The sequence below is a fragment of the Etheostoma cragini genome, chromosome 12 (assembly GCF_013103735.1).
Source record: "Etheostoma cragini isolate CJK2018 chromosome 12, CSU_Ecrag_1.0, whole genome shotgun sequence".
Classification (NCBI taxonomy): domain Eukaryota; kingdom Metazoa; phylum Chordata; class Actinopteri; order Perciformes; family Percidae; genus Etheostoma; species Etheostoma cragini.
The window spans coordinates 16195497-16267585 of record NC_048418.1 but is presented as its reverse complement, the minus strand read 5'-3'; the positions used below and the strand labels follow the sequence as shown (position 1 = coordinate 16267585).

The following is a 72089-nucleotide window of genomic DNA, read 5'->3' as shown; positions in this document are numbered from 1 at the left end:
TTTTGCACACATGGGTTAGATTTATTCCAAATAAACGTAGAGATATATTTGTCCAATTGTTTAAAAAAATGTTTTGGGTAAAAAAATGGGGATTAACTAAACAAGTATAAGAATCTTTTCATTTTTAACAGAATTAGTGCGCCCTGCTAAAAAATAGGGAGTCAACTTACAGTTTTAAGGTCAAACTCATCATGCTATTTCATATATATTCTTATATTTATATAAAGTGAAATTCAGTTTAAGTCTTGATCCAAGTGAAATAGGACACTGACTGTACCTCACCGTTATGCATTGAAATGTGTCCTAATGATGATTTTTTTCATCATTCATTTGAAATTACAGTGAGAGCCCACAAAGAATGTTTTACAAATATGAATTTCACATTATTGAATTCATACTTTTTTATGTCTGGTATAAGACAAACTAACTTCACATACAGAAGAAGTTAATCTCCACTGGACCTTGTATACACAATATGGGGGAGCAAAGAAGTCTGTCAGAGTTTAGATATTCAGATCGCATAAAAAAGTAACTGTTTCCTGTCACTGTGATGTCTTCTTGTCAGTTATGAACTCGACTGGTCAAAAGAGGTATTCAAACCCTGATTTCCTTTGAAAGGAAAGTTGCCTTAGAATGAGATTTTAGAATCAAACTAATGAGGGCTATAACAAAAGTGCACAATAGCATTTAGCTTCAGAAAGCCTTTGTTTGGCTCTGGATTTCCATTCCATATTGTTAAAAAAGTCTCAACACGTTTTTTTGTGTGTGTGGGTGTGACAAATGCATGCAAATAGCTTAAACGTTTCATCTCGGCAGATGTTTATATAGAGTAGCAGGTGAGTGAATACCTGCATACAGATACACAGTCCAGTGACCAAAGCATTACCATGTGAAGTGTTTACCTTCATTACTTGTGACACAGCTCCTCAAATTGACCAGTTGCTCTTTCAAAGCTCTCTCTCGTGCTAAGCTTAATTTTTCCAAGTTCAGAGAACTGAATCATGGTAATGTGAACATCCTGTTGTGAACTATTGGTGTTATCTGTGTATTTTAATTTGTGTAGCACTTCTACAAAAAAATGAAAATCTGGAAAATGTAAAGGATAATATTTTTGTGAAGATTATAATTTGTTTATTTTTTAAAGAAAAGCAGTGTTCCAAATGTGAATCTTTCAAAAGATACAAATAAAAAAGCTCTTTCAGTAGAACACCACCAGGTTGCTCATTGTGTACGTGTGGCATGACACTGTTCTTGCTAGATTGCATTTTGTGTCATGTAAAATGAATAAAAATGTCCAACTGCGTTTGTTAAATGTTCAAATTTCAAACAAGATCATTGGGATCTTGTGTTAACAGCCGTTTCTTGTGGCTTGATTCATTCCAAGAAGGACTCTATAAAGCCGGAGGTTTGAAGGAAAACAACAAGACAAATGAAAGATTCCCCAGATGTGTCACAAAGAAACAGCTGTTGACTTTATGCTTCAGATTATCTTTCCATGCCAAACAAGCCTCCTGTTCACCTGAAGCATGCTTCTTCCGGTCAGGGGATGCAACTAACTTTTATTACTATTGTTTCAGTGCAGCTTCATCTCTTGAATAATAGATGTATCATTTGGTCAAACAAGCCAAAAGCCAAAGAAGTAACATTTACAGTACTATGAAACAGATAAATCTGCAGATCTGGAACCTGGAACTTTTTTACATTTTTGCCTGACAAATAAGTTGAATTAATTAACTGTTTATCAAAATTTTTGCAGATTAAGTTATTCTCAATCGACTGATGATCTTTTTAGCTTTAGTCACATCGCCTTTGCTCTATCTAAGGGTGGCTTATTTAAAAGTTGTTCAGAAGAAGCGAACAAGAAATGCTGCTTGTCCCTTTACACACTATATCAAAATGCCTTTTGAGAAAGAACTCAATGTGAGCTCCATCAGGCTCTTCTATAAGTGTGTATGTGTGTTTAAGGTTTTTAACACTGGAGGGCGGCAGAGCCACGTCTATGAGTTCCAGTTAAGTTATATAAAATAAATAATAAAATAAAAAGTCATTTTACATCAAGCCAATAGATGTCAGTAGATCATAAACAAACCTGTGTTGTGTACGGTTGAGGCCACCAAGAGAACAAATGCTGTAACAGATTAATGGAAGTGGGTTCGGGGACAATGTAAACTTTATATGGATTATTGGTATGCAACATCATTAGAAATTGTTTGCGATTTTCACAAAGCATTGCGTTGAGAAGTTTGCAAGATAAACCAGTCAAAAGTGTCAGTAGTCTACGTCATGTTTCTATAAGATTTATCATAAGTGTAAGAGAACATGAGAGTGGCTTGTGTTTTGGCAATCCCAGCACTAATGACATCAATGTAACTAGAGTATCATTTTAAGTACCCACAGTGCTGATAAAGCTCCCCTTGTGCTCATGAAGATGATGACAGCACAAATCTGGGGTGGCCTACTTTCCAAGGCGGCTCACTGATGACAGAGTGAGAATCAGGATCTTTATTTTCTTTCAGAGAGGCTCCAAAAACAGATACCAATTTCACAGTTAAGTGTCTGATAAACGATTAATAGTGGGAGTAGTATGCAGTTTGAGTTTTAAATCAACTGTGCCTTGATTGGCATTAGATTAAAGGCTATAGAGATTTATAGACATTGATTTATGAGGAGATGTTTTGACAATATAATAATCCAGTTTACTTTGGTTTTATAACACATTTGAAAAGAACAGGATTGTGTCTGACATATTTCTCTGTTCTGCTCCAAATGCGGCCTAATGAATTTTAACATACAGTACCAATGAGGTAAGTAAAACTGTCACTGGCTGCTGTCAAACATTGGCAGCATATAATGGATGTTTCTGTGATTACGCCTGCACCAGAACACTTACACATAAAAAACCAGTAAGCCACTTTTCTTCTCAAACCCCATCCCTCCCCACCTTTTAACTGCTTCCAGGTTTATGTCGAGTTACAATTGTGACACATGCCCAGTTGGCCTTCACTGAAGAAGATCATATTAAATATTAAATGTGCAGCCAGCTGGAGGCTGAAAGATTTATTTTTGCTTTCTGGGGGTGTCCAGGTTTGTGGGTGAGCTGCAGCACAGGGAGAATATTCACATGTTTAAGAGGTTGCAGAGCAAAGATCAGGGGTCATGGTTCACTGCTGCAGTTAAACTTACTTGTCACAAAAAAGGAGGACCAAATAGCACAGATCACCCTTTGCCCTTTAAACCTCCATGTCTCCTTTATATCATCAGGCCTTATTACGGGTAATGATAAAGGTTTTTAGCACACTGCACACAGCATTTGACCTGCATTGCTTTCATGGAACAGCAGTTATCAAGTGTGCCCTGGGACCCTAGCGTGTGGGAACAACAGAGCACTTTTTGATTTCTGTCAGAAAATCGAAGAGGATATTTAAAGGGAGACAGACGCACTGTAAACAAGCAGTAGTAAATGTTGGCACTTCCACTGTATGTCTCTTGCAAAATTATTACAATATGTTGTAATGATTGTACAGCATGTTGCGTCCATATTGATGAATTCCAGGAACACATCCAGTATCAGCAAGCTTGTCACTGTTACAAAACCACTGTCACGTTACTATTGCTGTCTCTTTGTTGAAGTCTTTGAACAGATTTTGACATCGCTGTTGTTCACACGGATATCAATCTGCAGCAATGACTGCAAAACACTGTTTGTGAAGCTAAAATACAACTGGAACAGTTGTAATCTGCCGATTAGATGCAAACATGCACAGCTAACCTCAGACACATGTGTTCTTGTTTGTCATGAAGAGATGCTGCACAAAACACTGCTGCCCCTACACACTTGCAATCACAAGCATCCCATCCGCTCTAAACCGGAGCGTGGTGGTCTGATCTCAACGCACTGTTCATATGCTTCTGTGTGGATGTGCTTGTGTATGAGAAAACTTTCAGTTGAATGAGTCGGCAGAGGAGGGGGATGGAGGGTGTAATCAAGCTGAAAAGATTAGGGGAAGACGAGCTGCTAAGGATCTATGGAAGCAGACATTGGTTATATAACCCTAACCCAGTTCACTCCACTTCCAGAGACTGGGAGGGGAGGAAATGGAGGGATTTACTGAACTGGGGTGAATCTTTTTGTTAAGACAAAAATGAACGCGGCCATTGGTCTGCACACACTCCCGGTTCAGATGACAATGGGTTTCAAATTCTTATTCATACTCTTTTTCTCTAGGTCAACAAGGAGTTTAGATTATATTTAGATTGTTTTGTCAGAATGAACGCATTGACCTCATTTTGTTTTGCAGCAAATTCCAATGATTTTGTTTTTTATTGACTTTATTGACTGAAGTGTCCACCTTTGGTTATTGCTTCATTGCACTGGTGAGTACAACAACATATTTCAGGCCCTCTCTGCAACCCTGCAAGTGTTTGCTCAAGATAGGTCTACGGGTATGTTTGAACATGTGATTTGATCAGAAAACGTATCAATCAAACTTTATTTCAAGTGGTGCTTTGGCCCTCCACGCGCCATGCATAAGGAGGCCTTGTGACTGGTGCACTGTCTCCAGTTCGAGGACGCCATGAAAAGAAAACCTCCCCACACATCAGGGTGCAAAGATCCAGCAGATTTTGATCGAAACCAATGAGGGTCCCAATAGTAATGCTGCAGTGCTCTGAATACCAATGACCACTGACAATAGGTCCCTCGCCAATTCTAACTCCTCCATTCAAGCTCAGTAAATGGCAGTTTATTCAAGTGGCCAGGTTGTTGCATAACCTTACTTTTTTACATATGTGGGCCCTGGGAGAAGGAAACATGCACAATAGAGCACATAGAGCGGATCCCAGTGCAGTTCTGGGGAAATATGTTGCATAGGGAAATTGTTGCATCTAAAAGAATGACCAACCGGTTATAAAACCAATCACTATGTCCTATAGCCAGCATATAACAAAGCCAATCAATGTTGCTTTCAGTTGTCTCAGTAATGCTTGGCTACTGTACACACTGCGTGGACAGTTAGGCCCATTTCTCTTTACCATGACAGGGTGTCTATGACCTGTTCTGTGAATGTTATCCTTGTGGCCCACTGAGAAACCAAGCAAATCGATAGACTGTCTGAAAATAGAATGGTGGGGTGCTAACATTTAAACAAGTGTAGTGTACTAGACAAATATTTAACTTGTGAGTCCAATAAGCCAAAATAATGTTCTGTGTCATGTGAAGCTTTGTCTTAAACACTACCGAGGAGAGTTAGACACGATTTCTAGAGCATCTTGAATAGTACATCCCTGGTGCAATGCCGGGATAGTGTGTACAGCACAGTGTTTTTATGAATAATGTTTAATGAGACAGCTTTATGCTATTGCGACAAAATGAGTCAATTGAATACTATAATGGGATGTCCTGGGGTGTGAAAGCCTTGGTAAACAACATGTGGTACCAATGGATTCCAGCAGAGGCCTCCATTTTTCAAAGAGCACTGAATGAAAAACAGTTCTGCACAGCAGACTGCTTCAGACCAGTTTGTCTGCTCCAGATTTTAGAGAGGTTGTCATATTTAGAAATGTAACATTGGACTCTGCTTTTAGTTCTTTTTATGCCTTACTGCACCACTGTGATCTGGACACTTTACCTGTTTATCATCAATGAATTGGCAAGTGAAGCACATCTGACTGTTTTCTATGCAACAGTTGCATAAAGGGAGCTGCTATGATGTGTTTTCAGTAAAGGTAATCTTCTGTCATTACAATGCAGTGCATATATCTACTTATTGTGCATTTGTCCCCTGCAGGCTGTTACGTCTCCTTTTGTGGTTTTGTAATGCTATGATAATAGCCTGCCCTGTGGGTCATTTCACTGGAGATAGGATGATGGGTAGTTTTATACAAGTGAACCTTTCAGTTCACCACTTAAATATATATTGGAATACATGGAATAATAATGATATGATTAGTAAGACGAGATGGCTGAGAAATGACCCTTGATTAAATTAAAGGCCTTATCTAAGTATCCCTGAGAGCCATGTGTTGCGTATCAGGTATTCACTGAGTCACCTTTAAATAAATAATGACAGGCTGATCTTAAGAGCAAATGACAGAATACCCACACCACAACACACTACCAAAGGCCACCAAAGGGACTGAAAGTCCTTTTCCGGTTGGAAGCAAAGGTCTGATTTAGTAGTTTGATGGTAGACACTGGCCACCTGTGGAAAAGAGAAAGCCCTTCTTGCTGTGTATCCCACCAGCCAGTTTCACAGCAGAGAATCGGTTTGCCATGGCAGCGGCTATCTGCACACATGGGACTGTGGGGGTGGCCAATCTGTGTCAGCACTCATTACCATCCACCGCCTTAGTGGATGTCTCTTCTAGGAGTCCTTTAGAATTAAATAAAAGAGAGATGCTTTACACTTTACTGACTTTCCCACAGTGGCTCTCAAAAACAACACCTCCCCTCAAATTGCTTTGGTCTGGCTGAGACTGGAGGAGAGTCCCCACTGCTCGACAGAGGAAGGGAAATACTGAGTCCACTGTCTGTCCACTCTGCAAGGACAGCCAACAAGGGAGGGGGGGGGGGGGGGATAATCAGGTCTTTATGTGGTTTGGGGCCTAGAAGGGACAGCCTCTGTATTGTCCCCACAGCCCCCTCTCTTATCCTGGTTTGATTGTTCCTCTGGATCCAACACATGGTCACGTTGCAACCCCCCCAAACCCAAACAAGGGTTCCAACAACAAACCCTGACATAACATTGCACTCCCAGTTCAAAGCAAACAGAGGAGCTAAAGTGTTCCCTGACGCCATTTCATAAATATCTTTTTCTAGGTGCGTGTTCTTGTTTAGATCTTCTGTTGGCAGGTTTATTAAAGTAAATACCCAGAGCTGCGATGTGAGTGGCTTACAAGGATCACATGGCCATTGACTCCTTTCAAAAAATCTTTTGTGAAGGTTTACCCGTTCTGTTGGAGTTGCGTGTTGACAGAAGAAAAAATGGACAATGTGACAGTGGACTCATAAACACATTTCTACTAAATGAAAACGGTAAAGAAATGTGGACAAAAGTTACCCCAAACACACAATCCACATGTCTCATGACTCCACATCCAAACATTTTGAGCCTGCGGACAGTATTTGCTCTGATCCTTACTAAACTGTTACACATTTTCTACAATTTCTTTTTTAAGGTTATTTTGTTGCTTCTGTTGCCTTTATTTATAGGACAGATTATGTCAGGAAAGTGGGAGAGAGAGTGCAATGACAAACGGCTGTGGGTCGGAACAAGACCTCTGGCAGCTGGAACAAGGAGTGAGCATCTGGACACGGGGCACCCGCTCACCTGCTAAGCTAACCAGGTGAGCTAACCAGGTGCCCCCCAAGTTGTTCAGTTAATAATTTATTGATTCATCCGTGTATTAGAGTATTATTTTTTTCTGCAAAGAAAATCAGATGCAAGTGGGAGGTCAGCAGCAAATGGCATCTGGTTTGTTAAAAGGTTTTAAACCCCTGTTTTAAGACCTGATAGTTTCTCAAGTCACACAGGTGATGAGTCAAAATTTAAATTCACATTATTTTCATTGACCTGAGTTCACAACTGACACAAGGTTCAAGGTTTCATGAGTTCCCAATGGTAATTTTAGCTGTGACTTTGAGTGAATAATTCTCTCTTTCAGTTGTATGTCATTTTTTGCAAGGTGTCAGCAAACAAGGCCCTGTTAAAGTGGATTACAGCGAGTGATGGCATGTATAATAAAACATAATCCCTGCTGTAAATCCTCACTGAGCTTGGTGTGTGCATGTGTGTGTGTGTGTGTGTGTGTGTGTGTGTGTGTGTGTGTGTTATAACCAATTATGAAGATATGTATGGTATGTACTGTGCTCTGTCTAAGCTTTCTTTTAAAACACCATGACATACAATCTGACTGTATTCATTTTCATCATTTACTTTATCTCTGCTGCTACTGCAGTATTTAATCTTGCGATGTTCTTCTGTTATCTATAAACCTGTGTGATGAACAGGTGACCAGCATGGTGAGAAATCCCTCACCCTGTTTTTAGAAAAATAAGGAGTAGGACTAACTGACAGTGTGATTAAATATGAACACATTTTTTCTTATTTTTTTAAGTTCGTTGTCATCTACTCTATGTATATATGTGTGTGTGTGTTTATTTTGTTTCTTTCTTCTCTTATTAATTGTAGTAAAGAATTGAAAACCAATACATATCTTCAACCAAATAATAAATAGATCCATTTGCTATGTATGCTTCTGCATTTTTATCCACACTAGCAGTGTGACTTGAGCCATGAAGTGGCATGCTCCCCAGAGGATACAGACCACTGACTTTGGCGATTTCCTGAAGAACAACCACGAGGTTGACATTTGGGTTTTTTTAGGTGAAATGTCTCAACAACAAAGGGATGGATTGCTAATAAATTTGGTTCTGATATTCATGTCCCTTTCAGGATGAATTGTAATAGTTTAAGTTATCCCTTAACTTTTGCTTAAAGCGTAACTAAAGAATAATTAGGACGGAAGCGCCACTTTTAATATTTACAGTATTATTGTTTTTTGGTCAAATGGCCTTTTGAATGGGAGTGCTATAGGGCCCTATGACTGCATCAAAATCAACATTTTTAAAAGACTAAGAAGGCTTAACACAACATGAAACTTTGCTCAAAGTATCACCAGGGGCTCTACACACAAACTCATCATTGAAAACATTGTTTGTGTACAGAGAGTTTATTAAAAAGAAAGATTTTAACAACTCACTGTTTTTCCCAGTCACTGTCAAAAATAGTCGAGGGAGGAAAGTAAATATGGAAAGCTCCTGAAGTTAAGTTCAACATAAATGCATGGATAAATTGTTGTTTTTTTGTTAGTGAAAGACAATATTGACCTTGTAGTCGAAAAAGGAGCCTCATATAAGAATGGCATTTCCTCTTATGGATTCCATTCATTCACATGCGGAGATCGTTTCTTTTTGACTGGCAAAGATGACTGAGAGTGTAAACAACAGCTAAGTGAGGTGGTTAAAACCTTTCTTTTTAGTAAACTCTCTTTACACAAACAATGTTCTTAATACTCAAGTTAACGTGTAGAGCCCCTAGTGATACTTAGAGCAAAATTTCATGTTGTGTTGAGCCTTCTTAGTGTTTTAAAAATAGGGATTTTGTTGCTATCAAAGAAGTGTCCCTAGCACTCCCATTCAAACGGCCATTGGACCAAAAACGAAGATCTATATTTGGTAAATGGTACATGTTAAAAGTGGCGCTTCCGTCCTGATAATGCTTTTAATCGAAAGTTTGACATGGGTACATTTACAAAAAAAACCATAGGTTAAATTTTGGCGAGAGTTACGCTATAAGCTATGAGTGTTTTATGAATAACTAGCTAGCTAATGGGACCTCGGTATTTATGGAATGGACCACCGGAGGAAAACAGGGGAGGCATGCAATTTTTTTTAGTTCACTGGTAGGGATAGCCAACTTTTGTATTCATGAAAACAGCAATATTTCAAAGTGGCTTGTTTGGTGCAAATTTTCCATTTAGCTCCATGTTGCTCTCCCAGTCTCGGCCCCCATTGCTAGCAGAGACGTGTTGCAAGACATCTGCTGAAAAATATTGTATTCATTACCATAATTTCCGTACTGTTTGGTTCAAAAACATCCAAACACCAACTCACGACAACATAACGGACCAGATGCTAGCTTTTATTTTGAAACTTCGAAGCTCTCGGACAGCACACAACCGGGAGGGTATGAGACAGGAGCTCTCCAGGCTGCAGCCCTACCCGACTCAAATACCCTTTTGGCCCCGGTGTTTATTTGTGAAATTGTGCGAACGACAGCCTTTTCAAGTCATTTGTGAAGAAAGGAGTAGTAGCGTGAAGCTCCCAAATTGACGAGTCCATAGCAACCAGTTTACGTGTTCAATTTGTTCTTCCCTGTAGTATTTTTTATTTTTCATTTCATTCACTATATTACTTGAGGAGTAACTTTTATTTGAAGTAATGCAAGACGTGTGCATTTAGTTTCCATACTTATTCAACTTACGTATTGTCATTGTGAGTATGTTAGCATGCTCACAATGAAACAATGACAATGACCGTGCCTAGTTTAACTTAACAGGGCAATATTGATCAATGATAGTCGGATTGATCTCATTCTCACTACCATATAGATGAAATAAAATATGGACTAAAAGACTAAATGACCATCAGAGAGTTGATAAGTTCCTCTCCTAAAAGAAAAGGGCTGGGAAATCAAGACCCTGGCCTGACCAGTTAGTTGTGCTCTTCCTGTTCAAACTTGTTTTGAGTAGGCATTTGCTGTGAGCTGTTACCCACCTGAAAATGAACAATACAACTCCTCCTCTCTTCCTAACCTGATTACAGGTATTACCTGTTGGTGTCCAAGCTGAAGAAAGACTGAGAAAGAAGGAAAGAAAAAATTGCATGAAACTGGAAACCAGACATTAAGACGTGTAACTGAGAAGGTAAAAAAAAAAAACATGTCAAAGTCCACACAGACTATTGTTACAGCACCTGGTCATTCAGAGGTCAAACCAAGCACTTTTTAGATTTGATTGGCGCTAAATAAGACATGACATTGTCATATGTTGGAAAGGATTTTAAGACATGTAAAAATAAAGCTTTACAACTGGTCTAAAAAGGTTGCCAGGGTTCACAACGTAAATAAAAATAAGTCAGACGTCACAAGGATGCAGCTGTTTCCTCCCTTTCCCTGACTCATGGCTTTGACACAGCTGACTCATGAAAAACAAAGTCCTCTACCCTGCATAATGCTCACACACTGCTTACTTAGACATCTGACACTGTGAAGACTGAAGGGTTTTTTTCCCGCGTTTGTAGATGACATTACTGTTAGTGTAGGCTAAAAAAAGGGGAAACAAGGATTGATTGATTCTTGAGAAACGGAAAGTCTGCACGAAATAAAATAGACAGAGAATAGAAAGAAGGAAAAAGAAGTTAGAGATGTTTAAGGTGGTTACAAAATGACTGTATTGTAAAGTATTTTAAATCAATTTAAAAAAGCTATCCTTTTTTGTCAAATGCTTATTTATAATTCTATGTCAAGATTGTGGGTATAGATTAACTTTCTTTTCATCAACACTGCAAATATGTCTTTTTTATGAAGGGACATGCAGGAAATGTGATAGCAAAAGTGGAATGAGGTTGACAGCAGCAACATGTCCCTTTTACTAAAACAGAATATTGCTGTAAATTGTGGAGAAAAAAAAAGTAATTTGGTGAAAAATACATTTTAAAATACATTTTATTCAATATTTTATTTTCAGATTGGCACACTGGCTTCATGCAGTACGGCCTCTGTTTTGCTTACCAAAGGTGACTGTAACACATTGACATTGTGGGCATTGGGTTCAGCGTTCTCTACCTAGAAAGTTACCCCATAACTTTGAGTCTGGGGAGGAAGAGCCGGGGGAGATGACTATCTTCAGTTTTTTTATACTGGAATGCAGTTTCCATGTTAAAAGCTTACTGTCAATATTGCTCCTTTAATGAAAAGAATTGTTTTTAAGGCATAGGCATTATTCCGTTTTTTGCCAGTAAAGAGCAGAATAAAAACCCTAACAACTTGACAGACATGCGTCATGGCTGTATAATAAGACCACGTGCAGCCCTAAAGCTCGTTAGCACATATCTGCCTGCTTACCAGCAGACACAAAGCAACATTATTATACACTTGGAGTCTTGTTTTTGGTCACCTGACAAACTGCAATAATTACTGCTCTAGTCTGGCTGATGAATGTACACTGCTGGAATAAAGCAAGCCTGGCATCTTATCGCTATCAGGAATTCTCTATAAGCATGGATGTATTAAGAACTGGAAACACCATTTGAGGCGTAGCCCCATCCATTGCGAGTTACTTTGTGGCGCATGTAGCCATCGTGAAAAAAAAAAAAAAGGTGCATCTCACTTCTCTTATTAGATAGCTCCTCGCTCCTCGGCCTTTGTCTGATACGGAAGTTGTTCCTCCTTCGTGAAGGCCATCTAAATGCTCTTATTTCTGCCCCAAGGAGCAAGGAGCGAGCATCGAGGACGGATCATCGAGGAGCTATAAGCGAGGAAACACAAAAGCAGCCTTCCTGGAAGCTGTGCAGCTGAAAGGGTTGCTAACTCCGCCCATACAGCCAGGGGCTTATCAAAATATTCTCAATGGGCCCCTACCCACATCCACAGCTATTCATTCTAGCATATTTCTGGGCCCTCCTCATGTTAAGGCCCTGGATACCCAGTCCCCTTTCCACCCCCAGTCCACCACCCCTGCATACAGCTGACTGTTTCATGTGATGGATCAGGAAAGGACGTCTCATGCTTCTAAAACACATTTCCTCACTCCTCCCATGATTTTTTTTGTGTCTTTCCAATGCTTCCTCAGTGGGACAGACTAAGACACAAGGAAGGGCGGCAAGTGGAGGAGTCTGGAATGTAATTTAAGGAACGTGTGATGCATCTCAAGTATGAATGTACCCAAACAGTGTTGCCGCATTTTGCGCTACACCCCTTGCTTCCCCCATTCATCTGCATGTATGATGTGTGTCGACCCTATGGATGTATTATAAGGTAGCCCAATCTTATAATACTCTACTATAATACAGGCTGCAACACGTTACGGCTCACTGACGTGTGGTATAACCATTACAACTCACAACAGTCACCATTTGTTTGAACCAATCACATGACCACGGCACAAAGCTTAATGTTTGTCCTCTCTATCCCAGTTTGTTTTGGATGGAAATGCATATCGAGTTCTATTTTTGCACATTGAAAACACCTCAGCTGGCAAGTAACATCTCACCTTTGTATAATGTTGTCATTTAGTTCAGAGGACTTCTCCTGTCAGCTGAGCTCAAAGGCTTTGGGAGATGCCAGCATAGCTGTGCCCAGTGTCAGGGTCCCTTACCCTGTGACTGGCATAAGGTAACCCATGTGACACAGCCAGCATGATGGTGAGATCAGCATCATTAAGAGGCCATAAAAAGACACTGGTTTCACACAAACAGGCGATGAATGGCTCCTGTCATTATATTTTAGGAGCTGTGGAACCTCTAGAAACTCATACAACATTACAAACAGCTTGACAACATAATAACATTTGATTCGATATAATGCACCAGCAAAAATGAGAAAGAAATTAATAGTGAACGTGTTGTACCAGAGCTCTTTTTCTGTGCAAAGGACATGGATGCTCTTGTTTTGGCAAGTGTCCTCGGTGCACAAAAAGACAAGATCACATTGAGACGAGGTGTGGAGGACCACATTGGAGGAGGAATTATTTCAAATTTTCTTAAAGGTCCAATGTGTAAGAATTTCTTGCATCTAGCAATGAGATTGTTTATCGCTGTCAACTCTCTTGCACAACGCAGTTCAAAGTACATATTACATCTACGTTTTCCTTCACGCTTCAAAGCTAAAGCTTCAGCTCAACCAGTCTTTTGCTCCTTTCAATATCAATTTTACTCCTGTTCCTGAAATTTGGATTTTGTGTGGTCCTCACTGTTTCTTTCTTCAAAGATGCCGGGGCTGGGTGCATGTCGCATGAATAGGGAGCGTCTACCCCAGTTCATGCAAGTGAAAATGTAAAATTTCAAGCCAATAGGAAAACTTGGGATTGATGGTGGTGGTAAATATTCAAGAAAAAGTTTGTTAACGGGCAAAACCAATTTTGATAATGAACAACTAAACACGTTTCACACTGGACCTTTAAGGACCTAATCTTCCACCACCTTTCACAATGATGAATGGGTGGGTCATGTCCGTGCAGAACTGTTTCTTCCTTAAACTAGGATTTGAACATAAAATGTTACGGTTTATACTGTGCTCCACCTGGTTCAGTGTCTGCCGGTGCAGAGAGTACAGTCAAAGAGGCTTAAAGCCATCCGTTCTTGATGAGGCTTTACACCCCCCCACCCCCCCAACAAGAACAATGACCTAGCTGTGTGGTCCTTTGCTCTCTTGTGTGGTAGAACATATGGAAAGGTCTGTTGGTAGGTCAATGGAAATGTAATATTGTTGTTTTTGCATATTTCTGCTGGGTTATGGCCACAGATGAAACACGGCTGCACGCTATTTATTGCATCAAGAACACAGCATGCTCAGGTGTTTGCCAGATCAAAGGCAAATAACTTGCATAACACTTTGGGGCACAATGCTACAGAACAGGCCTCATGTACCTATTCTGCTGCACATTCTTGCATATGCAGAGCAATTACTTTACAGATTTTACAGATCACCAGGCCAGTGTTGCCTGACTAGGCAGCTTTTTATGTTTGAAGTTTGAAAGAGGCTTTAACCACTCGCCTAATAATGAAGCCATTGAGATCCAATACGACTGAACTCACTATGAATAAACAAGCCCTTCTTACATAACAGCTAGCAAGGCCAACTCTAATTATCATATAGCCACAAACAATGGGCTTCCGGGTTTAACATCATGGTGTCTGAATTGGTTTGGACATCGTTTCCTGATGGGCTTGGACATGTTGTAACCCTGCTGCATGGTACGATATGAAATCAAAGCTGCCAATGATTTATCTCTAAAAGGAATTATGCATTTTTTTAATCTCTGGCTAAATTACAATGCCAGGATTAAAAGGTGTCGATCTGATTTCAAAGCATTTCATGGGATTTTGGGGCACATACATGTACTTCTCTGCACTGTTGTATAGTATAACAAGCATAAGGTTGTTTCTCATCCTGCTTCTCGGTGTAGTTCACCTGTGGGCATTCCTCCTGCGGGTAATACGTTAAAAACAAACATCGCATTTTTTTCTCAAATGTTTTAATGCAGTCAGGCCTAAAAAAAGATTAGTTTATTAATTAAATAGTTGATCGATTAAAAAAAATGAATCTGCAACTAGTTTTGAAAGTAATTTTTCCAGGAATTCCACCTTCTCAAATGTGTGGATTTGCTGACGTTCCTGGTCTTGCTGTATTTGATCATAAACTGGTGTTCAGACAAAACAACCAGTTTAAAAACATCACTTTGGGTTTTAGTGATTGGCATCTTAAAAAATAAATTAATAAGAATGTCACTTGGGGCTCTGGGAAACAATGATGAAATAGGATTTTATAGACGCCTTTACAATATGATTGTAGCAATTCTTTTTCATAATTGTTCAGTCTGTTGGTTATTTTTTTTTATTCATTGTTCAGTCTATATATATATATATATATATATATATATATATATATATATATATATATATATATATATATATATATATATATATATATATATATATATATAATATTATATGTGAAGAATGCCGTTAGCAAGTTTTTTTAGAAATTTTGTTTTGTTCAGACAACCGTCCTAAACCCGAAGATATTGAATTGAAAATCGAATGTTGATTAAACAACTGTAACAATAAATCAATTATCAAACTTGTTGCAGAATAATTTTCTGTCCAATTAATTACATTGACTACTTGCTTCAGCTCTATCTGAAAGTATAGTTCTACATTTTCTTTATTTTTGCATATCATCACAATGTGCTGAGAATAGTAATGTGACAACAAGAAGGAAACACATAAATAAAACCTTATAGTCCCGTAATCAAATACTTTATTCAGTGGAAACTACTGTGGAATTTCTAACAAAGACAAATTTAGAATCTACATTTGTGAAAATGCTGTCAACAGAAAACAGCTGTCAGAGAGTCATTGTAAACTTTAACCTGATTGTGGCTCCTGTTCAAGGGATTTGCTCTCACAGCTCTAGAAACATAAAGAGGCCATTTGTTGTCTTTGTGTTTGAGTTTTAATTAAGATGGCTCAGCTAAATGTCTCTGTCAGTGTGTGCATGCACTGCACTGTATCAGTGAAGGTTGAATAATAGTTCCTTCAGTCTGTACTCAGTGTTGGACCCTAGAGAGGAACAATTAGATGCTTCTAGCCTGACTTGGTTTGGGTTGAGTCGGGTGATGTTACACGAACAGGTTACAGTGTGCCAGCTAAATGAATTGGGTCCATGCTGAAGAACAATTCCTTTTTATCCCCGTGTCCCTCTTGACAGCTCCTCTGCCACAATGCCCTGCTCTCTGCAGACACAGTTCCCACGGTATGGTGGGCAACCTGGAACACACTGTTGTTCATGTTGAAAGGGGGAACCAGTGTGTGCTTACCTATGTGTCTGTTTAGCAGTCTAGCATGCACGGCTGCTGATTAATGAGAGCCCAGAGAACAGGGATGAGGAAAGATAGTTGTAAGAAGATTTAAAAAAAAAAAGCAGACAATAACACCTTTTTATAAATTTAAAGGGCAGGGAGGTTTTTATAGATAAAAATGAATGACTCTTTTGGCTTCCTATTGTGAAAACATTCTTTGGGAACCCAAAATAACAAAGAAGATGTGAAAATGATGCAGAGGAAGTCGGCCCAGACATGCAGAAAAAAAGTGTATCTAGGTCAAGGTGTGTGTTTTTCCAGATATATGAAGATATATATTCCTTGCTGCTTGGTTTTTGGACACAAATAATTTCCCTTTGGGCAACAATATTTTGGGAGGATTTGTAAACCCTTTCAAGCTGACATGGGCAATCTCTCCCTTAAATTTTATCTTAGACCAAACATGAACAGATTTCAACTTGCAATGTTGGCATGGGATTTGATTAAATGTTCTCTTCCCATCAGAGTTCCACTAAAGTTCAAGGGACATGTTGTTCAAATGTACCAAAGAAAAGTCCCAGTGAAAAGAGCCAGATGTGTACGGTGGGTTGTACCACAGCGCTGGTGTTTTCAATTACAACAGACAAAAGCCTAGACGTTTGCCGGCTTGTCTTCTAGTTGTGTCTCTTGCAGACTTACTGCAAGCTACTGCACATAGTTGGTGTTTTAATGACAATGCTGAACACTACTGTATGCTAAATACTTAATCAAAAAAACTAATTAAAAACAATTTAATATACATAATTAAACCATGCATTTGGTTTGCTTTGTTTGTTGCTAAACTGCTGCACTTATAGATTTGCATATGCTTTGATGTTACAGGAGATACTGTTGGGTACATTATGCAGTTAACACAAGTATTTGTGGGCAATGCGGCCTTGACATTGTCCCCCCTTACTACATAATCCCTGTTTTTATGGCCACTGGAGGGCAATCCCTAGCTTCCGAGTTCACAGTGGTCTCACTGATTTTGAGTCTTGAAATTTCAAATTGTTCACCACAGAGGATAAAGTTAGGCAGGACGAAAAGTTTAAGCACTGGAATAAGAGGTGTTCTGTTATGTAGTTCGTTTTGTATTTTCTAAACATCAACTGCCAATTTAATTAGAAAAACATTTTATCTATGATGTGCTTATTTCACACATCAAACTTAGTTGAAACTGAAAACCACTGTCTGTCGGTGTAATGCAGTTTATTTTATTTCCAGTCCAAGACTTCTTTCCTGCCCCACTAACTTATTTCTCATTATGCAAATCAGCCCATTATCTTGCCTTAACCTAAAATGCATCATGAAAAATTGGAAGTATTTACAACATGCTTACATACTTAAACATGTACAGGTAATGAATAAATAAAAGATTTAAACAGTGGCTAATATGTACATGACCTGCAGATTGTAAACAAAAAAAGAAATCCATAAATCACGGATACATAAAGTAGAATAAAAACAACTAATAAAATAAATTATAACACTAACTACAAACTAAACAAACTATATATAAATAAAAAGACCACAAGTCGATAGATAAAGACAAGAGATACATAAGTTGTTTAATAAAAGACCTGGCTGAAAAGGTAGGTTTTAAGTTTGCCTTTAAAAATATCAACACCCTCTGCAACCCTCAGCTCCTCATGCAGGCTGTTCCATAGACATTTAGCATAGTAATTGAAGGATGTCTCACCATGAGTCGTTTTCGGCCTTTTGGGAGTAATAAAAGACAACTGGCAGAAGTCCTAAGGGTTCAAGAGCATTCATAAGATAAAAGCACATCTGATAAATGACTAGGGCTAAGACCGTGAAATAAATAAATAGACGTTAAAATCAGTCAATCAAAAAACATTATTGCTGTCCTACCAACCTCCTAAATTCTACAGAAAAAGCTCATGGAGTGTGATTGTGCAAACAACAGAGGGTTTGCATTTCCGCCTGCTGAAGCTCATTGTAGTTTGTTATTGACATGAATATGCCACACACACCCTTGTTTGGCCAGTTGGTGAGATGAACAAACTCTGATGACTTCATAATGTCAAAGCTCTGTAATTTTCTACATATTTTTTACACAGTCCGTTGGTATGCTCAGTATGCTCCGAGCAGTCATAGCAGTCATGGCCAAAGTATGGCTGCCGCAAATGCAAATTACTTACGAGTATATAATAATATGAGTCTTTGTTTCTCAGTGTAAGGGGTCTTGCTCCAGCAAATGATGTGGAAAGTTTTGGAGACATCCTGGCTGCTAAACAGGTGCAAAAACACAACCACCTGTGGTGGAGGAAGTAAAGGATTCAACAAGACCTCGCTCTTCCTTTTTTATCGGTCATGAGCCTCTGAACAGTTCTCAAAGAAAATAAAGTTGGCAGTGACTGCAATACAGCAATTCTCAACTGCTGTGTAAATCAGCCTTTAAGTTCGAACTACAAATGATAGACATTATGTCATAATAATGATTGTGTTATTATACTTATACACTGATAACATTGATTTATCTAAAGAGTAGAGTTGCATGTTCCCGTCTTCTTGTTTGAGCAGGTAAAAGTCAAACATCTGTGGGAAGATTAGGAACCCTCTGTCCACCCTGTAATCTCAGTTATTTCACCTTTGCTGCTAACATAGGTTGTTTTGCAGAGAAAGCTGCTCTGCCTGGTTTTCACAAGAGGAATTATCAATGTTATATGTGCTTTATTTACCTTGTAGAGAAAAACCCTGACGCACATTCAGAGGAGCCTTCAAGGTTGGTGCTTTACTCAGAGGCACAGAGAATGGTGGGAAGACTTTTCTTTTTAAATGGTTGAAGCCTGACTCATACGTGATGATGATGATGATGATGATGAAGTGGATGATTGTGTCAGTAAAGATGACACTGCTGATTGTTTATTGGGGTTGAAACGGGGGTTAAATTGGGATTTGTTTAGGGGTTGCAACCAGTGTATTGCAATGAGGTTGGCTGATCTGCAACACTGGGTAGATTTAGGGAAACTCATTGACAACAAAGAAAACCGTGGGAAAGTTCTGGTGAACACAAGTTCTTTTATCCCCTCATTTAGGACTTTGCTCTCTACAGCTACGAAGAAAACTTGTTTTAGTTATTGTTTGAACTATTAAAAAAAGAAAAAGAGTTTAAAAAATATATATATATACATACGTTGTTGCATATGTGCTAAATGAAGTGTCCCCTGATGACCTAGAAAAGTACAGGCCTATGTGCCCTGGCCCAATTAATCAGGGGTCAGCAACCTTAGACCTGAATGCCCCCATTGGCAAGCCGTAGCTCAACCAATGGCACACCAGCAATAATTGTGCAAGAGAGTTTTTTGAAAATGTTACAACCCTCATGCTAAATTACCTCTTTGATTGCTACTGGTAGGAGCACGGCCTATTTTCCTCTTCTACATTTTGCAAAGACCTGCCTTGTTCTCCTGCTGATTGGCTTGTACTTGTTGCATTCTTCCCAGAAACCAATGCGTAGGAAAGTGGTGGTAATAATCCGAAAGGAAAGCTCTTAATTGCAGATTTTTGTTATATTACTACAATATAGCACTGAAACAGATTACATTAACTCACGTAGTCCAAATGTGGCTTCAGAGCGTCTTTTCCACACTGAGCTCTCGTTCTCTCCACACATGCTTTGACGCATGTTTTTCAGTTTCAAAGAGGACTACAGAAGTGCGTCTGTCCAATCCCTGGTTACTCAGCGGCCGGGCTGCACCCCCCCCTGCTTATATTAATGCCCTCCCTGAAACCTCTAGCCTCCACTGGGGTGATCCTATTACTCTGAACAAGTCGCAGACGGGCACCAAGAGCACAGCCTTATGGTAAAATGCGTCATTCCAGTCTGCTGTGCATCATTGTGTTTTGATTACTGGGCGTGTTTCAGATTAATTTACCATGATGACAATCCCTTGAGTAGGACACAGCAGTTTGTATTATTTGCTCCTACTTCTTTAATTGAATCTACTTGTTGTGCCTAAGTTAAGGCTTGCAGTAGTGTGTGTGTGTGTACTGTATGTTGGATGTACTGAGGAAAATAAAAGATTTTCTGGGATTAGGCCCTTGCAACAGACTAATGGCAGTAGGAAACTTGCTGTGGCACCATCAGATACATGATCAGGATTACAGGAGCTCAAGGGGGTGTGGGGAGTTGGAAAGGGCACTGCTTTCGTGTAATCATTTTTAAATCTCCGGGTTAGAAGGGGGCCTAAAGTGTTCATCGAGCGATTTATCCACTGCTGTTGTACAGGGCAGATGGTAAGAATATGAAAAAAGATGTAGATGTAAATTCCACAACTGCATTGACATGCCGTGTGTGTGTGTGTGTGTGTGTGTGTGTGTGTGTGTGTGTGTGTGTGTGTGTGTGTGTGTGTGTGTGTGTGATTTCAATCAGTGCTTGATGGGAACAAAGATTAGACAGTGAGACTGGTTTGTTTTCACAACAACACAAACTATATATATATATATATATATGTATGTATTAATGTATGTATATGTATAAACTAAGAATAAAAAAGAACATTCTTTTTCTTAATTCTTTTTCAGTGAAAACCCATGTAATCAGTAAATACACATGCAAATACTAAAATGTGGCTGTAAAATCCCAGACTAGAGGACACATATTAAATGTTAAAAACCTGAGATAGCGAGAGATGATTCAGAGAGAGATAGCAGCAGGTGCAATAATTCAACAACTATCACAATAAGGATGATGCAACCCGAATATTTTTCAAGAACTTTGGGTTAGATGAGAACATGTTGTTTAGATTTGTTCAAGGATTATTCCAGCAATTTACCAGGCCCCCAATGACAAATGCTAATGTTTATCAGCTAGTGTATTTAAATTTGTTAATAAGTCAAACTTATTATGTAAACATTATAACCATCATGTGAGCTTTGTCTTTTTATGTCATCTCACACACTCCATTTTGGAAACATGAATGGCAGAGCACATAGCAATTATGCAATTAGTAACAAAACACAGCAGCTTTACGCAAAGGCTCAGTGTGTTTCCTATGCTTAATCATGTGTGTAAAACCTGCTCATGTGTTGAAGGCCATACAGCCACGACGTTACTTAATGTCAGTGTAGGTCAGCATCTCTCATGCAAGGAGGCAATAAGTAAACGCAGGTGCAGCTCAGTTTATTTCTGTAGTCATCACTAATCAAACCATTACAGTTTTCATGTTATCGCCTGTACACACCACAGGGTTATCTGAGGTTTAGACTCTCAGCTGCTCGCACTGTGAGCTGTTCTTAGATCACCTGTGTTTGTCAGCATGGGTCAAGTTCTCAGTCAGGGCTTAGCGTTCAGCTGCTCTAGTCTATGATTATTAAAGAAAGACTGAAAGAAGTTTGTCTGTTAGGTTTCATGTTAAATAGAAAAAGGCTTCTTACTCCCAAATATACTATAAGTGTGTGTGTGTGTGTGTGTGTGTGTGTGTGTGTGTGTGTGTGTGTATATAAATACAGTATATAAATGACTTGACTAAAACCGACCGGTAGTGCCAGTTTAAAAAGTCTGGGGATCACATATTTCATTGAGATTTTTCCTCTGGTGAAAATGAATGGTTGTACTCTAGTGCACAGTTGTTACGATATTTTATTTTGGACCAAAAACACTGACTCCAGTTCCCGCTAAAAGAATAACATGCTGTTTTCACAATGTGCTGTTCATATTTATATAGCCAAGTAAAATTTTTAAAAAAAGTAAAACTTTCACTATAGAAAACAATCTGAATACATCAGCATGGTCGAGAAGTTAAAAATGATAACTTAACATGAAAATCAATTTCACATGAAAGTCAATGCAGAAAGAAAGCCTGATTAACTTTTTAACAGTAAAGAATAGGGAGAATAAAACAAAAAGACATTAATAAAATCCTTTAAAACAGAAGGTACTTAAAAGCCAGACCAAAAAGGAAAGTTTTTCAAAATGTCAATATGTCTATATTAATTGGCTCTTTTTTGCCAGTGGTCAGCTACTTTGAACATGGGATCCTTTAACATCACTAAGTCGCGTCATCCATCTCTACCACTCTCAATCACCCAACCCATGTCATGTTATGTAACGTTAACCTGCCATATCAGTGTTTTACGTAAAGCCAAATCAAACAGCAAGATTTAATCAATACAGTGGCTAATCTTTCTTTGTTTTCAACCTAGCTGGGATATTTCACGTAACTCTTATCAAGACTCCGATCAGACATTCAACTGCGTAATGCAATTGATATAGAAAAACTTTGACATTGTAGGTTTGTCCCTGCAGTGGTAAGTTGCTTCAATGAGCTGACTTCATAAACACAGCCTAATATGGTGGGGCTTCATGTTGTCAGAGCCATTTGTGTGCATTGTAGCATCCGTGCAGACATATGTGTATATGCCTAAAGGGCGGTGAAAATCCGGTTAACATGAAACCTGGAAGAATGAGCATTCCCTTTGTCAGGCCTACAAACAATACTCAGAGGTGTTCAATGGGGAAATGACAAACGGGCGTCTCCTGTCTTAGCTGGTCAGGACTAGAAGCACATGGATGGATGAACAAAGGAAGACAAAGCAATTGGGTTTTTACTTTGTTCCACCTGTTCATCATAACCAACACTGGACTTTACCCAGGTTGTTTGCATTAGTGTGAGTCTGTCCTGTCCTATTAATATCCTCTGGATATGCAGTATGTTGTTTGTGTACTGTGTGGTGCAGTAACATGGCAGCAGTGGGGGGAGGGATTAGAGTTAAGCTGTACGGAAGAAATTATGACTCTGATCATTTGCATTCAAGAAAGTTTAAGGAAGTTTTAACTTACTGCAATGGTTTCAGCTCTCAGGTTCTTGTCTTTGTTAGTTCCCTAGTTTTGTTTTATTACTTTTATTTCCTCATGAGTATTGACAAGCCACAGTAGAAATACAATAGAAGTCACCAGGAAGTACAGAAGAGTTACACAAGTATGAGCAAACTGTATTTTGACAACATTCAGATAATAGGAACTACATTTACTCATACTACTATACTACTACTATAATTAATGTATAGGTCTGTCATTTTATAAATGTGGTAAAGCCATTATTTTCGCATCCAACAGTATTTTTGCTGCACCATGTTTGTGTGAAGATACCTAACCTTTACATGAATCACAAACACTGTGTCACTCTCTATTTTCCACATAGTGCACTACATTTACTATGTGAAATTTTAGTTATACTAGTGTGAAATATATCCACTGTAACGTTTCTGGCGGCAAATCCGTCTCATTCCTTCTTCTTTAAACTACTACAAAGCAGTACCACACATATAGAATAATACTGTACATGTATCTTTATAGAAGTAAAGCAAACATGAAGCAAACAATTGATAGAAAGTATACTGACAACTTATGTTGATTTGTCATCACGTGAAATAAATTAACCAAAGACATATCTCGTCTGAATATGAATGTATACATTTCGAGAAACATTGGCCTTGATGGATGTTGCAGCTGAGTGAGTGCCTCAGACTTTAAATGTGACAGAGAGAAGGTAAGACGTCTGACTGAGCAATAAACATACTTTGAAAAAAAAAAAAAAAAAAGATGTCTGACTGAGCCACCAACATCCAGAGAAATATTAACATGAAAGGCAGATATACTGAGTAAGCTTTTAAATGCTTGAGCTTTGAAAATTGAAAGTCAAGGTATTCCCTAGTGAAGTTGTCTGTCTCTGTCATAGATTTTAGCTACACACACTGCTCAAGCAGGTCTGATGAGAGCTTAAAATATGAATCCTGCTCTTTTTGATGTGGCCCCTGTTTTCCCACCCTGTTCCATCCAACTAATTAATTATGCCTAGGTGTGTCAGTTTAATCCTACAAGAAAATTTAAAATTAGCCCAGAAGCCACACACTCCCTGATAATTTTCCCTACTGACAGAACGTCAAAAGATCACAAATGTCAGCAGAATTCCTCCTCTATGTAGATAGATAGATTTTTATTTTGATGATGGGTCTTATTATAGAGATGAAAGTCAATGTATTAAAACTAGACATTTCTCACGTGTCCACTGAGGGCACTAAGAGACAGGATCAAAACAGGACACAGCACAGTTTAAACACTGCACCTGAAGGAGCTGAGATGAATATGTTTGAAAGTCAGAGTCTGTTCGCTCACTATGGTGCAAAGTGTGGAAATCTGTCTCATGACAAATATAGTTTGTGCATCAATTTATGTCTTTATTGTTACCTTCTGCTACCACAGCAGCTATAAAAAAACAACCATGCAGATTTTATTGGTTCCTACTTGCATGTGACTGGCTAATTTGATGGAGTCTCAATGTCTCATCTAGTCACTCTGGCGCCATACATGATGACACTAGGAGAGTGTGTACAAATGTGTACGTAAGTAAGCTGAACTAGAAAGGTCTATCTTGTGCGCACCTCAGCCTGCTAAAACTAGTAATGGAAACGCATATCAGCCCGGCATGGTTTAGCTCGGCACGGCCAAAGCGCCAATGGAAAAAAACAACTAAGTACTGTTCTTAAGTAGGCCTAAATTTTTTAGGCATCTGCAATCTATACTTCCAGCTGTAGTTACTGGTTAGTTTTCAGAATGATAACAAGTTTAAAAAATACAACACAATTTTAAAGATTAAACCAGTTGTTTGTTTCCGATGTGGTTTGGGTTGTTAGACTTGTTAGCAGTTACACCATAGAAATGTTTCCCCTTCAAAGACCTCAAATGGTTTCCTTACCAGCAACATTGTGGGACAGTGCAATTTTTGGGAAATCTTAAATCTTGCTGTGAACTGTTGACGGAGGGTTGATGAGTAGATTTTACATGACGCACAAAGTGCTGAGTATGTTACCTAACCGGTGCCAAAAAAAGGTGTGTAGAGGTGTAATTAATGCTAAGAGTGGGTGTGAGGGAGGGTGCTTTTTGGTGTGCTGGAATTCTTGTGTGACTCATGTGAAGATGGTCTTGTTCATTAAGCGTCTGGCAGAAGTGTCCGTTCACTGCTGAGGTTGAACCAGAACCTTGACTTGTTTGTGCGGGTAAATCTTTTTAAGAGCCAGAGGCAGCTGTTAGCATTATGCAAAAGAAATACAACTTTTTTCTCCTGAGGAAAATCCCTGACATGGTGTTCATCTTAAGCTTATAAATGAATGCAATAGCATTATACCCTCCCCTTCTTTTTTTTATCTGCTTGATTCATGTATAAAACGTTTTTGTCTGAAACAAAGCAAAAAAAGCTTGATTTTTACCAAATTCTTTTTTCATTACATTAGAGAATACAATCTATTTTGTGACCACACATCTTTATGAATATAATGGAATTTTGCGTATCTTTGTGTTTTTTATTATACAAAAATGTGGACTTACTCAGTACACGTTGTGGCAATTTTGTAATCTGATACTGACAACAAGGAACAAGTCAAACATCTCTTACAGTATTGTCACACTTTTAAGGCTCAGAGCATGGTACACAAGACAAAGGTTAGTTTTTAATATTCACACTGATAGGATTATGTTCTCTCTCTTTATTTATTGACAGGGTTGTTTCTTTCACTTTGGGTTTTGCATGGCTTTGTTCTCAAGACAAAAAGCTCATCGGCCAGAGGTGAAAGTATTCTGATTACATCCTGGTGGGAGAGTATGATCAAGCCAAGATTCATTCAGTCAACGGTTCTATTGTAAAGGATTCAACATGATCAAATACAAGGGACGTTTAAGCAACTTACGTATGTCTGGTCAAATGCGATTTCATGCAGGGTTACAAGGTAAATTGTAAAGGAAATACAGCATGATCAATAACACTTCACAGTGCGTTTTCATATAATTGCATGTCTTCTTTTATATTTATACTGTCTGCTGATGTAGTGCTCCAGTGTCCCCACACAAAGCAATAAAGTTTTTTTTAATTCAAAACAGTTTCACTACAAACACGCAGGACAAAGTGTACTGGCAAAAGTTTTTTTCCCCTGCGTGAGGACAGGGATGTGTTTTGCATGCCTCACATTATGAAATAGAAAACGTCCTAGTGGATTTGTGGGGTCTGCAGGTCACCCACTGTTTTGTGTGTTAAAGAACGGACAACCCCTGCAGATAAATCAGCAGGAGGCTTTGGGGGGGGGGACTAGCATCTGGCCATTCACCCTGCTTACATTCATTGAAGTGTGAACTGCTTGAACTTTGGTGAAACTGAGCAGAACAGTTTGTAGCCAGAACAGTTTGTAAGTAAAATGTCAAAGCACGTTTTTTTTTAAAGAATTTCTTCCCTTGTCTTTTCCTCCCGGGAGCTACGCACAACAGAGGATGAATATCGAATAAGCGACAATTTAGAACAAAGAAACATATTTGCAATGCGGGAAAGGTTTTCAAGTGCAAAGAATTTAGATACCAAGTAGGTCAAGTATGACACCACCTTTTTCTGTCAGAGGGTTGTAATTCCCACTGCTTTAATGTGGACATTGCTTTGATTTATAAATAACTAAGCAGATGTCTGTTCTTTACTCCACAATTACTAACACCGTTTTTACCTGTAAAAGCAGGCTATGAATACATTTCAATTGCTAAAATCATTGTTTTCTATAAAACTTTATTTACCACACTACACAAAAACACACTTTCATCTGATTCTACTACCAATCAGCTGTGATAGAAACAAAGGCACATAACTGTGTCTGTGCTGCAGCTGTACAGTCAAAACTGTGTCACTGTGTCATACGTAACGGCGTGACCAATCATGGCGCAGGTAAGCATGACTGGCTAAATGGAATCTAGCATCAGCCCAATCACACCATAATGCTCAGCCAATCAAGATGCCTTGAGTAAGGGTACAACATCTGTCTGTGTGAAAACACCAAACCGTTTGGATGTGTGACCACACCGTGGATGCAAACATGCTGCAGCTTGGTGTTCTCTGCCCCATTGACAGCGCTGTGTCGGCACATGTGTTGCAAAGGCTAACATGAGAATGTGTGATCAGGTTCCCCTGTTTCACTTGGCAGTTAATATTTTGTGCATGAGTGATCTGCAAGCAAAAGGTTGCTTTAGGAAAACTCGTTATTGATATTATCACATAAAAAAGGCCAAAACTCATCTTGTTGTTTTTTCTCTTTCATAGGATCATACATGCTTCTTGTGAAGAAATTAGCAATGAGACAAATTCTGTCCTTCACTGACATGTCCTCTCCATCTCTTGCTGTTTTCTTTGCAGTATTTGGCTCTTGACAACAAGCTACAATTGTCTTTCAAAGCTGTTTTGTATACATTTTGTATCATCCCCTCATCCTGCAGAGCTCCTTTCCTCTGTTGCACATTGTGGCAAGAAGAGCCGGTACTGGTTTGAACTAGTATGATGTGTTACACAACGCAGCTTCAGCGAAGAGAATCATAGTGTAGCCCACATGCACAGCACAGCAAAGCCACATCCTAAAAACAATAGTTGCTCTGTGCACCTGCTTTTTCTTGCAGTTCCATGCACTGTTTTTAAATTAGATCACCAAAAAATGTCATTATTTGTAATATGTAATGTGTTAAAAAAGTACAAAGTTGCAGTGCATTTGTGATGCTTGGTGCCATGCTAACTGACTAGCATGTTAATGTTGTGTTTGGCCAGAGGGTTATTGTGCAGCTCCATTTATGAGACCCCATTTCATGTATTTTCCCTCCTTACGTAACACATGCTTTTTTCTCTCCCACTCCATACAAGAACCACCACGATCCAGCCTGTACATTCTGGTGGTTGTCATAGCAACAGGGCAGCATCCCTCTCCATCCTTTGTCCAGTGTCTCCCCATCGTTTGAGCTTCCCAGGCGGAAGGTGGTTTGGATTCTGCATGCAAATAGAAGCCCCCTAATTGAGCTTCGAAGCGAGGAAGTGGAAGGGAGCTAAGACGGTGACTGAATGTCATTAGATGCTTTTCACAGTTCTTATTTAACACTGAAGGTGTGTGTCAAATAAGAACACGATACAACAGATCAAAACAGTTTCCTATCAGATATAGAAATGGAAACATGATGAAAAGGGAGTGATTATGGTTAATTGCCTTTGGGTAATGTTTTGACTATCAATGTGGTAAAAAGGATAAAGAAAATAATAGGTGGGATTAGTGGGAAGGTTGGGTGTGAAAAAGTAACATAAATGGGGAAAGTAGCGCACACAAAGGACTTGAGGTAGATTTGAAAAAAAGAGAAATGTGTTGCAACTCTGGCTCCATATGCATATCTTCATTTATTCTGGCAACACTGTGACCTTCATGCCTTCTTCAAATCAACAATCAAGGGTGGGGAACAGAACATTATGTCCCTGTTTGCCTCTGGGAATGTAGGTTTACCTGGAATAACGTGCTGTTAAAATAATGTGTGAGCCAGTTTAATTACCCCATAATTGTGTGCAGCAGATAATGGATGCAGTCTTTGGATGTGGGTCTATGTTTTGGTTCTGTTTTTGGTGCATGGAAAGAATTACTGCATGTATGGGGGAGGGACGGCATTTTCTCCACAAATTCTTACACTATTTCCAAGCTATACTGCACAACAGCTTCTGAATGGATGTATACAAAAATTGGAAATATAGAGAAAGATTTAGCCCCATTGTAGATAGATTACTCTAGAATTATGTTTACATTCCATATTAAGTATTAAAGCGTAGGTGTTTCTTGCTACCTTTTAAGCTGTCCTAGAACCAGCAAATGCAGACACAAAACTATATGTGAGGGCCAGAAAGGTTTCAGATTACTGAAACACCAAAACAAAGTTAGACTTGTGTTGGCTTTAGGATAGCCAACATCCTCTCTAAAAGGACTGAACCTGCCCTGTGGCTTTATGATTGGTTAACTTGTTCCTGGCAAAGCCAATCAGGGAGCTGACTATTGTGCTGTTGTGAGGGCAGTTGGGATGTAGGGGAAAGGTCTCACAGCACGCAAACGTTTCGTTGCTTCCCCGACCAGGACACCATGTCAATGTTTATGTCCCGTAAAATGAGGCTGTTAAGTGCGTCTTGTGAAGACGTGTGGTTGAAATGTCTCACAGTTCTGTTGGTAAAAAAAAAACAAGTGATGTATTCACTGATGTTTATATTTGTAAAGTTCTGACTCCCAACTATTTCTTAAAGACAGCTCTGACTTAATACTGCCAAATTGGCACATTTGTTTCCTAACAGACTGCATAGCTTGGTGACAGACATTTGATGGCATTATAAAGATATTCTGAGGTATCATTTTTAAAGGTGCACTTTGCCCTGATGATAAAAGCAATATAAGCAACTAAAAATATCTGTCTGGAAATGCTTTTTTGGTAGAAATTTACACTAAATCCAGATCTCACATACAGCTGTACTAAAAAATAAATGTATTTTTTGTGTCAAATTGCTGGTCTGGTTTGTTTTATAGTTAACAGGATGCAGACAAGGTAGTTTCTTAGCCACAACAGTCAGAGGTGTGGTGTAGTTTTTAACTAGGCACTTTTGGGAACATTGGCTTCTGGCTGTTGTTGCAGTGGAGGAGTATAATAACTTGTCTTGTGAGTACACCAGTTTCCAGTTACTTCCCACAGGGTCCTAAAGACCAGCCAGAACAAAGCAGCTGTTGAGCTCCTGCCAAGAGATCAGCTAGACTAAAACAACAGAACATTTGGCAAAAGAACACACAGCCAGATTAATAGAGTTACCTTGAGGTGCAATTCATTTTATCAAGTTTTTTTTGTTTACCACTTTCAGTAAAATGCGGTCACCAGGGGCACACAGCTTTTACAAGTGAGTGGTCGGGCATTACGGTGTTCACAAGATCTTCAGACCGAAGTTAAAACAAAAATAAAATAGCCCCAGTTTTATGGGATGTGTGCGCCATCATTATGAATTCATTTTTGAAAGAGCTTTGAGCTCTAGTGTTGGTCTCCACTTCAGCAGCCAGCAAGCTGAGCGTAAAAACTGGACTCAAGGGGCAAAGCTAGCCAGTGTAAAGGTAACAAAATGTGTTTTAAATCACTATTAAGTGTCCTTTCCACATTTCCAGTCTTTATGCTAAGTTAACTTATTTATTGCATAGAGGTAACAATCTTCCCGAACTCTTGGAAAACAAATACATTTGCCAACGCTCTTAAGTGTTGAAGTGAAGAGTCATACAGCCTTGTTGTGATAAAAATAAAAGTTTTAAATGTATCAATAAAAACACCAGGTCCAGTAAACATGTTTTACCAAATCAGGTGCATTACAATATCGCAGTTGACAAAAGGATAAAACTCCTTAAGGAAATCTACAAATGGCATTATGGACAGATTCACCACATTTGAACAACATACATCTGGGTACAGATATCTACAAATGTACCATACAAGATGACCCAGTGTGTCAAAAACTGAAGACATCAAACATTGCCATTTAAAATATAGACACTTCATAATCAAGAGTTAGTAACATTGAAGACTGAATTAAAAAAAAGGCAGGTCAACATATTAACAGTACATGAACTAGTCAGATGTTTTATTAAGTTACACATGTGGCCAACCTTAGCAGCTCTACTTTTCAGCCTCTGTGAGCTTTAGTTCATTTTAGTCAAACAGAAAAGGGAAAGATACGACATGGGCTATAAAACATGTGTTACAAAAGCCGTTCCCCTTCTAAAGAAGAGGGGAAAGACATACCCTGCCATTACCAGCGCATATCTACCAAGGATATTACCTTGTCACGTTTTAAGTTGACCAGCCAACTTTAAGCCATTAAAATGGAAGTTAAATCATCTCAGAGGGAGAGAAAAAAATAAAAATACAGTACTAGTTTAAAGAAAAGATAGGTCATGAGGGCAGTGGAAGTGAGTCATTGAGTTGTGGATTTAGTAATCCGTGGGTTCATCACCCTCCTCGTTCAGCAAACAGGTGCGGATCAGGGCCTCGGTAACACTGTATGGGTCACAGTTGGCCGATGGGCGACGGTCCTCGAAGTAGCCCTTCTTCTCCTGGCCGACGTTACGGGGAATTCGGATGCTGGCGCCACGGTTGGCCACGCCTGCAGAGAATTCGTGGATGTTTGAGGTTTCGTGATGGCCGGTGAGACGGCGAGCGTTGTCGAGCCCCCCTTTGGGATCATAGGAACGGATGTGATAGCTGTGCCTCTTCCCAAGCTTCTCAATGGAATCTTCAATAGCTCTGAAAGCAGAAATGACAAGATTCCCATCAGAAATTTTATATCATTTATGCAAAATAAAAAACAATGGCAGAGCTGTCAAGTCGACCTCCATGATGCTTTTGACACTCACTTTAATCCACCTTCTTCCCTCATCTCTTTTGTGCTGAAGTTTGTATGGCAGCCAGCACCGTTCCAGTTGCCGGTGATTGGCTTGGGGTCAAATGAGGCCACAACCCCAAAATCTTCACAGACACGGTGCAGGATGAAGCGTGCCACCCAGAGATGATCACCCATGTTGATCCCTTCACTAGGTCCAACCTGGAACTCCCACTGAAACACAAAAGTTTATTTAAATAAAACCAAACATTTAACTGGATATTAAGACCACAAAAAAAAAAAAAAGTATAAAAACATCCTAACATGGATTAGGACTGTATCATTACCTGAGCCGGCATCACTTCTGCATTTGTGCCACAGATATCAACTCCGGCATACAGGCAGGCTCTGTAATGGGCCTCCACTATATCTCTGCCATAGGCTTTGTCAGCTCCCACGCCACAGTAGTATGGACCTGTACATATTTTAAATATTAAAACAAACCATCCAGACAAGAATTAATTTCTATGCACAAAGCTTTAAAGTAGCTGCTTACCTTGTGGTCCAGGGAAACCATTAGATGGCCAGCCAAAAGGGTGTCCGTCTGTGCCCAGAATGGTATACTCCTGCTCCATGCCAAACCAGGGATGCTGCTCCTCCACCATCTTCATCACCTTGTTGCATGTGATTCTGAAGTTGGTTTCTGCAAAAAAAAAAAGACATAAGTACAGTAAAATCTAGTTGCCTGAGCCAGTTCTGCAAAGCAGCATTCCTGTAGTAATCTAAAGGCAGGGCAAATCATAGAAGTAGTGATTTTGTCTCCAACATAGAACGTATTGCAATAATTTGCTTTAGGGTCCCAGAGTTATGAAAGTGTTGGACATCCCCTCAAGACAACTGTTAATAGCGTATGAAACTGTACAATAATTATATACTATAATAGTTATTATAGCTTGAATCTAAATGTCCTGCAAATTTGTTTTAGTAAAGGGCTACTTTACCTTTACAGCCACCACATATACAAGCCTCAACTTCTATTAACCTGCATCAGTGTGTGTGTGCACAATAAGTGCATTTGCAAATTAGTGAACTTGGGTTAAAGCATGCAAGTTTGTTCACAATAAGTCATTAAATTGTTTATTAAAAACATAAGATATGCAACGTAGCAGGGCTTATCAATTGTTTGAGGGGAGCCACAGAGGGTGGTCCCATTCAGGTCACATTGCATGCTTGTTTTCACCAACATAAAGAACTAAAGATCCTCATAGTTTTTTAGCATGACATTTCTTGATCTAAGTGTGTTTTTTCACCCCTTTATTCTCCCTATAAAAGTAATGTCTCATCCACAATGCACTGTTGAAACCAATCAAATCTGCTCTTGTTGAGAAAAACACTCCTGCTACAGTTACATCACCTTTAACGTTGTATTGTCATATTACTTTATTTTGTGTTAGTTACCTGCTGGTTTGCGGTTGTACTTGAGCACTTCACACAGGACCAGCTTGTTAGGGTCTTTACGGAATGGATCCCGGAACATGGCAGCAGGAATCAGATACATGTCGCTGTTGGAGCCCTCAGACTGGTAGGTACTGGATCCGTCGAAGTTCCACTCTGGTAGATCTACAAGAGTCAAGATGAAGACAAAGGACGTTATATTACACAGTAGGGTTTACCAATTTTAACGAACGTTTCAGGATGTTTCAGGAGCCGCTTACCTTCGATGCTTTTGGGCTCAAAATCCAGGGTCCTGGTTTTGCAGCGGAGCCCCTCTCCGGTTCCATCAATCCAAATATACATGGCTTGGACTTTATCCCCCTGTGAAAGCTCCATGTACTGCTGCTTGACAGCTTTACTCAATGTGGCGCTGGCAGACGTGGCCATCTTCTTGTTTCCTACTATAACACACCTGAGGAGAGACAACACAGAGGAGAGGAGATAAGAACTCGGTGCGCTCTGGGTCACAAGTTGCTAAACTGGGGTGGGGGTGGGGGTGGGGGAAGGGTGGGCATAGCAAAAAACAACAAAAACAGCACCATTGTTGCCTCTTCCAGAAAGGAAGAGGGGTGACAAATGCTTTGAGGCTATAAAAGAAGGCACATTTCCAGTCTCTTCCCCCCTCTCCAGCTTGGGGACAAAGAGTACAGCCGAAGCCACTCTCCACCGCATGTGCATGAATATTAAGATTTAAATAACACGGCAGATTGCCAGCTCACAAAAGATACCTCATGGAAAACCACATTATAAGGAAACAAACACGACCTCAGAAAAACGAGTCTTTACAGTACATCCTGGAGCCTACGCCTGTCGTCATAGTTACAATAGTTGGCTACCACAGTGAAGCAATATTACATCATTGGCTTCCACGTTGTAATCCATCACCTCGCCTACTAGCTACCTATCGACAACCTTATTTAAACACAAAACGTACACACATAACATCCAAAACCGACTAAATAAAAAAGTTGGAGCCACTTAAGCTAAAAAGAAGTGCTAATAAATGTAAGAGTTCATTATATAAAGTCTGGTAACTGTTACAATGAGTAGCTAGGCTACTGAGCTGCTCCTGCCAACCATTATTAAGTTTCAAAAAGCAGGGAAATAAGTCAAATTACCTGGATAAACGAGAAAATCGAAATAAAAACTAAAGGACGGACAGGTCCGGTGTCTTGTCGTCTGCTGTATCGCTAGTGTCTGTCTCATTATCCGGTACCGAGTCTCCGCCGATCCGTGGACATTTATAAGAGCAGGTCTGGCACGTTGCGTCTTTGATTGGTCGGAGAGACGGCAGCGTGTTGGTGATTGAAGGCATGCAGCTCGATCATTGGACGGGCTGCAAAACAAACGGAGCCTGCAACGCCCTCTTGCAGGAGCTCTGTTCAGCTGCGTGCTGCCGTGTGTGTGTGTGTGTGTGTGTGTGCGTGTGTGCGTGTGCGCGTGTGTGCGTGTGCGCGTGTGCGTGTGCGTGTCCCGCAGATATATAGATGCGATGTAAGAGATTACATTATCAAACAACGGTGCGAAAACGTAGACTTTTATTAAACGTGCTTCATTGTTGGAGACGGACTCAACGGCGAGGGACAAACATGTACACCATCCTCTATATATTCTATGGCTCTCAGTACAAGACGTCACCATGTGGTAGAAGTCAGTACTACAAATGTTCTTGTTTTATTGCTAGATGTTATGTAAATATTAATATAGTCTGGTACACTCCGGTTTAGTCCAGGATGCACTAGTTGTGTAAAATGAATCCATCGTGATCCTTATTTAAAACAATCAGAGGTCTGTTCGACTTCTCTGAAATTGTGAGATGTGTGAGGTTATGTGTATGGCTTAACGTTAAATCATAAGAGGTTTACTTTGGTTTAAAACTTAATTTTAATAGCATAATCGACAAACTTCTTTAGTTTCTTAGTTGTAATACAATGGTCTGTTCCATCTGGTATGAATACAGGCTGTTAACCTTAGCTAGCTTCTAGACAATTTTGATGTTGAAGGAAAAATACTTTCAAACTGTGTCAATAACGTTTACAGACAACTTTTAGGAGGACTGCCGTTGGTAAATTAGCTGCTGATACCCTCTGTCATGATTGGGTTTAGCTACTGCCTAATTAAATTACTAAAATGTTGGATTAATTTCAATTCAGTTCCAAGAAATGGCTAGGAAGAGCATAATGCTAGCTGCTCTAGCTAGCTTATCTTTTTAGCTTAGTTTTTACTGAAGTTACACGTTAAACGCTGTTCTATCTGAACATTACGTAAACATTAATTATACACTTATGGAAAAATTATGCGTTAAAGTAATTGTCAAAAAGGCTGATTCTGGTGTCAACTTAATATTGACTGAATGAATAACGTTTACTTTGCTTTTTGGCTTTGTAGGCCAATGAAGATGGCTTACATTTAAATGAGGTGTTGGGACACAACAAGCATCCATGACAGCTTCAGTGCTTGAGGGACGAACACCATTTTCACAAAAGACATTACCTCATTTGGTGTTTTGATGATTTAGTGGAGGAAAGTGCAGACATTGGTCCAAAATCTCCCATAGGTGTTCAGCTGTGTTAAGGTCTGGTGGTTGGGAAGGCCATGGCAGTCACAATTATCCATACTCATTAAATCAGTCAGTGATGTGTGGATGTTATCATCCTGGAGGAGAATACTCCACCAGAATGAAATGTTTCAGTTTCAGATATAGGTGATTGCTCAGAAAAACTTGGATTTGCAGTGAGCTTTCCCTCCAAGGGGACAAATGGTGTTCTGTGTTCCTAGGTCTGATACAAATGTGATGCAACACAAAGATTATTGTACTTTTTTTTTGCAAGATAACTGTGCCTAGGCGGTATGCATTGTAAGTTTGATGGTATCAGCTGGCAAGGACACTGATGTAGTTGAGAAAGCATCGCCATCGACCCTATTGGATACCTTCTGTTGCTGCAAAGCAACCTGAAATGACCTCAGTGCCAAAGAGCATGAAAACGTTGCCTCCAGCCCAAATTCCTCAGGATGCCCACTGACCACTGTGGTATTTAACTTGCTTTGAACCTTTGGGTAACTTTAAAGGAACACGCCACCGTTTGTTGAAATAGGGCTTATCACCGTCTCACCTAGCTGTAGATAGGTGGGCCAACGACTTTTTTGTCTCAGTGCATGCATTTTTTTGGTTCGGTACAACACCGGCAGCACTGCCGCAATTTAGCTTAGCGTAATGAATGGAATCCTATGTTCCCTGTTAGCATGTTGTGAGTAAAAGGGAGCCAACAACAAAACAACAACCTAATTACTTCTTGTGTCTTGTGTATTCATGAGTACAAATAGCAATGCATATTAAGAGACAATTTCCTAGGCAGATACTGCATTGGAGCAGTGCTTCGGCTGTGCTTCCACCCAATATAGTCCCAATATAGTTGCCTAAGTTCCTTAAAGTAAGATTAGTGCTGAAGGAAGGCAGGAATGAACAGTTCTGTTGTTGGGTTGTTGTGGTTACCCTGGACAAGAATGAGGAGACACTGTGGAGAAAGTCCCCAGGAACATTTGCTGGCTGGGGTTCTCCTGTGCTTTAATACCATGCTTCCCCATCCGGGACTGTGGCAGAATAGAGATGGACATGTCTTTGAACCTGCTTCTAAATTCAGAGGATGCCCCCTACCATAAGAGCAGCAGGTTCCGGACAGGAGTGTTGTTGCAGTGTATTGGTGTATTGGTTTGTGTTATAGATCAAGGCAGAAATGAATGACAACCACAAAGATAGATCCATGTTGTGCCCCAGATTCAAACTAGTGAGCAGGAAGTGTGCCAAGTGAATTGCCACAAAATATTGTGGCTTTTAAACGTTTGTTCTTTGTTTAGATTGTGTGTGTGTGTGTGTGTGTGTGTGTGTGTGTGTGTGTATATATATATATACATACATACACGCACACATACACATATGTATTTATTAGGATGACAAAATACTGTAACTGATAATGAAACCTACATCTGTTATACCTTGAAACATTGTATTACATGCAATGCTGTTGTTTTGTTTGGTAGTTCAGTGGATGGAGAGCACCACCTGATGGACTCAGAGCTACAGAGCAGACGATGAAGATGATGATGATGAGGAGCTTCTGTTATTACCTCTGGAGTAACTGAGAAGGAGGAGGTCCCTCTACCTGTTCCTTATAAAGACAGGTAAGACCAAAAAGACAGTACAGTTGCTTCACTTTTCAGTTGAAAGAATATTTGTTGTTAAAAAATAATGTTCGAAAACAACATCATGATATTGACAGGAATATTTTCCCAATATCTATAAATATCACATAGGAAGTCACATGTACGTTTCACAAATGAATCTTAACCTAAAGTCTACTTGGTAATTTTTTAGGGTTTTTAACCACATCTCAAATTTTTCATCAGTTATTGGAGTTTGCTCAGTTGCCATAGAGATGGACTGTTGCCAAAGACCAAATAATAACAGAGACAGTGGTTACAATTTCTGGAGAGTTAAAATATTCAAAGTAGTAGTAGAAACCTAAAGAAGGCTGTCTGTTCCGCTACATGTGGATTGCTTCTCCCTCTACCTTTTACATTTTCTATGATGAAATAGCCTGTAAAATAAAGGCTTTTTAAATAATTTTGAAGAAGAGTGCCTTGGATTGAATTCCCGAGCCCAAACAGCACCTTCAAACATCTGACTGAACTTTCTGAGCACCCTGGAAGTTTTTGTCTTTCCAGTTGTAGAAAGAATTCAAGAATAGATGTCAATCTCAGAACACATCCTAATTTAAGAAAATTGTTAAATACATATAAATAACTCTCGTGACTTTAGTTTTCCAAAGTATCAGGTTGTGTTCCTGGTGGATGAGGATATCACAGCCCATGTTAAGTGACTTGTCATTCTCAGGCAAAAACATGTTGAGTTTTTACATCTTAATCATTGTCACATTTGCCAGAAGACACCATGCAAGCTGCTGCACCAATCTGTCGAGAGTTTGCTGTGAAATGCGGCCTTCAATAGAGAGAGGATACCATGAGGAACCTGGAGGACGTGGCTCTCCATCTTATGTATTCTACATTTACTTGAACAGAGAGGTGTGGAATCTTCTTTTATTTTGGTTTGGTTCAGTTTTATGCTAAACGAATATATTTGTATTGGTGCTGTCAGTTAAAGGCGTTATAAATGGCGTTAATGCAAACCCATTTTAACGGCATTCATTTTTTAATCGCAAAATCTACGTTTATTTTTGGCCCAAAAAACGTTGTAGTTTTTGTCACATGCTGTTGCAACCACCACTAATGTTAGGAAAACTACAACACCACACCGGATCTAACTAGACCGGAAACAAAACAACAAGTACGCCGCGCACACTTGTTTGGGCTCGCGATCCGGCCAAAGAGTAGTAGCGTTACGTTTTGAGTGGATGCCGAGCGCGAGATGCCAAAATGGATGCCACGAAGATTTTGAATGGAAAGTTTGCTTTTTAATAGTTGCCAATGTTGTTTTCAGTTAAAAAAAAATTCCACTTTTCCATGTTGATAAGAGCATTACAATGATAAAAAATAATGGGACAAAAAACAAATCAAGGGACATTTTGAATAGATAAAAATGTGTGATAAATTGCGAGTTAACTACGACAGTGATGAGATTAATCACAATTAAATATTCACATTTTTTGACAGCACTACAAGATAAGATATTTTTATAAAAAAAGAAAGAAAAAGAGAGAGACATGACTAAGAGACTATAAAAAAAGAGAAATAACTAAAGGGGAGGATATCCTCTAAGGAGAGTTTTATTTGCTCTTACCCCAGATTTATAGTAATTTCACCCTTCCCTCGTGAGATTTTCTTGTCAAAATGAGGTTCAAATAATACACTGAATGTTTTTGGCACCACGGTTCATGAAGGTGTGCATTCCCAGGGGTGCCCCTGGTAATGTCTATGGTGCTGGAGTGGATGAGGTGCCCAATTTAGGAAAATGCTGTCCCCCTGTTCATAATTATTGACAGCAGACTTGTTTGCATCATCACAAGAAGCATAACTACAGTACAATTAATAGAAATGCTAATGCAATCCAATATGTGATTTTGTATTTTTCCAACATGCAGGAATTACATTTATTTAGAGGATTTGTGGATTCAGCCCATCTAGTATGATTATTTTGTGTGACTAATTTATCTTTTTTGTTGACTCATCAGTTTCACTGCAAAGATACAAATGACAAAGATCAAAATCTGCATGTCAGCATTAATGTAGGGTATTGTGATAAAACAGAGCTTCGTTTAGGATAATCACTTAATAGTCCAGCAGGGGGCAGCATCTACCAACAGAGGACTTCGTCTACCAGAACTAGAGTCCATGGTTTCTATTTTTGAATCTTTTGGCAACTAGATCCAATGGTTTCTATTTTTGAATCATTTGGCAACTAGAGTCCATGGTTTCTATTTTTGAAACATTTAGCAATTAAAGAGGGACTTTCCCCTTTAACCTGTCCATATTTCTTTCCAGGATTTGGTGTAATTCTATGATTAGAAAGGCAATATTTACCAGTCAGTTTGATGAGAATGATTACATCTCATGTGTAATATAATATGAACTGGTTTGTTAAGATATAGTAGAAGGCCTCCACAGAGGAAACTAAAGTGAGATGGCAGGGTACAGCAGTGCTATTTTTAGCAGTGATAAATATAATGTGTGAAGGAGAGATTTTTTGAAGTCAGACTTACAAATAAAGCATTTTTTGACCATGTGACTCTTCCAGTGGAACTGTATAGTAGAACTACATTTTGAAAAAAAGGATTCTGAGATAAGTGAACCACAAACGTTCTCTCCAGGACTTTAAAACTCACTTCCTAGGTTGTAGCTTGGTCACTTAGCCCAGAGGTTGATAAATAACCCTACACACATCTTACGCCTTCACCCCACTCAACCTTGTGACAATTAGGCTATAACCCCTGCTATCCCTTGGACATTATATATCATCATGTCCTCTGCTAAACCACAGGACACTCTACCTTAAAAATTAATAAGGCTGACAACACACTTGTCGCTATTTCAATGCCCAGCATGTCCTCTATGACTCACCGCTTCAGCTGTAAATCAGGCCAGGGGGAGCCTCCAGGGATTTTGTTGCTCTAAAGCTCCTTCTAAACACTTTATATGGAGCATCAATAACCAAACACTTTGCAATAACACTTATTGGCACGGCAGCATGAAATAGTATTGATTGTTCTAATGAAAATAAGCATGTACACGAGCTTTTGCTGGAATTGTTGCTGTGATTTTTTGTCTATATTCTCTCTCTGATATCAGCGAGGATGAAGGCAGAGCCGCATGAGGTTATATTTATTCCAGCCTTGCTCTTCTTTGGGATAATAACTTTTTTGCTCCATTCCAGGACTTGTCTGTCATCTTGACATGGCAATATCTCCCAACTCCACTGTTTCATAGTCAGTTTCATTTGCTTCCAAATACCATTTCACACCCTGCTAGCTTTAACTAGGTATTATACAGCGTGTGGGGAGTGTGCTGCAGATTGAATCGTGACAGAGACAACAACGTTTCCGGTGAAAAATAAGTGAATATTGTGGTGGCAGGCTATAAAAAAAAAAAGATTTTTTGCTCCATTTTCTTGCCATGAATTTGTGTGTTTGTCATCGGGTTGCCCTTTATTTATTTTTAATTTTTTTAAATTAAGATTTGTATATAAACAGAGAACAGATCGGATCAACACTTTACTTTGAATTTATTCCGCAAATTTTTTGGACATTGTAATGAATATATTTTATTTCAAGAGAGTAGCTTAGCTACCAAATAATGGTAGCTAACATTAGCTGTTTAACAATTGCTAATAATAATACTTGCGGGTGCGTCAATTGCAATTGAGATAAGATTTTCTGCCTAATGTCCTGTTTGTTCTTGTCATGTGTAAAAACTAGGAGCACTCTTATGTGCCATAAACTCAGATTATTGTGGGTTTTATTTGCATTGTGAGCACACATCAGCCCCTTAATGAAATCCAATAGTCCGCCTTTTAATTAGTTCTAGAGCCGACCCTGTTCTACCAAATTTATGAAGTACAAACTCAAAAAATTCCACTTGTTTATGTTGCACAGATAAACTCAACCACAACAAAACAAGGATGAATGCTATTTTTCTTTTTTTTTCACAGATGTCATTGCATAATTTAGCTTTAGTCTCTCTTTCACAACAATGAAATCAAGAGACAGGAATGTTTTTGTCATTTATGTATTCTTCTCCTGCTTATGCCCACAAGGGCCTTCATATGGAGAGATTGCCCACGGATGTGCGTGCTGTGATGCCAGTAGGTGGTCCTGCCCGTGGCTTGGTGGGTGAGCATGGTGTAGTCCCTGCTGCCACTGCCGCTGACATATCAGAGCTGTTTATTAAGAGGATGACAACTCTATCAAGCCCCATAAGCGGGCCCTCGTGCACAGGAGTTCTTTTGTTACTTTCAGGGAGGGTGTCATCAATCTTGCTGCCATGCTACTCTCTTGAGCTGTTGATGGCAAACACGATTCCTCCCTTTCTGCCTGGCCTCTCCCGCCTCGCAGTCTGGAATCAGGCGTGGTGAGGGGGATCGGGGAGATAGGAGGACTTTCCCCGAGAGTGCCTTTTCTTGACAGGCGACAGAGCGGACCATTTGGACACCAGGGGTGGATATATGGGACCATGTAATGAAAAGACGTTGACAGGACCTGCTTGCTCTGTAATGAAGGTCCTCTGGAGCTGTGAATGGATACACACATCTTTCACGCTTTTGTCTCTCTGCCTTTCCCACAGAATCTATCTCATCCATTTTAACCACCGAAAAAAAAGGTGTAAGAAAAAGGATCCCAGACAACAGCTCACAGTGTTAAACATTTACATGCAACAACGCGGTGTGAATTTTTAATGAAACAGCAACTAAGTAGATTTACACCTACGATTTGTAGCTAAAACAGCCCATGGAGGTGCAGTCGGATGTTCAGCCTGTTTCCTCTCTCTCTCTCTCTGTCAGTGTTACTCAAGACTCAGTGTAGCTCGCAGAGATGGACTATGATGTATGTACTCCACTTTAGCATTGGCTGAGGTCACAGACTCCATAAATGTCTTAGACAAGTCTGATATTTTAATCTCTTTTTAGTGAGGGGATGTTGGGCCTTTGCCCAATCAATACACAGGGCAATAGCCTTGCCAAGATATCTCATGGTAGCTTTTCATTGTTCTGTCTGGAAGCTGAAATGTCAAGCACCGTAGCACTGCTCAAACTGAACCTGAAATACGGCTGCCTGTAGTCAAAAACATCATTTTTTAAAATCTAGACGCTTCTGACAATAATGAACGCTGCAATCGCAGTCTGAAGACGACTCTCGTCTGAGAGAGAGAGGGGGCAGACTGACACCTGAAATATTCTTTGTTTTTTTACTCTCAAATCCAATCCAATCTGTTTAATTCATCAGTCAACAATAGCCCGAAAAGCCCGAGAGTGGGGGAGCTGTGCTGCTGCCTTTGTAAGCACACACAGCCAAAAATATCAAGACACTCTCACATTAACATTACTAATTTGTTTGCCAATGGTCTCCAAGGCGCTGAATAATTGGCTGTGAGATATTGTTTGTTCAGGTGTTCCGCATAATTGATTTCTGTATTGAAAATACTGTGGATGAATGTTGGAAGAATACTAAAAAGAATCATGTACTTTGTGATACATTTTCTTTGAAATGGAGCTATTGGTGTAGATTAATTCTCAGCCCAATAGCGACTAGTGATGATTGCAGCACATTAATTATCTGGCTAATGTATAAAGCACACACATTTTGAATTTTAAAACAACTTAAACTAGTGTTCACCCGTTATCAATTAATGTCCTGTTGTGGAATTTCTTTGTGGACCCTTTCAGAGATGATATGGTTTCTTTGCACATTATAACCTTTTCAAACTCACAGATTGATTTCATGCATCCATTATTCTGCCGGAACGCTGCTTTTGTCAGTACTCTGCTTTGAGCTGCGTACTGATAAGCCTGCTAATGTGTGTTTCTGTGTAGCTCGGCCCATATGCACATGTGGAAGTGATATAGCGTTCAGCCAGACACTTGTGTTGACAGAGCCGGATAACGTATTTGATCATAGTTAGTTGTGAGGAGGGTCTTGCTTGGGTTTGATTCAGCTGGCTGACACTGACCTAATGACTCAGCTCAATCAGTCACCTTGTCCTCGCCTTGACTCCTCACCCCGTGATCCTTCCCTCACATCCCAAAAGACTTAAGAAAAACAACCCAAGTGCTTAAGACCCTCCCTGTTCCCAACCCCTGTCTGCACTGAAATAAATTAGATATGAAATCAATGCTGGGTCCTCAGGTTGTTGTTTTCTCAGACCACTCTGTACTGTGTCTCTTCATAGTTGCGTAGCACAAAAACCTGGGCCTCAGTCAGCCTCTTTCTCCTATAATACATCCATTTAGGGCTGTCACTGTATTGATTTTTTTCCATACTGGACACACCGTGAAGTCATTTAAACCACCGCAATTAGCAGCATAAAATAAACATTTTCATCTCTTGTTAGAAAATAGTTCCTAAATAAACTTTTTGAATGCATTTATTCTTATAGTGGTCTATTCTTTACATAATATACAGGCTAGTCTCAATGTCTATCTTTATTGCAGGTTTGTCATTATGAGGCCAATTTTGCAGAATAGTGTTCTGCATCAGAGCACATGAGCCAGCAGGAGGATTTTGGGTGGAGTGCAGAGCACCGTCTTATCTCCCGTTCCATCCTACTCGCACCAGTGAGTTCAAAGCATGCCCGAGCCCAATTTAGGATTATGATGTAGGCTACATGCAGATGAAGGCGCCCACCCTCCACACATCTGGCTGACTTTTTGCCGGCGGCTGAATCAGGAGCTCCGGGCACTGGCTGATTGGATGGAGGGCAGACGCTGTTCATCTTATAAATACAGCGCAGCAGGGGGACTGCTCCGTGAGGAGGACCCTCCACGCCGGTTACATGCATTCGGCAGTCACACATTCGTTCAAAACAGATACACTGCTGAACACTGGTTATTGACAGTAACACACTTGCAAGAACAAAAAAACAGCAGTGTGTCACTGCGACAGCCCTAAATCCATTGTCATTCCTGTACAAATAACCAAGGCTGGTTGCCTTGTTTTTTTAAATTTCCAAATCTGTGTCATCTAGTTCCTTCAGTGCCATTAGAGCTCTACTTGTGCTTCTTTTTATCAACCCGACATTGTTTGCGGGTGTTAGAGAGTGTGAGTGTTCGTCTCTCCGGTCTGATAATCAGTGACAGAGATGTTACAAGAATGTGACAGAGTTCTATTTGCCATAACTGACATCTTTATCCCATTACTTTCCTTGTTTTTTTGCAACTTACCAAACGCTGACATCTGTGGTGTTTCCAGGCGGATACACTGCAGTGGAGTGGGAATTCAGAGGATTCAGACAAGGCCACAGCAGCTCAGGCAGGTGGAGAGAAGGAAGAGCTGTGCACACAAGCAGGACAGGAAGAAGGAGGAGGGAAAGAACTGCGAGAAACTAACTTGCCTTTCGGAGTCTAAGACTTCAAGTGTTTAGCAGACATGCTGTCAAAATCCAGAGGTCAGAGGGGCCGATTGTATCGACGGGTTTTATTTTAGTGAAAAAGAGACGGAAAGCAGGCTCGAACAGCAAAAGCTTGTGATGCAGAAAAGAACTATGAATCACTACATGCAGTTTGTGCTGAATGAACAGGGAATCACAGCATGACATTTTCACAATACCCTCTCTGAATTTCAGCGTATTTGCTTCCTCAGCTAACATGTCCAATTTGATTTGGCCCATACAGCTTTTGAATTGGATTTACACTTGGAATCATCATCTAAACGCAAAACCTCAACTCCATTCATTTGTAAATACTTTATGATTTATGGATGGCACGATTGACATATTTATGCATAGAGTACTTGGATGTAGAGCCCAGTAATAAAATTTAATTGAATGTGAATGGATCTACATACAATATAAATATATGTATATATATACATAATTTCTTGGGTTTGTGAACTTGTCAGGTTTTGTAATTCCGTGATTAGAATTTATAGTATTCAAAATAACAGCCACTAAAGTACTGACAGAAACATGTAAACGCTTTGTTGTGCGCAGGTATGCACACACATTTTTATGCTACAGCTTTGACTTTTTCTCTCATCACACTCTCTTCACTAAACTCAGTTGTACTTTAACAATTTAAGTACACAATTAGAAACATAGTTCACGTAACACACTGAACTGCATTTGTGGTCGTAACAAAGTCAGAGCAGTTGGCAACGAGAGGCATGCGTCATTATTAAACAAAAAACGGCTGCTGTTGACAGATTAATAGCACAATGTAAACAACATAGTCTCGCTGTCCAGGGAAGGCCATGTATATTTGTATGAAGTTAGAAAAACATGCTTGTTTTAAGCTTTTAGACAAGGCACCTCTTTAGATATTTTAATAGGATTGAAGGTTTAGCCTGAGGACAAGAATTTGCTTAAGCAACAAAAGCAAAAAAAACAAACTAATATCTGTATGTTTAACCTTTGTTGCAAACACTTAATTTACTGACTAAGCATCTCATCACACAGTCAACCGTCAGGCTCCGACAAAGGTGACCCAAATACATTCATTTGCTCCTTTTTGCAACTAACTTAATTTTGTCTTGTGGTCGTGTGTAGTAGATCAACCCATCAAGAGCGATTTTTAATCCTTCAGTTTATCCGAAAACTTAAGAATAATATACTTATACTATTAATATTGGGATATTTGTTTCTCCCTGACAAGCAAATGTATATTGTCCAGATATCCATGGTTTACAGCAGCTCTGCTACAAACCATGGCAGGTTTTAACTCACTAAAAGAATGTGCAACGTTTATTAGCTAACAGGAGATCCACTGACTACTTAGAACATTTAGTATACAAGTAGAGTTACTTGAACATGCACATATGCTTCAGTTTTTGTTTGGAGAAACTCTATTTTCATTAGCAAACTTTTGCAGAAGATCTTGTATGCACCGGACTCTTGGTAATGGTATTCTTTACATGTAACTGAATGGATGTTTTAAGTATACAGTGTTTGTGACACAAAGTATAAAGGGTGTTTCGCAGTGGCTTTTCAGTTGCCAGTGGCCCATGATGCCTGACCCCTCCCTTTCTTTGTCACCGCTGGCGCTGTACTCTGTTTTCTCCCATCTCCGTGGCAACCAGAGCTGCATGCTATTGTGTTGATGTTTGTCCACAGCTAAGGTGTCGCCTATGTGTTTAATGGACCTCCCAGTCCGCTTCTGTGTCCGCTTCAGTGTCCCCCAGCAAAGCTGAGCGGCTGGGCTCTGCCACTGTTTGTCCCTGTGTGTCAGTGAGTCGAGACAGGGTGGGGATGAGATAGGGCTGATAATGGTGGCTTTGTTCCTTTGCTAGATGTGTTGGAGCTGTGCTCCTGTGGACCAGGAGACGCCTGGTCAAACAGAGACACACAAAGGCTCTGGAAACAGCTGCCCATGGCCCATTCTCCACAGTCTGCCATGCTGCCAACATACACCACCTTCTGCAGCCGCGCTGAATTACTACCCTCACAACCTTTCACACATATAAAAGCACTCTTTCACTCAGTGGGAACACTGACATTTGCCTTTTGTTGGATACAAAGGATTTTTTGTAATACTACGTTGTTGTTTTTTAGGTGATCACTCCAAGGCCATATACACCATTAGAATCAGTATGGGGGCGCTCCTTTGAAGGGCATTCAATTTATTCACTTGTAAAAGCCACAGAGGCATTACTTGAATAATTTCAGTTTTATGCTTTTCCACTGCCTTTGATGTGTAAGTAGTGCATTTTGCATTTTGATTGATTGACAAAGTAGCCACATCTCTTACCTGAGACCGATACCCTCGAGTGTTCGACATTGAGGAGAAATTTCTCTCCATTGAGCTTTTAACATTTGCAGAAAGGACACAGGGCTGCACAGAGAATAGTCATGTTTCGTAGTTCTTTGAGATAATGAGGAATTAAACAATCAATAACAGTGGAAACCTTTGGAATGCCGGGAATTAATCTCTAGAGCTAATGCGCCACATATTCTCATCTACCGGCTGGTGTTTTAACCTCTTTAGCATAGCCCCTCGAGGAAATGGGGGATATGATTAGGAATTCGTTAGAGGGCTTCTATTTTTATGCTGATGACACACTTTCTTCTCCCGGGCCCTCAATGTTGCTGGCTCTTGACTTTCTCACTGTCTTTTCTAAACTAGATCAGCTGTTTACCACCATGTAGGAACGTGACGTGAAGTTCACTGACTAAAGCAGCTGCAAGCAGAAGAGGTCTGATATCAGTCAGGGAGAAAACTCATCTGTCATCTGAAAGCCATTCACAGCTTTCTTTAAATCCCTGAAGGCATGGTTGTTGTTTTTTCATAGCTGCTCCATTTACGTTTCACCAGTTGGAGCTGCAGTCGTGCCACCTGCCTCAACTATTGACTGTGTAACACAAAAAGAATGTACAAAAACCAAAAAAGGGTGCCATACAATTTTGTTGAAATCTGCTGTTTTTGTTCATCCCATCATGTTTGGAGCAGATTACAGTGTGTCCACACAGCCCCACTCCCCAGGGTGTCTTCTCTGTGGTTCAGGTATTGTGACCAGGCAGGCGGGCTGGTGGCCCTGGGCCCTGGGCGCTTTGGAAAGGAGAGGACAGTGGCTGCATTTGTTTCCCCCTGAAAGGGATTACAGGTCCTGACGGCCATGATTAATCACCCAGAGGCAGACATCTGAATACGGCCAGGGAAAGGTTCAACTTTTTAATTCATTCCACACACAATCTATTCAAACCAGCTGTTGGCGCTCCTTTCCCTCATCTCCCTGCTCTTTCTTCTCACTGACCATTGCCTTCTACTGTCTTTCAGTATCCATTTATGGCTCACATAATTATCCGGGGGACGCAGAGTTGTTATAATTGTGGGGGTGCTTGGACGACACTCTACGCTCTAGTTTTATTGGAGATGGGTTCCTTTCTTCTTTGTAGGAGAATAGTTAATTGACTTTGTTAATGCTTTTGGGGATCAGTGATTTCTCAACGGCAAATGACCTTTATGGAGCTCAGTGTCACATATTGTTTATTGTGTGCCAATGTGTGTTGCCTCAGTGCATGCATGTGTGTGTTTGTGTGTGTGTGTGTTGATCCATTGTGACCTTTTCTTGTGTCAGGTGTGTCTGTGCAGAGGCAGAGAGATATTTCCCTCAAAGCTTCTTTTCCAAAACACTTTTTCATAAACATTTCCATGCTGCTACTACATTTACAGACATCTGAATTCCTGTGTTTTGAATAAATTTCACATCTCACCATGTTCATATCCACTCATATGAGCAGGCCTTCTCATTAAGACTCAGCAGGTTATATGATGGTATTGCTGGAATCCCTGGAGCAAAATGAACAGGGACAGCTACACTGCTTAATGCAAGGTAGCCTAGCAACAGATAGTGGGATGGCGGTGGAAACATACCCTCATATTTATGTTTACATGAGAGAATGATTTGTCTGTCAGGCTGATGGATCCTAATGTTCTCCTCTCCCCGGGGCTTTTCTTGTGCCGCACGCAGGCCTGACACTTACCCTGAAGGACAGGCACCACCTTCCCCAACATGCATGAATACTTAATACTGTTAGACTGCATTTATGCAAAGAATGGAAATGGCCCTCGACGAAGAGAGGGGGGCTAAAATGCATCATAAGCATGACACAGTATGCATCATGAACATGGTGGAGGAAAACATAGCAGAGAATGACGGCAGACATCAGGAAACACTCTAGCATGTTGTTTCTTCTCTGCAGATTAGCCCTCATAGTAACATGCAAGTGAGCAGGTTGTAGTGTCAGTAGTTTCATGTGCATCGTGACTGTTGACACCTGTGACAATGTAAACACAAGTCACTTCCAGTAAGTACAGTACATGAGCTATATGACTTGATAGAGTCCGTCTTTACTGTATGTCCAGCTTCTCCAGGGACTGACTACATCAACTCAATTAGCCTGGCACAGCCTGAGTATCAGCACCATAGATTAGATTTCACTCTGCCTTGTTTACCAGAGAGCGACCCGCAGAATAATATCTATAGAATTTGTGCTTTCAGAAAAATTATGATGGTATCATTGAAGGTAGCAGCAGATACAAGCTTCTCGAGTGTTGTGGTATAGGGTAACTGGCTGGGAGAGATATAAAAACCCTTTTGTCAGGAGATAGGTATATCCCTGTTCATCTTGGGAACTTGTTTCCATAGTTACATCAATGTTGTTGAAGTGAGAAGATCAGGTATTCCAGTGAGTGATCCTTTACATGAGCTTAGCTCCTCGCTTATTGATTTTCATCCTACGTTGAAAAAAAAAAAACTGCCCACTGCAAACTGTCTCAGAAATATTGTTAAAGTAATGAAAGGGGGAAATGTGCCAGAAATGTGCTGGAGTTGTGTGCTGGAGAAATGTGCCCATTGAGTTATTTTGAGATGTTATGTCCAGCTCCTGGACATAACTCATCTCAGGGGTCAGGTAATGCTGTCAGAACCACAAACCATGACTAAAAACTCGGCTGAGACTAAAAACTAATCGCTGTTTCTAACAGTCGATGATCGCCGTGTTGTTAGCCACATGCTTATGTGTTCATGTGAAATCTCCTCAGCAACGTGCTGCTTGCTGTAATGCTAATGGCCCTGAGAAGAGACTTAATCACTGCTGAGCGGTTAGCCACATGCTTTCCTCTTGCAGCATGCTTGGTGTGTTTCAGGGGTTAGCAAAACACTGGCGTAACACATCATCGCTCTTTATGAGGCTGGGGCCTGCAAGAGAGAGAGGGGGCCCGCAGACGATGCTAAAAAGACGGTAATGACAGCCATTCACCGCAATCCAATTATGCAAAAGGGAGCCTAAACAATTCCATCATCCCCTAAATTAGATTGTCCTAACGAGATAAAGGCACCAATTAATCCTGAATTAATTTCTACAGCTCATTTTCCCCAGAAAACACTCTAATATGCAAATGCCAATGAGAGACAGAGAGGCATCCTTGTGCATGGGTTTACACCACCTCTGCTTGTTGGCTTTCTATTTGAGTGAACTTATGAACTTGGACAGGATAAAATGAGGGAATATAACACAACAGCTCCGGTTTAGTACTGAAAAAGAAAATTAGTTTAAGAATAAAGTCAAATTTTCTCGAATGTAACGTTTAGAGATTAATGAATGACATTGTTTCATTGACACAAGATGCAGTTCAATAAACTCCATAGTTCTGCTCCTAGTGTAATGGAAAGCACACAGAAACCAAGACAAAGTCAATACATTTAATTTGGCAGCTGATTTAATGGAACAAGCTCAAAAGATTCAAGTGTTTTTGGTGTGACTGGATGATAGTGATGTGCAAATGTGTTGGTCGTCTTTCATTAGCTTGTGTTGCAACTGTAGAATCTGCAGAATGAAGAAAACTGCCCTGTTTATGGCTTCATAGACTGATTAGAAGACTAGGTTATTTTGCATTTCTTTGTTGTCATTTTGTATCTTTGTTGGTTGTTGTTCTCTAATATCTCTGTATCTTGGTCTGGAAAACTGCATGTTTAATTTTTTCTGTTCAACATTTAGCAGGGAACCAATCACAAACTGGTTAATCTACCTGGCGCGCTATAGGCGGGTTAAACACGACCAAGCAGCTTCTTGTTTACATTCAACATAGCGGCCACCGAACGCCACCAAAGCCCAGCAACCTCTCTATACATTCATGGCAGCAACCCGTGGATGGCGTTGTCGCTTCTACGTCACCTGGATCAGTGGTCTGATTGGTTGAAGGACTATCCAACTGCGTACAGAGTCATTTGAACCATGCCCGTTGGTCACAACTCTTGCGTAGAGAAAATACAGAGCAGACTCGCCAGACCAATGCTCAATCTCAAATATATTGAGCTTGGCTTGGTCTGGTGATGGCCAGACTTGTTGTTTTGTGTCTCTCTGAGGTTCTATCTCTGCGTTCACCGTGCGTGTCTTTGTGGTGTTTGAAGGAGTTTTGTGTCTGTTTGTGGTCATTTTTTGTCTATTATTGTTTGACTATTTAACGTTTTTTGTTCAAACAGACTCCTAAACCCTTAGGCTCGTGGGCCTGAGCTCAGGGACGCTTAATAATTTATCCATGATGACGATTTCCAGATAATTCAATACGTTTTTAAGTGGTTTGTTTTGGTATTAAAGTAGGTTTCAACCCATAAAGAAACACTTTATCTGCTAGTTTACATGAAAAATTAAAAAAATCGCCAAATACGAAGACTCTATGAAATTTGTCATCGGACAGCGATAATGTCATCATTAGAAAGTTGTTAAAGTGACTTCAACTGAACCAAGAAATGTACGTTAGCCACAGACAGACTAGCTTGCACACTAGCCTGTAAATATCTGCTCACTTTGAAAACAAAGCAATTAAAATTTGTGTTCATCATAATCATCATTATCATTTTCACACTCCTAATTGTCTCGCTGCCAGCTGTCTCGAGTTGTTTTAATTGAGTGATTTGACACATTTTCATAGTGCCTGAGAACCAGCCTCCACCTCTGGAGTAAATGTATGTTTCCAGAAATGTCTGTTAAAATTTTTATGTAGAAACTTCAACTTTCATTGTTATTATTTAGGATTTATGATTGAATTACTCTGGTTTTGAGCATAAATCTAAACCCTCCTTCATACTGAAATGAATAAAAATTTAGAAATGCCTCTTTACTCCATATATTATCATGGAGGGTGTCCTTATGAACCTGGTTTGGACCTTGAAGCACAGTATTTTATTGATCGGCAGTGAGCTACTACCACCTGTGCACCCCCCAGTGATGACAGAAACAACCAGGCTGTCAGTTGCCAGGCAATATTCACAATCACTGGCCCACATCAGCTAATTACAAGCAGAAATCACATATTGACAGATGGGCCCATGCATATTGATCTGGCTGCGCTGCCACGTTCTAAATAACCAAAAGCTAATGAATCATTTCCCATTTGGGAGAGACAAGGAAAAAAGCATTAGTCTTCTGCTTGACATCATACCTGTACTGCACATAGCACGGGGGGGGGGGGGGGGGGGGGGGGGGGGGGGGGGCACATACAAATCATAGCAAACTCTCCCAAGACTTTAGTTGCTCTTATATGCACCACAAACCTCTCTCTCACTTCCTTTCTGTCTGTCTTATCTCTCTCTCTCACCATCCTTCTCACCCCAGCCATCCCTCTCTCTGTGCTGTTTGGCAGTTATTTTTCATCGCGGCGAGCTGGCCTAGGCAGTAAATACCCCGCTCCTCACACTACGGACCCAGAGTGACCCTGCAACCTCCGTGTCTCTGATGCCTCTCCCAAGGTCTTTCATTCCAAGGCCCCTATGATGCAGCGCTCTGGTTGCAGTGCAGACCCTGTAATTCACCAGCCTGCTAGATCGCCTGCCAGGAGCTATTGATTTTTGTTTCCCCAATCTCCAGGAGAGAGGGAAAGAAAAGATTAAAAACACTTTGTCAGTTTGGGAGGGAATAAGAATTCTGCGCAGGGGGATACCTAGGAGGGCATGGGGTCAGGGCTGAGGCACTGTACGTCTTTATGGCTTTAACTATTTCCACACCTTCGAGATCTCTGTCTGTTCCTCTCACCCTCTCTTTGTCTTTCTCTATGTGGAAGGAAAATTAAAGAGAGGAAGAGAACCTCGGAGACTTTGCAGGTGTTGTTCCTCAGGATGACCTCTCCTGCTCTTGGTATACACTGTGGATTATGACATGGGTACCTGTTTGAATGCACACACAAACAAAAAAAAACATTGAATGCGGAAAATCAAATAAAGAGTTTGAATGCGTCACATTAGTCTGATTACTCTATAACCCCAGTTTAATTGCACTATGCTGATTAATAAGATTTCCACCTACTGTACATCATCAACAACAACAAAAATACTTCACCAACAATTCATTTTTGCTGTATAGAGGTGATGATTTACAAAAGGATGATATGGATACTATTTTAGGTAGCTCCCTAGTTAGCTTAACTAACCAAGAAGAAAATATTTGCCTCACGTTATACATATAAATGTACAGAACCCAGGAAGGGACACTGAGGAAAATATTTCAATGGGAGGAAATGGGGTAGCCTGGTCCTATTAAACTCTTGTACATTTCATTTATACAGAGGGCCTGGCCACTCTTCATTGACAAGTGTTAACTTCCTTGAAGGCAGATACTCTGTTGAAGTTTAAAACTATTGGATCTGCCCAGAGCCACTCTGGATCGGCCATAACCCATCGCTAACGTTTGGTTGTGGCGTATGTCAAGCGCATGTGCAACAAGAGGGGAGACCAACAAGGCTAATATTTAGCACAGGAAGTCATTCCTGCCTGTGGCCATCAAACTTTATAACTCCTCCCTCTAAGTGTCTGACACACAGACACTTAGTGAGTTTGAAACTGGACAGTATTATCTGTTTTGTGCAATAACACTGGCTTACAATCTATGCAATACTGGGCTGCTACTATTTATTCATTATTACTGTTCACCATTCCAACTCCTTAATTATGTAAGTACTGTATCATGAAAATTCATTTAACTATGTAAACACCGTACATATTCACACTCCTTATATTTCTTTATTTATATTTATACTTATATTAATATACTCTTGCAACTGTAACACAGAAGTATTTTGTATTCTGATTCTGATTAGCATTGCTAGTGTTAGCCTTAGCCAAAAAGGGGGCATTTATAAGCTTTTGCTTCCGCCTAATCGTTTTCTGTCACCATACTGTTTGAGTTTACACTGTGAAACATATATAATTATTTGATTATGATGACTGAATAAACAACTAGTAAGCCAAGAAAGTGCAGGTGCCATCTGTAGCTAGCTGGCAACATTCACACACGTTTTTGCTGGTGTACGTCACTGCATAAGCGCAGATTTATTGCTCAAGTTAACCCTCGTGTTGTCTTACCTCTAACCATGAACTTGCCCTTCCAGGTCAAAATGGGAATTTTTTTGTGTGCTTTTCCGATGTTTTTTTTGTTGTTGTGTGATTTATGTGTCATTTTTCAATGCTTTTGGCGCTTTTTTTTAAACCTAAGCTTGTTTAATAATAGGTTTTATACTTAATCTTGGAATTCATGGTCAACAAACGTCATTTATATCAAATTATGCGGAAGTTCTTAGTTAACAAGGCAGAAATTATGAATTATTTGGACTAACAGTTAAGATCAGGGGATGCTGAGTGAATCACAGATGAGTATATGTCAAAGTTTAGTCCAGATTCTGTTTTGAAACCATAAAAAAAAATTAAAATTAAAATTCTATAAGATTAAATAAAACACCCCAAAAAATCAATGAAAGTAATCATTAATTTTACCTAAAGAATGTTGTATGGAATTATCCATTTTATTATTGGGCAATTTGGTTGACAGAAATCTAATATTTATGATATAAAACACATTGAAAACGGGTCAATTTGAACCGAGGACAACACAAGGGTTAAAACATTTTACACAATTTTTTTTTTTTGCTTCTTTGCCTCAAGTCATGCCTCCTTAATCTTAACAGATATTACTGCAAAAACCTCTCGGCAAGGGGACACTATTTTGGTATCAGAAGCCTGGGAATAGGAAAAAATTGGAAAAACTACCAACCTTTGCTAAAATTAGATGACTACCTAAAACATCTGATTCTTTATCGACACCTTATTGCTCTGACTCTGCGGGGGCTGAGTTTTTTTTTCTTCATTTTTCACTTTTGTTCCTTCTCACCAGATTAGTAAGATGAGAAATTAAAAACCCTTGTGCTCCAAGTTCCCCAGTTTATCATTTGATCCTTTGGGAAAACCTACACACACACACACACACACACACACACACACACACACACACACACACACACACAGGCACACTCGCGCTGTCATGGAGTCAAATACACTCATGCTAATGTGATGCCAATGCATTACCCCATCAGATTGTGTTACGCATGGACAACTCTTATCATTTCACCCTAACTTTCAACTAAATGTGGAGAATGTTTTCCCCCCCGACATTAGGGTTCGATAATGGTGCCTTTCAGGGCCACTCTATTTTCTGAAATGAAATATTCATTCATTGGCGAGGACAGTCTTAGAGTCTGTCTGATCTATGAATTCATGGTTCCAGCAGACATTTCTTCAATATTTGATGGGTAATCAGAGCTCCGTGTCTAATACAGAGCAGTTCTTCCAAATACAGTATTCATTCTCTCTCTATTTGGTTTCTTTTTCTTCATTTGGTTCTTCCAGTTAAATCAAATCAGGCCTGAACAATATGCACAAAAAAACACCCTCTAGGATAATTCTGGTACATATTTTGGTCAAATTTTAAACCCTTTATATTTTCGAATTTTCCTTTTGCTTTGGTGACGGTGTTTTAAAAAAAATTCTCAACAGGTTAACATCTTTTAAGTCCATACCATTGTATGAAACCTTCAGCCAGTGCACACTAAATCAGCTTGATTGCATGCCAACAAGAAGATAAAAGGCTCGGAGGTGGGCACAGTAATCCAAAGAGAGCGGGTGGTCTGCTTGAAGGCATATCGTTTTATTCTCTCATGCATATTCACTTCTAAGCCTCTGAGTATGCAGATTAGTCTTGTCTGAACAGCAGACTCTCCAATCACATCCTACTTTTTCTTTTTTCTTTCTTTCTTACTGCACCCTGCTGTGCGTGAGCGCCAGCACAATGAATGTAACGTGCAAGTGTGTGATTGTAATGTGTGTAGGGGGGAATTTTTTTTGCTTGTTTGCAAGTTTGGGGGCAGGCAGGTTTGTGTTGTGCATGCATGAATAAGTGTGTGTGTGTGTGTGTGTGTCTGTGTTAGTGTGTGTGCGTGTGTGTGTTTTGGAATGTGTGTAGGTATGTGTTTGCCAGACACATGGCTTTGTCTTGTCCTGGCACTGTGCTCGTCTCACCAGATGTTCTCCTTTTTTATCATCCTCCACTTGTGCCGTGTTCTTTGAGGTTTAGGAAATCTGTGTCGCTCACATTCAACTTGCTCTGTTGTTTTCCACTGTTTAGTGGAAAAACAACAAGCTCTTCGAAGCCTTGTGTAGTTTCTTTTTTCCTTCCATTTTTGCATAAAAGAAAATCGGTGAAATGTATGTTTCGGGTCCCCCTGTAGCAGCAGTCCATTGTACATCAGTTTAAAAGAAGATCATGATAATGGGCCCAAGCATTCTTTGTGATGCCTCTGTCCTTCTTCAGCAAGAGGCCAGAGTGCTGGGATGCTTCCAGAGCAACTTTCCTAATGGTAAAGGGGATGCAGCATTTTGCCCATGGACACTTCAGCGGGGCGGATGTGTGAGGAGGAGACTTGTACATTAATTGCATTTAATTGTATGTTTACGTTCACCTGCTGTTCCACGTGGGCACCAGGGCTTGATTAGGAAGCTAGAATGACAACGTCAGAATTGAAAACCACTGCACCACACTGCAGTCACTCCCATGTGGAATTAAATCAAGCTGTCACCTGGTCAGTGCCACCACCCACACACACACACACACACACACACACACACTCCCATCAACAAACACAGAGAGCTGTCAAATAAAGCATCCTTGTAATTATGGGAGGGGGGGAAATTCAGATTTATTTATTCTAAAATGAAGCCTACCGATCGACGAAGGGACAGCTCTCCTCCATCTGTCATCGTTGAAGCCACACTTGTCTGACACAGGGATTCATTCATCTTGTCGTCTTTGACAGTCGGATTTTCCCGGCGCACTCCCACCAGGAGTCGCACAGGATTTTTGGAGGCAGACTAAAAAAGAAAACACTCTGTGACAAGGAGTAGGCTCTTTATGAATGCAAATGAGTCTGGGAAAATTCACAGAGCAGCTAGCAGGCTCTGAGGCTCCGGCTCCCCCCCCCCCCCACCAGGCACAGCCCACGCTTTGCCAAGAGGTCTAAGGGCTTACAGGGGCCCTACAGCAAGAACAGACACACTCACGGAAAAGGGCATGGAAATCCTGTGGCTGACACACACTGCGAGTGCCACTGGTGACTATTATTTTCACGGAACTGATAAGCTTACTGTTTTTACATGCCATCCACAGAATGGCTGGTGGGTTGTTAGGTTTTATTATAAAACATTCATCTCCTCAACCCTCTGTGTCTGTGTGTGTGTGTGTGTGTGTGTGTGTGTGTGTTTGTGTGTTTGTGTGTTTGTTTGTGTGTGTGTGTGTTTGTGTGTGTGAGTGAGGATGCGTCACTTGTATCACTTGACATTTTGCTCCCCTTTTATCCTGTTCCAAGGATAGTAAGTCAAATGCTATGTGACAAGTCAACCCCTTCATATCAGTCATCCTTCACCCTGACCCAGCCTCAGCTGCACAAAGACACATCCAGCTTATCCACACTAAAAATGATAATAAGCTACAAGATACAAGCAAATCCTTCCGGGCTAAAGACAGGAATTTGTTTACTCAAAATGGAGGAACAAGGAGTGAAACAACATCAAATCTTAACTAGAGTATTCTTGAGTCCTAAAATGGGATTTCCTTAAAGAAAGGCACAAAGACATTAGTCACCTGTTTTCCAGCTGTTGTTGTTGTTGTTGTTTTTTTGTTTTTTTTAAGATTTCTGGAATCAAGTTTCAAAAACATGGTTACTGAGAAAACATCATGTTCATTGCCAGAACTGAATTAAAGGCACACTATGCAAATTTTACACATTAAGATTCATAATAAGGAGTATAATTTCAGGGAGTTTTTTTAGAAAATAACCCTGATGGGATCATCAGGAGACTACAGCTTTGAAATGACACATTTTTAGCAAAAAGCCTGATGAAAGATGCTTTTCAGTTTTATTATGGAAATAGGCTGTTTTCACAGTCAACATGTTAAGTTGTCATACAGCGTAGCAGGAAAAGTGCAGGTGTTACCATGTATTATTACACAGCTTGGTTTCTTGATTGACTTGATTCTGCAGTATGCTAGAACTGTTTCAGTCCTAGACTCTGGCGGACCATTAAATCAATATTTGTGCTCATACCGCTGATCAGCGAATCCGAAAGGGGAAAACAGGGTGGAGGCAGTGTATATCCATTATATTCTACTTCCGCGTTTGCTCCGGTGCTAACGGGAATTCCACCGAATTTCCTCACAGCAAAGACGCAGCGATTGGCTCTGAGGCACCTTTGACATAGTGGCCATATTCTGTACTGCGGGATCATGTGATGCGCACACCGGTCCAAAATGACTTTTTACTATGCGCAATCATTACAACAGAAACAGATATAAAACGATTAATATATTTCCTGAGCATCGCAGACATCCTGAACTGACTCTTTTTATTTTACTATCAGAACTTAATTCATTCAGTTTAATAAAATGTCCAGAAAGCTGTATCATTAAATTATGTTATGGCATTTATGGGAGCGAGGGCCCAAGGAACAAGGACGCTGAAACTAAAGTAGCTAAATAGAATTCAGCCATCTTAATTTTATTATTTTCCAACCGAAATGTCTCCCGTAGCAGCAGTATTGTAGGCTCCAGCATGACCTACAGTAAGGAATGAAAATATAAAGCATTTGGACTAAAAGGATATCTCAACCTCTGCTGCGTCATTTTTGACAGTGAATGTCTCTCGCAGCTCCCCAAACTTTATGGAGGTGTGATACTAAATCTTTTGCGCAATCCTTAAATGAGAAGATTTATATTTTGCATCAGGTGTGTTTCAAGGACCTCCTTTGCTTAATGCTAATCTGAGGTGCAAAGAAAACTGGAACTGAGTTCAAAGGAGGATGGTCAACAGAGGAAGAGCAAGGGCTTGGAAATGCTGACTCGGCTCCTGTTGCTTAATCTATTTGAGGTGTGATTAAAGTTTAATTCCTGCCCATCTCCTAATGCTGGCCCCTGTGTGTTTTTCAGCAGTGGGTAGTTTCAAGCTGAGCCCAGGTCTTTTCTCTCTGTCTGGGCCTTACTTTATTCATGCCTGAGGGACGCCAAGAGCTGCAAACAACTGAATTTTTCATCAAGGTTACTTCCTGGAGAGATGTGCCATGCAGTTGTTGCTTTCTCCCTCGGTGTGTTCCTAGCTCATACATAACTTACCCTGCTCTGACCTGCAGCTCTCTGTGGGAGGAGTTGTTTGACCCTGGTCCAGATAGGAGAATGTGTGCTGTGCAGTCAGCATGTGTGAACGTTATTTGTTATGAAATATTGAGCTCTGGTTAGATTAGAAGATATGTGGTAAAACCTTATCTTAAATTCTCCAATTAAGCATTCATAAGCAGTATATTAACGTAATAAATTCTTTATTTATTTGGCACACTGTAATGTAGATGAAAACAAATATGATTTTTTCATAAGATTTTTCAACAACTCTAACTTCTCTTATGAAGCACCCGTAAACATGATTGCTTGATAACATAACATAGTTATAATTGTATGCAATGTTTTCTTGAGTTTTGAACACATTTATTAACTATTTCAAACTGATTGAGAATGTTTTGTATGTGTATGGTTCATAAATGCTTTATACAGATATGTTATACAATGTTATCAAGCATGAATAGTAAAATAAATAACTAAGATTGAAATTTTATTTCTATTATTTTTGGTACATATGGTAACTTGGTACTACATTAAAGTGCGTTATAAACCATTTACCAGGTGTTTATATACTGCTTATTGGTGTTAAATTAGGTAGACCATCCAAACATACTACATGAGACCTTATGTTATTTTGGCTTGTGCGATAAAAGCAGCCATTTCCCAATCTCAAATGTATTATAATCCATGGTGCATTCTGTCTTCTTCCATATTTATCAGAGCAGCCTCACTGGATGATGGTAAACACACCACAGCTCAACAAACTCAACTAGTTCACATTTCTTTTGGGAATTCCAACATGCTTGGCATTAACATTTATAAGTCTCTGAAAAACAACTCTGCAACTTCTGGAGAAAAACATCTATTCATAAGAACATTTTTACATCAAAATATATTTGCAATTATAATCAAGTCCCACTTATTTGCAGGATTATGAATGCTGCAACAACACATTTGGTTTTAATAGAGGGAAAATATGCAATGTCAGATGTTTTTTTTTTCTTTTTCATTAAGTCTGCAAATGTTGCTTTATCTGAAATACAGCCGTCAGAGCCACAAACAAGGTCTCATTTATTCTATTGAGAGTTTACTTTCCCAAAGCATCCACAAGCAATAAGGTAATTTCTGTCTATTGGCTTACAGTGGAATAAATTTGAATTTAGAGCAAAGAGAATGAGCTCTTTAGATCATATTTCACACTAATCAATGGAGCCCTTGATTTTAAATCTGCCCTAAGAAGACTGATGTGTGAGAGGTATGGATCGGGATTTGAAGAACCAATCTCACATCAGATTGTGGTGTTATATTTGCTATTTCATAGACAAACTATTGAGTCAAAAATATAAGAATAATATATTTGTCATGCCTGATGAATATTCCTTTCCCACTATATGCATGTTTTTAACTGAACCACCATCTCTTTTAAGGTCTACAACACAAAGATAATCCTCTGTCATTATGACCCTGTTAAATAGGGTATAAAATGAAGCCGAATGGCTGTTGGACTGAAGACTTCCATTTCAGGGCTGTACTGTGCAGTCTTGCAGCTCCTTAGTGTCAGACATTATCACCACCACTACCCTCAACCTCACCCTGCCCCTTGTGACAATTACTGCCCTACCTCCCTATTCAGCACGTAATGAGAAAACTGACTGATCGATTTCTGTCCGGCCAGTAAAAGAAGGGAAGGAAGCATTTGGATATAGCAGAGACCAGACTCTGAGGCACAGAACTGCAGCATAGCCATACTATGATTTAGGTTCTTTAGGTGTTAATGGGGGAGAATTTGCATGCAATAACAAATACAACATGTTTGATGCAAATTGCAATTTAAAAACAGGTCTAAATGTAGGTTTTAGATATTTTCATTATTGATTATTTTGCAGATTTTTTTGTTTGGATTAATTGTTTGGTTAATTAAAAACCTGAGACCTGAAACCTGAAAATAGTCACATTTGAGCATTAAATGGTGAATTATTGCCATTTTTGCATGGAAAACGATAAAAGAGTACTCTGCTGATTTAGCATTGCACGTCGATAACATTGTCTGACTTACGATGACTTTAAAGTGGTCAAAATTGATGCAGCGGAATCCGAGATATCGTAGTTGTTTTGTATTCTACACATTCTTCCTTGTCAAAACCTAGCGCTTACATAACCCACAAAGCAACCTGGTCGGAGATTTGAGTGTGTTACCATAGTAGCCGCCTCGCACACAACATTCTGGGATGGGAGAAAAACGTGCTCTGGTTTATTGGCATTTCTTTTAACCAATCACAATCGTCTTGGGCGGCGCTAAGCGCCAGACGGAGCAATGGTGGCGCTGCAAAATATCCTCGGGAAAGAACTTGTTTTGGTGGACGATGTGTACGTTCACAGGTTGTTTTAGTCGTGCAACAGAAAACTCAGATTGGACAGATAGTCTAGCCAGCTGTCTGGATTTACCCTGCAGAGAAATGAGGAGCAGTTAACCATAGTCCTCTCAAATCGACCGGAGTTTAAAATACCAACACAAAGAAAGCGGAAGGTGACAGACGTACAGTACGTCTGAAATAAGGTACATCCGGTGGAGTTTTTTTGCTGCACCAGAACAATCCCAGAGGTGAAACATTGTTGATATAGACTGCGCTAGTAGCAGCTAGTGTAGCCTCAAGCCGCTATCTTCAAGCAGATATGAGGAGCTACAAATGTCTTTTTTTTCTTCTTTTTTTCAAACCAAGACTGACTTAAGTGACATCACTTAGGGCGATTTGTCAGATTTTTTTCCCCTCTCCAAAAGACTTTGATGTGTTAAATGTGGAGAAGTTTCCCTTCAATGAATTATCAAAAAATAGTTCCGGGTGTTTAAATACTAGGCTGGTTAAACTGGGCCATCAGTACATTTGCTTTAAAAACTGTTGTGGTCCTGTGTTACAACAAAAGGCTTGTAAAAGTGCTTCCCACAAACTAATAAATCCATCTTGATTTATTATTCCTTTGACTGATTACAAGGATGTAAATATTCAGCTGGAAAATATATAGTCAGGGTGACAGAGTGTCTTCTACAAGCACCACCATGCGGTCCTGTTGGGTCAGAGCTTCACTGCCACTCACAATTATTTATTAGGCTACATATTCCCTCTCTATCCATCACTGTATAGCCACCCGGTCCGGTCACATCTCTTTATGTTTATTACGGTGTCCCACCTTCCCGAGGAGGATGATTGACGTTTTCGGAGAGGACCGAGGTGGGACTTGCGCGCTCCCTCTTCTCCAATCGTGGTTCGAGGGGCGGGGGCTTTCCATCCATACTCTGATTATGAGTCAGTTACCAGACACACGCGAAACAATAACAGTTGGTGGTTACTTTGTATCCAAAACCTTGAAAGGCAAGTTGAGTCTTTAGCGCGTTTTAGCGCAGCAAGCTCTCGAGTGTAGGCTAAATCAGAGGTTTCATAAGGAGGAGCTCAACGCGCTCCACTTTTAATCAGCTAAGGAGCATTTAGTGTTCAATCCTGTTTTTTTTCTTCTTACCTACAGTAGCGGTGCAGGAGTGGCCAAAGCCAAAAGCAGCGATTCAGATCAGATTTCACCTAAACCAGCTGGGAGAGACACCGAGAGAGAGAGGGAGAGAGAGAGAGAGAGAGAGAGAGAGCGAGAGAGAGAGAGAGAGAGCAGAGAGAGGGAGAGAGAGAGCAGAGAGAGGGTTTGTCAGTCTCCCTCCTCCCAAATCCAGAAAAGCTTACCAAGGAAAAAGGAGGAGTGTCGGGGCTGAGAGAGACGCAGAGGAATTTCCGAGGATATTTTCTCTTCTTTTTCCCAATCTTGATATTAAAAAACATTTATCAAAAAAAAGAAGAAAAAAAAAGAAAAAAAAGTTGGAGGCAAGGCAGCAGGGACCGTGGTCAAGGATGGACGAGCAGCCTCGGTTGATGCACTCCCACGGGGTAGGCATGGCCGGACACCCTGGCATGGCGCAGCATATGCAGGATGGCACGGCGGGGACGGACGGAGAGGGACGAAAGCAGGACATCGGAGACATATTACAGCAAATAATGACCATCACAGACCAAAGCTTAGACGAAGCCCAGGCGAGGTGAGACTACACAAAAAAACACCCGTGTTGTTAATCAGAGAGCGGAAATATTAGCCAATGGTGTCGGGGTTGCAAGGGGGGGAGATAACAACATTGTGATTGTGCCTGTAAATGAATGCAATTACGCCCAATGAAGTGCCGTGACTGCGCGAAAGCGAAAAAAAAAAGACCCCATAAAACTTGACACGTTCACATTTGATTATTTGAAACAACTTTTGGTTTCATATTTGTTTTAAAACAGCTATTTATTGTATGGTAAATGTAGATTAGGACGGTCTGTTGGAGCGGTTATCACTCTTCTCAGACACTTCTACCTTGTTACTGAGGAGCTTACGGTGTAATCCTGGGCTATAATAACATGTTGCAGATTAGTAATGATCAAAATATAATGCTAAATACATTTGAGGCAAGTTCTAGGTGTAGTGTAACTGGGTGGATTTTGCTGCATATTATGTTGCAAGGAAAGGTTTTAGTTTTGTATTTATGTGACAAAAATAATTCAATTCAGTCCACACAACTTTATTTATTACTATATTTATTTATCCCAAAGGTTATGGATTCTGTCTAAATATTTATAATTGTCTTAGCTTTGCCTCCTGTATGTTTTATAAAGTAGCCTGCTTCTTACAGTCAAAACATCAGGAGAATCTGGGGGAAAATGATGCTCATAATGATAGTTTGTGATTTAAAAATGCCCCACTCTTTTAAGTGGCTTTGTAACTATTGCCACTTGTTAGAATATTGATCAGGAAATGGATGTCCTGTCATCTTTTTAGGAAACATGCACTGAACTGCCACAGAATGAAACCTGCTCTCTTCAACGTCTTGTGTGAAATCAAGGAGAAAACAGGTATGTAGTCTTTTATTGATTATTTTTTGCTGGATTTTTTTTTTTTTTGCTTGCACTTACTGATACTGATCAAAAGCGTATTCCTAGTGTGTCTCTTCTTTTCTTTATTATACAAAACAAACACTTTATTGTTGAATTTTTTTATTTTTTTTTACATTAAAGAATTTAGTTCACGGTAATTCTTCTTCTCTCAAGCCACTGTAGCCACATTTAGCATCAAACAGATGTATTTTTCTTATGATTTATGACACATTTTCCCCGAAAAACGTCTCACACCATGCATGTGAACAGCGCAGGCCCCAGATGAGGTGCTGTCATTGGACAGGAGTGTTTTCATGCCGACATTTGGGCTTTCTCACTCCTCTCTGTCTGTTTTCCTTGGCCGTGTTTGATGGTGAGCCGTTTTAAAATGTTGAGGCAGGTCAGAGGGATTTTCTGTTTATGTTTGCAACAAGGGTCAAAGTCATGAAAGGAATGTGTGAATTATTACTCACTTAACAGCAGATTAAAAGAACAGGCATTAACATGATGAAAGCCTTGGAATATTCTCTGAAAGGATGTGGCAGAGTGCTGTTTAAGAGGTGGCTTTTCAATGGAGGAAATATCAAATACAACCCTTATCTGTGAACACCACTTTGAAGCTGTGACTGAGGTTATTGAGAGAGCCTTTCCCACTTTGAAAAACGTGTGCCAAACTCTGACTCATACAAATGAAATGTCGGTGAATAAGGGTTCATGTAAAATTAAGGGAAATGGTTTTGCCTCCATACTAGTCCTGCGTGTTAAAAATAAACACAGGGCTAGTAAGGAGTCAAAACCATTTCCTTAATTTTACATGAACCCTTATTCACCGACATTTCATTTGAAGCAGTCAGAGTTTGGCGCAGGGTTTTCAAAACACACAAAAAAAGTAGAATAAGTAAACAGACACTTCTTCACCAAAATGAAAGGTTAAAGAGTGCTGTCTGTGAGGAGGAAGCTACATGGCCCTGTTTCTAAGTTGCAAGGCTTAAAAAAGTGAGAGAGTAATGCCTGGCTCTTTGTAAACTGTCTGGCGTCTCCCTGGGTTCAACCAGAGTTCGTTTCCAAAAAGAAGAACAAAGTGACTTGGACCTTTTCCTGGCTTTTCCCCCTGCCTCTCCTCTCTTCCCACCATTCTTGGCAACCCCGGATTTCACAGAGCTTCTGACGAGACAGTGGCTCCCCTCGGCCTGCAAATTAGGACCAAGTTTGGAAATGGACATATTTCAAGTTTATATTCTCTCTTCTTTATGGATTGAATCGAGTTATTTTTACTCAAAGTGTTTTTGAAAAACATGCTCCAAAGCACAAATCAACAAGCCCTAAACAGCTGCGTTGTTTTGATGAAGCCAGAAAAGCCTTTTAAAAGTTAAGAATAACCCAAACAATTTATGACAGAATTGAGCCTTAATGGCTGCCTTACTGTGTCCTCCCTGTCTGTGTTTGAAGAGCTGAGCTGCGGCTCATCTTCGCCCATAGGAGGTTTGTGCAGACGAAACTGAAAATCCTTTCACTGCAGTGACAGAGAAAATGACTCAAACCTTCACCATGGCATTTACAGCCAAATGTGCTGAGTGCAGTGTATGTGAGCGGAGTACAGCCTGTAATTTGTCAGGTCTTTTTTATATTCTGTATAAAGAGTCAGCTTCGCCTTGCTTTTTACATAGCTGCAGTCAGAGTGTCTTTGAGAAGAAGTGCAAGCGGGAGAACATGAGTGGAGCCGTTCAGATTTGAAGCAGCCCTTCTCCTCGACCTTTTACTGAAGAGAAGAGACACTCCTTAAGATCATATACCATTTGTTGCATGCAGTTATTCACGTGTGTTGCATGTATACCTCTTCGTGGTGTATCAGTGCTGTGTGAGTGTTGACAGCAGCAACATGGGACATTGCAGCAGCGAGGTGTCCCCTGGCAAGCAGCTGACAAACAAGGCGGGAGTGCATGCCAATAGCCGACAGAGCCGGCCTTAACTGATGACCCCACCCCAATCCTTGTATATTTGTGCCAGGGTCGGGCCCGTGCCACTGCGGGAGAGTATTTAGCAAGCTTAAACAAGCTCAGGTTCACACGCTGGCTTATGGAAAACCAACGGCGACGGTTTGTGTTACCACTTACAGATGGTCCTTTTGGCTGCCAGTATTGTATTTCATGTTTGCCCTGACTACCGGCCCCTCTGTACTTAAAAAAACCAAACTATCATCATTGTTTCTATAGTTCTTGAGAAGCACTTAGAATTTGTTTTCCTGTCCTCGCTTCACATCCTGTGAAAAGAGTTTGAGTACGTCTTTGTTTGTGTGGAACCATTACGGCGAGGGAAGCTGGCACGTCCAGGTTGACTAAGTAAGAGAAGCCAGACACCAAGTCAGTGTTACTGGGTGTCAGATTTCAGGCCTACTCTCTCCCACTCTCTCTCCCACTCTGTGTCTCTCTATCTGCGGGCCTGGGACTGTTTCGTGTGTCAGTAGCCTCACTACCCCCATGCAGGCTTGGGTCAGATGGAGAGCTCCTGCATGACTAATGTGATCAGACGGATAATGCAATACATCGCTTGAACTTATCAAAGCTGGAGACCTGCTGAATCAGTCTCTGCTATTGCCCTGCTAATTAGACATGTACACACATTTTAGATATTCCCACTGGTTTGGTTTGGTCACTTTAAAGGCTCCTGTCATGAATGTTGGGAGAAGTAGTTTTCATCATTAGCACAGAGCACAGCAAGTTTTTCTTTTGATAACTCTCCTGAAAGTCCTGTGTTTTCAGTAGGGTTTTAACTAACAATTTTTTTTAAGGATTATTGATTATTCTGCACACTATTTTGTTAATAATTTAGTGTCTAATCAAAGTGTCAAATCCTCACATCAGTGTACTGGAAGCCACAAAGGTTTGGCTTTTTGCTTGACGCGAAATGACACGATTAATCAATTAAATTGGAGATTTTTGTTGTGTGACAGTAAGCTAATCCATTAATCGGTTGTGTGTTTTAGCTATAGTAGGTGTGCTTGAAATTATTTACTATTTATTATTTATTTCATATAACATGAAGATTAAACGTTAACAGAAGCACTGGTTAGGCTCCCATAAAGCAGTGGATAGACTGGTCACTATGGCTCCCAGTGCTGCTGTTTTTCAGTATTTAATTGACATGGCTGTCCATGATGAGTTCAGGGGTTAGTGTTGCCTCTCTTTGTTACTCTCCTCTCATCTCCAGTGACAGATGGAGGCATTAGTCTCCAATGTGGCGCTGTCCTGAAACTAATGGCTATGTCCTTGGTTTCCCCGCGCTAGCTGGGAGACTGTATATCTGTCCCTTGCTTGGAAGTGCCGAAGCAGCAGTTTATCCCCCCATGTTTTAGTTTCCACGGAAATAAGGCTGAACAGGACTCTGTCTGTTCTCTCATAAATAACTTCAAATAAATAACTTCAAAACGAGTGCAAAGTTTTCCTGAGAAAATGTTCCTGGGCTTTGATTTGCGAGTTTACAGGAAACTATTCCTCTGCTTACCAGAAACTCTCCTCTTAGTGAGTAATAATAAACATGTAATATATTATTGGAAGTAGCGGTAGTGTGCTGATCATGGGTTTATCTTTGCTTTTAAAGTGAATTATATCAAACATAAATAGACTGTATTCCATTTTACTCAATGATACTTCCTCTATATTCATTTATATTTACCACATTATCAGTGCACATCAGAAGCAACAGCGTGTATTTTTGCTGTTCCCTGTCCTCTGATATAAACTCACTTGCAATTAGGACAGCTAATCTATTATGCAAATGTTGACTGGCTTAATTGAGACATGTTAATCATGTTTTAAGAGGCTAATTATAGCCCTGTATGTCTGAGGTGGGAGTTGTAATTAACCACGATAACAGATCTGGCTGTAGTATGGTCATATTATGTGTGTCACCGTATTGAGAGGGAGTGTGTGTGTGCTTTTGAATGCATAGCTATGTCGCTAGGTGTGTTTTGTGTTTGTTTGCATCATTTTTTGGGGTCATTTATGACAGCTATTTTTAGTTTTTAAACAAATGAAAAATCCAGTTTGATTTTCTGATTGGTGTCTCCATGTGTGCAAGTTATTGTCTGTCCATGTCTATTCAATGTTTCGGATAACTATTTTCCACTCCACGTGCATTTTTCACATTTCACCTTCATGAAAACAGCAAGAAGGACAGAGAAACAGACATCTATCAGTTCACCTATTCAACAGAAATATGAATGCATTGCATCTTTATCTACAGCTTGTTTCCTGAACTTCTCCATCTGGTTATCTGATGCAGCAGTACTGGCCATTCTGCAAACCAGGCTTTTATACAGGGCTGTGTTCTTAGTTTTCTGACAGAGATCATATTCAAATCCATTACGCTAAGAATGCCTTCCCACTTATCGAATGTAAAATTGCTTTAGAGAGGAAATTTGCTCTATGGCAGAGTGGAGTTTCTTTTTTATCAGATGTTTGTCTCTGGAGCAGCTTTTAGTGTCTACAAAACAGCTCTGGTGACATTATTGCAGTTGCAATTGCCTCAGCCATTGTTTTTCTTATTGGTGCTGTTTGGATATGATTGGATTTTCTACAGTCTGGTGGAATTGCCTCACGCAGTAGCACCGGTGAAGGCGTATATCCTCATATTGTTGATGTTGAAGCACCTTCAGATCTTATTACTGATATGTTCATGGGGCTCCAACAGTGTACTCCAACTATATCTCTGAATAACGCGGCTTAGTTTTTCATTTATCATTGTATTAAAACTGTTTGGTTACATGCACAACATGTCCGCCCCCCCACCCATTTGAAGAATGAGACACCTCCTTTATTGTATCAAAAATTTAACTCATACATTCAGATTTTCTTAAGTGCTTTCTTAAGTGGTAGTTAAGAAATACAGTAGTAGTTACCTGGACGCATGGTTTTCTCTATCATTATATCACTTTTAATTCAAAAAGTCTGGGATCTCATTTTTCTGGCACTTTGCCACTACGATGTACTGTAAGTGGCATGTTAGCAGCTTGCTGGGGTTTTACAAAGGATACTCCCCCCCCAACACACACACACACACACACACACACACACACACACACACACACACACACACACAAACACACTTCGATGAACAGTCAAACGCAAAATGGCAAGCGCTCTTCCCTGGCTGACTTAGTAAAAATGACATAAATTAATACATGCTGCTTAAACAGGACCAAGATTAATGGTTGCCTTTCGCTGTGGCTTAGATCCACTGTCAGTCGCTGCTCGCTGCCCAGATGGAATCAACACCAATCAATGAAGGTTCCCGACTCTCCCTGGATCTCTGCTTAGGATGTTCAGCGGGACACACAAATACATATAGTATGTGCACATTTAAATACATCTTGTACATGCAGACACATTCAGACACATATCGCGCAAGAAAAACATAAGAATGGCACCTTCGATAATGCAGTATTTCTGCTGCTCTCAGCATTTTTTTCATATAAACTCGTAGGAATATCCTGTATTACTTCCCATACAGTGGGATGTTCAATCAGGTGCCACAAAGTCAGATGGAGAAGAGCAGTGAGGCTGATGGCTCAGTAGTGATTGGATGTTTCAATTACTGATAGTAATGCCATGGTGTAGTGAGTCATGCAGTGCAGATAGCACCATTTATTTTAATCAGGGCAGGGGAGAGATGGGTGTGTATGTGTATCCCTCCTTTCAGAGTAGTTTCACATTTAGATGCAGGGGAGTGTGTGCTCTCTCTCTCTCTCTCTCTGTCTTTTCTCTCTGTCGTTTTCTTTATTTCATACACAAACACACACATGCACCGACACACACACACACACACACACACACACACTCAGGTGGATTAAGAGTGGAGTAGAGGTTGCCGTGGGTAACGCATAGCGACAAGGTACTCTCTCGTGAGCTATTCTAATTTATGTTAATAAACCTTGCTGTTGCCGTGAGAGACAAAGGGGCCACAGATGAGCCTTGGTAACCTCGGCACCTTCAGTGGAAGGAAAGGCGTAGACAAAGAACAATGCAGACACACACCCGGAGAGAAAAAGACAGAAGAGATATCGAACTGTAGAGAAAGACTCAAATACTTTGGTGGAAAGCAATGTTAAATTTAGCCACACAAAGAGCTGTTTTGTGGTTGCAAAATCAAACAGCTTCATGCTGGCAATCGTCAGCGTGGTGTGTGTGCCATCTACTATTTCTGCGCGTGTGTCAGAGTGTGTGTTGGAGGGGCAGAAATAGGCAGGCAGGCGGTCTTTTGGGATTGTTGCTGATAATTCCGTGGGGGCCTGTAGAGACAAGGGGTGCTGCAGTTTTGGATCACTTCCCGGGGCAGATGTGACACCACAGGTAGCATTTAGCACAGTAGGGCGAGAGCATGAGTGTTTGCAGAGGTCAGCACTTGGCCTAGCTGCCTGGCAGTGGAAAGACCATCTCAGAGAGGCATATGAGGGCCCTTAAATCTGCGTGTGAAGTAGTGTCGGCTCTTTCAGACAAAAACCCAAACAAAAATGTGTGACTCAAGACAATAACTCAAAACACTTACCGTTTGCTTTGTCTGCTGTGGTGAACTGTTAAAAGCCAGTTATTAGCAAGTTAAAACTGACAGTAGGGTGAGAACAGTTCACTTCTTCGCTTGGATCAGTTTTCATTATTGCAACTTGCATCATTTTATTGAAAGGAAATGCATCAGAAAGAGTGTTGATTTTTCTCAACCAAAAGCTGCTTTGACTTGTTATTTGGACAATCTACTTTATGAATATATATATAATGCCTCATTGCTAGACTACTATATGTTTCAGTGTGAAAACAAACTAAACCTTGGAATTTATGCTCCCAGTTTTGATGTCTAACAAGGTAAAATATGTAAAGCATTATTCACAGTAACAGGGAGTAGGATTGATAATACGGTGACGCCTCCTTGCTGGTTCCCTGTACTGTAGATATCAGCATCCAGACCCAAAGACTGAAAGCTGTGGGTTTCCTTTGTGCCTTCTGTCTGCCAGCTTGCCTTTGGCGGTGTTAGTTCTGGACAGTTAACTCCAACTGAAATTATGTTAATTGCTGTCATTTTCTTTTTTCTACTTGAGCATAATCAGCAAATTATATACTTCTGTTCATTTATTACCAAGCCACTTCTAACAGAGTTTTTACCCTTCAAATATCAAAAGTTAGGAGCTAGTTTTCTCTTTTGATGTGTGGGTTTATGTGAGCAAATGTGTGTTATCAACAATTTGTCATTTGGTGTAATAGTTTGACATTATCCCCGCATTATTGTGTCATCTGAGTCTCTGAAATGTTGGGTGGATTCGCTTGGTAGTGTCAGAACAAAAATACAATATGACAAAGTAATGCTAATTGCTCACACTGCACACAGCTTGAATGATGTGATAATAACACCTGAAAAGCATGCATGCTAAAGCCATGCAGGCAACTATTTTTTAGGGGGATGTTATCCAGAATGGGATCATGTTCTAAAAATCCTCTGTTAGTTTGTTTCCCTGATCTTTGAGCTACTTACTAAATTAACTAAAACACCTTATTTCAAGAATACGGAAAATGCAGGAATCCTCCCCAAAGTATTGTATCTGTATTATTTATTAATTTTATTTGTATGTCTAATTATGCGCTGGTTTTTGAATCTAGTGTTTATGGAAATCCCTCTGTACATGTGTGTTTGTATGTGTTTTAATAGTCAGTAACTAGCTGAGTGACATAGAAATATCACAACACAAAAAGACACATGCAAATGCATTGTTTTTTTAATTTTTACCTTTTTTAATAGGTCCCATTGTGAATTAAAATCTCTTTTTAAAGGGAGTCCTGGAAAAGATAGGCAGCAGCACACAAGATGAAGCGGTAGATTAACATTCCTCATAAGTGCAGCGTTTTACTGTACTGCTCTGTTTAAGAAAGGCAACTGTGTTAGTCTTTGAATGTAAATGGCCCACTTAAAGCGCTTTTACATAGACATACACAGTGCAGAACCATTCACCATTCACACACTGTGGCCTAGGCTGCCGTACAAGGTGGCACCTGCTCATCAGATAAACACTCAGACACATTTACACACCGTGGGCAAATCGGGGTTCAGTGTCTTGCCAAAGGACACTTCGACATGGAACTGCAGGGCCAGAGATTAA

At 40.1% G+C, this 72089-nt stretch overlaps 2 protein-coding genes and 1 long non-coding RNA gene across 6 annotated transcripts in view; 2 read left to right on the top strand and 1 right to left on the bottom strand.

Moving 5' to 3' along the window:
- Nucleotides 1-30282: 30282 nt before the first annotated feature.
- On the bottom strand, nucleotides 30283-34235 carry glula (glutamate-ammonia ligase (glutamine synthase) a). Its single transcript, XM_034887845.1, has 7 exons — nucleotides 33983-34235; nucleotides 33086-33276; nucleotides 32829-32990; nucleotides 31927-32073; nucleotides 31718-31845; nucleotides 31405-31604; nucleotides 30283-31294 (listed from the first exon to the last, which is right to left on the bottom strand). Exons 2-7 carry the CDS (start codon nucleotides 33249-33251, stop codon nucleotides 30982-30984), a joined length of 1116 nt encoding a protein of 371 aa, XP_034743736.1. The 5' UTR covers nucleotides 33252-33276; nucleotides 33983-34235; the 3' UTR covers nucleotides 30283-30981.
- A 50-nt stretch (nucleotides 34236-34285) lies between these two features.
- On the top strand, nucleotides 34286-44832 carry LOC117954229. Its single transcript, XR_004658779.1, has 3 exons — nucleotides 34286-34514; nucleotides 36903-37043; nucleotides 44276-44832. It is a non-coding gene; the product is annotated as an uncharacterized LOC117954229 (long non-coding RNA).
- Nucleotides 44833-62835: 18003 nt separating this feature from the next.
- pbx1a (pre-B-cell leukemia homeobox 1a) overlaps nucleotides 62836-72089 on the top strand; it is a 47117-nt gene continuing 37863 nt past the window's right edge. For all 4 annotated transcript variants that reach the window (XM_034887945.1, XM_034887943.1, XM_034887944.1 and 1 more), the window contains exons 1-2: nucleotides 62836-63078; nucleotides 63855-63928. In XM_034887945.1, coding sequence (XP_034743836.1) covers nucleotides 62894-63078; nucleotides 63855-63928 — 259 coding nt within the window. In that variant the 5' untranslated portion in view covers nucleotides 62836-62893. The remainder of the gene's footprint in view (nucleotides 63079-63854; nucleotides 63929-72089) is intronic.

Coding starts and splice junctions, on each gene's coding strand:
- glula (XM_034887845.1), bottom strand. CDS start 33,251: ATGGCCACGTCTGCCAGCGCCACATTGAGTAAAGCTGTCAAGCAGCAG. Junction 32,074..32,828: donor GTACAACCGCAAACCAGCAG/GTAACTAACACA, acceptor TTTTTTTTGCAG/AAACCAACTTCAGAATCACA. Junction 31,846..31,926: donor TGGTTTCCCTGGACCACAAG/GTAAGCAGCTAC, acceptor AAATATGTACAG/GTCCATACTACTGTGGCGTG.